Source organism: Cetorhinus maximus, chromosome 7, assembly GCF_964194155.1.
Source record: "Cetorhinus maximus chromosome 7, sCetMax3.hap1.1, whole genome shotgun sequence".
NCBI classification, from domain to species: domain Eukaryota; kingdom Metazoa; phylum Chordata; class Chondrichthyes; order Lamniformes; family Cetorhinidae; genus Cetorhinus; species Cetorhinus maximus.
In genome coordinates, this window is record NC_135885.1 from 50,679,743 (window position 1) to 50,751,831 (window position 72,089).

Genomic DNA, 72,089 nt, shown 5'->3' on the forward strand with positions numbered 1-72,089 from the left:
TATAATGGCTAGTCCATTTCAGTTTCTGGTCAATGGTAAACCCCAGAATGAATGGGAGAATTAGCAATGGTAATGGCATTGAATGTCATGGGGTTATGGTTGGATTCTCTCTTAATGGAGATGGTCATTGCCTGGCACTTGTGTGGCATGAATGTTACTTGCTACTTCAGTCCAAGCCTGGATATTTGTCCAGGTCTTGCTGCATTTGGACATGGACTGCTTTGGTATCTGAGGAGACACGAATGGTGTTGAACATTGTGCAATCAGCAGCAAACATCCCCACTTCTGACCTTATGATGGAAGGAAGGCCATTGATGAAGCAACTGAAGATGGTTGGGCCTAGGACAGTACCCTGAGGAACTCCTGCAGTGAGGTCCTGGAACTCAGATAATTGATCTCCACCAATCGCAATCATCTTCCTTTGTGCTAGGTATGTCTCCAGCCAGTGGAGCGTTTTCCCCAATTCCCATTAACTCCAGTTTTACTAGGGCTTCTTGATGCCTGTTACAACCAGGATGGGAGGAGTGCACGAATTATCAAGCCCCACTACTCTGCAGGCCGTAGCAATAATTTATTTTCCCATCAAAATGGCCAATTGCGTACCTATACCTCATATCCAGAAGAAAAGAGACTCTGACCAGGCTTCTTTCAAAAATTCAGAATAATTAATTAATTTTAAAAACAAAACTTTTAACAAGTTGCAAGTACTGGTTAACACGCAATTGTAATCGGGAAGTATAACTGTTTCTTCCTAAAGAACACCTCCTCCCTGCACCCCCCCCACCCTCCCAGTGCGCATACAGACAGGGTCCCTCTGCAGACATTGGTTTTAGAGGATGGGCGTTATAAAATAAAGGATAAAGCCTGCAGGGTCGCGACACTGTCGATCTGGAGTTCTTTCGTATGAAGACGGCTCCCTATTCCCGGTGGATGCCTGGAAGTTCTCACCACTGGTCTCAGCTTTGCAGCTCCAAATGCAGGCTAGTTACACTCAGGTGAGGGTTCTCTGGCTACAGGCTGATAGCCACACAATTTTAGACAATGAGAGGGAGCCAATGAAGGTAGCCTTCTTTCCTCAGCTTGTTCTCCAAGAAAACTGCCTTCAAAACAAGCAGGTTCACAACTTAGGTTTTTTCCATTTGCCAACGTGTTGCCTTTTTTTCCTCCCAGCTTTTCGTTAATTAAAACACTTCGCAGTTCAACACAAACAAACAAGAGCTTCAAGTATCATTTAGGTCAGGTGAATTCTTGGAAGAGGCCTTCTTGTTTACAGTTCCAAGGTGAACTCATGACCTTTTAAAAAAATCCCAGGTTAGCATCCAGATGACCAGATCATGCCAAATCCTTCCATTTTGTAGAAGAAAACTTCAGTCTTGAGAGATAGGATTCTAAAATGCCACACACTCAAAAGTTGCACTGATATCTCACCTCACTTAGAGTTCAGCTCTTTTGTCCATGTTTGAACCAAGGCTGTAATGAGGTCAGGAGCTGAGTCGCCCTGGCAGAACCCAAACTGAGTGTCAGTGAGCATGTGCCGCTTGTTAGCACTGTTGATGACCCCTTCCATCACTTTACTGAAGTTCGAGAGTGGACTGATGGGACAATAATTGCTGGGTTGGATTTGTCCTGCAATTTTGTGTGGGTGTGTGTGTATGTATATATACAGGACATACCTGGGCAATTTTTGACATAGCTGGGTAGATGCCAGTGTTGTAGCTGTACTGGAACAGCTTGGCGAGGTGCGCAAGTTCTGGAGCACCAGTCTTCAGTACTATTGCTGGAATATTGTCAAGGCCCATAGCCTTTGCCGTATCCAGTGCCTTCAGCCGTTTCTTCCTATCACATGGAGTGAATTGAATTGGCTGAAGACTGGCATCCGTGGTGCTGGGGACCTCCGAAAGAGGCCGAGATAGATCATCCGCTCGCACTTCTGGCTGTGCTTCAACTTTATCTTTTGCACTGATATGCTGGGCTCCCCCATCATTGAGGATGGGGATATTTGTAGAGCCTCCTCCTCAAGTGAGTTGTTTAATTGTCCAGCACCATTTACGACTGGATGTGGCAGAGCTGCAGAGCTTAGGTCTGATCTGTTGGTTTAGGATCACTACATCTGCATACTACTTGCTGCTTATACCATTTGGCATGTAAGTAGGCCAGTGTTGTATCTTCACCAGGTTGACACCTCATTTTTTAGTATGCCTGGTGCTGCTCTGGTATGTCCTCCTGGACTCTTCCTTGAACCAGGATTGATCCCCTGGCTTGATGGCAATGGCAGAATGGGGGATATGCCAAGCCATAAGATTGTGGTTGAGTACAGTCCTGCTGCTGATGGCCCACAGTGCCTTATAGTTGCTCAGTCTTGAGTTGCTAGGTCTATTCAAAATCTATTCCATTTAGAACGGTGGTAGTGCCACACAACACGATGGAGGGTATCCTCAATGTGAGGTCGGGACTTTGCAAGGATTGTGCAGCGGTCACTCCAACCAATACTGTCATGGACAGATGCATCTGCGGCAGGCAGGTTGGAGAGGATGAGGTCAAGTATGTTTTTTCCTCATGTTGGTTCTCTCACCACCTGCCGCAGATCCAGTCTAGCAGCTATGTCCTTTAGGACTCAGCCAGCTCGGTCTGTACTGGAGCCACTCTTGGTGATGGATATTGAAGTCCCCCATCCAGAGTACATTCTGTGCCCTTACCGCCCTCAGTGCTTCCTCCAAGTGGTATTCAACATGGACGAGTACTGATTCATCAGCTTAAGGGGGACGGTATGTGGTAACCAGCAGGAGGATTCCTTGTCCATGTTTCACCTGACGCCATGTGGCTTCATGGGGTCCGGAGTTGGTGTTGAGAACTCCCAGGGCAAGTCCATCCTGGCTGTATACCACTGTACTGCTACCACTGCTGGGTCTGTCCTGCTGGTGGGACAGGACATACCCAGGGATGGTGATGGTGGCGTTTGGGACATTATCTGTAAGGTATGATTCCATGAGGATGACTATGTCAGGCTGTTGCTTGACTAGTCTGTGAGACAGCTCTCTCAATTTTGGGACGAACCCCCAGATGTTAAGGAGGAGGATTTTGTAGGGTCGACAGGGCCGAGTTTGTCGTCGTTGTTTCCGACGCCTAGGTTGATGCTAGGTGGTTCATCCAGTTCCATTCCTTTTAGACCTTCTAGCGCTTTGATAAAACTGAATGCCTTGCTATTCTATTTCAGAGGGCATTTAAGAGTCATCCATGTTGCTGTGGGTCTGAAGTCATAAGTAGGCCAGACCATGTAAGGATGGCAGATTTTCTTCCCTAAAGGGCATTAGCGAACCAGATAGGCATTTACAACAATTGACAATGGTTTCTTGGTCATCATTAAACTTTTAAATCCAGATTTTTATTGAATTCAAATTTTACCATTCTGCCATGCTGAAATTCGAACCTGCGTCTCCTGAGCATTACCCTCATCATTCAACTCACCGCTTTGTATATTATGTAGCACCTTGCACATTTTTAACCAATGTTACGGAATCCATAGTTCAAAGCTTGCATTTTTTGAGACAGACCCTAATTGAAAAAAGGGAAACTGAGAAAGGAAATCTGCCCTCCCAGTTTCTCAAGAAATTAAGACTGAAACTGAGATTTGAAACCAAAACTTCTGGGAAGACTGAAACTGGTTGAAACCAATATAACACAGACACAGAGCCATCAGAGCTCAGGTGATGATGATCCCACTGCTGCAGTACAGGCAGGCTGAATACGATGGAGACTAGCTCCTGAAGCTGAAAATAGGTAAACATACAGTTGCTGCGGCTGTTTCTGTTACTCGAAGGTAACATTGGTGCATCTATGCCATCCAGACCATCATATGCAGAACTGAAGAGGTTGTGCAGAGGTGAAGATCATGCCCGTGGAACTCGGGTTGGTTGTGCTCTACTGATTGAATGATGACATATGCACTGAGTGGACTGCTGAGCAAATTTCTAATATCTGTCTTAGTTGTATTTGTCATTTAATGTGCAATTTATAGTTTATAATCGACCACAATTTGCCTGTTAATTCAAGTTTATCTCATGTTGATTTTGGGTTTTTAAGAACGTAAGTGGCAATCCAAGGTAGTATTTCATGTTTGACTCTTGTATAGTAAAAAATTATGTTGTTTAAAACTGTGGAATCTTGTGCATTTTTTCTGCGTTTTGGATTTCATTTTATGAAAAAAAGTTACTGGTCATGACTGAGATCATAATGCCAATCTTCAAAAATGTAATCATGAGCTGTGCATTTCCAGTATTTTTTGTTTCATCTATCAGATTTTTCAAAAAATTTCAAGAAATAAGGCATTTTGATTCAAATATATAACTTCAAACTGCATGAAACCAGATGCCATAATGGGAATTTAAACAAGTAATTATTTCCTCTGAGGGTGTGGGTGACATGGGCAAAAAGTGCTTTCCAGATAATGTTAAGTATAGAATTTTGCAACTTTGACCATGTGGTGATAGAAGACCAGTGATATATGCACAACTCAGAATAGTGTGCATCTGTGTTCCCATGATCTTGCTGTTCTTATGCTTCTTACTATGGTTACAAGACTCAGATGTGCTATTAAAATAAACTTGGCAAAGTACTACTGTACACTAGGTACATAGTAAATATTGCAGCCACAGTCCACCGGTTGTGAAATGGGTAACTATGAAGTTCTGTGTTGCTCAAGTTTTTTATTCTGGATGGCATCAACTGGAGTTTTGTTGCATTGGGGCTATGTGGGCATGTGTGTACATCATCACACTCACTGGAGCTTTCAAGATGGTGGAAAGGCAATGAGCTGTCAGGTGGTGAGATAGCCCTCTTCCCTAAGATTGCAGCCAATTTTTTGATATGCCTGTATTTGATGTCAAGGTGGATTCATGATGGTGATTGAGCTTTCTATAAATTAGAAAGTGTATACTGCTTACATAAAACCTTTAAAGATTTAAAAAGCAGCAAAACAACTTTGCCAATCCAAAAACGTAACCAACAATCAAAAATCTGATTGAGTTTCCACTGAAAGGCGGTGAAAAGAGGATTTTTAGAATTAACAACTGACAAGAGTGCAACATTTTGTTAATATTCAGTAAACTTTACCTCATGCGTCAAATCCCAACTTTCTTCAGGCACATTTCCATTATTTATATCAGGACATTTCTGTAAAGGAAAAGTTCATCTAGTGTGTTGCATTAGGAAGTACATTTAAAAAAATTTCTGCTAGCTGTCAATGTGACAGATGTTACAATGTTAACAGACATTGTAATACCACATAAGAGTGTACAACAGAATTTAGGCTCCAAGTAACATTTCCTTAATGACAGTGAACAGGCAATGCCAGCACTGAGAACGTAGCAGCACCAAGATAGATCACAATTTTACAACTTTGTCCTATTCTGGCTGCAATTACAGATCACAAAATACAACATGGTTTGAATATTTGAGGCATCTGCTAAAACTAGCCTGAGCTGTGCTTTGAGATCTTTCATCACTCTCTTCACTGATAATTCCAAGGTACAGAGTTTAATTCTGTAATCTGGTATATGTAGATTGATTCCTCATAGCAAGGAGGTTAGCTACAGAAATCATCAGTAAAAGCCCCATATACACCTCAGTGAAATATATTTTCAGCAGGAAGTGTTTTCAAATCAGTTCTATGCAAACATTAATACTGAAACCAAAGTTAAGGATGCAGACACAGGCCTTTCTATTTCATAATTATCTTCAGGATGTAATGTACTAGTTTCTATCCATTGATCTTGCTTGTTCTGCCAATTATTTCCAGCATTTTCTGCTTTTAGTCTTTCTTTGCACTGCCACCCCTTTTTCCTGCTTAAAAGCTTCTCATCTCTAACATCTTGGGGTCCTGATCATCAAGCAGAAATGTTTTTCCTCTCCCCACAATATTTCAAGCAAATTGCTTTTATTTCAGGCTTCCCGTCGAGTAGATGAATCTTTGGTTTAATGTCCTTCAAAAAAAATTTCAAACTTCAGAGAGAAAAAAAATCCTCCTTGGAGAACGGATCATTTTTAGATGCATTGTCCCTTTAAAAATCTCAATGAAAATTTATGCACATTCTCATATGACTTTTCATGAAGAACGTCTCCTAGATCCGCTTTTAAACTGGCTCAGAGTGAATTCTATTAAGATGTCTCCTTTTTCTGGGAAAGTGAAGCTTCCTATTTACCCTGGTTAAAAAAACCACCACCACTGCCATGCTTACATAACACCTTTAACATGGTAAACATCCCAAGGTGCTTCACAGGTGCAAGATGACCAAACTACACAAGGTGCTATTAAAACAGGTGACCAAAAGTTTTCTCAAAGAGGTTGGTTTAAGGACTATCTTTAACAGAGGACAGAAGGGTGGTGGGCAGAGAGGTTTAGAGAGAGAATTTGAGTTTGATATCCAGGCAGCTGAAGACATGCTGCCAATGGTGGAGTGATTAGAAAAAAATATTTGAGGACCGCAAATTCAGTTGAGATTTTCAAAAAGAGAATTGAATAATTATCTGCAGAAATGATTTGCAGGGCTACGAGGAAAAGATGGGGGAATGGGGCTAGGTGAGTTGTTTTCAGAGAGCCAGTATGGACATGACAAGCTGAATAGCCTCCTGTGCTGTAGCCATTCTGTGATATCTATAAAGTTTTTACTGTACAGATATTCCTCCAACCCACTCTTTTATGTCGTTTCCATTATTTTACCAGGCATTAATGAGACTGAGTCTAATTTGTTCCCCTTTAACATAGGCACAGTTTACTTACATTATAACTGCAAAACTTCTCCAGTATCAAAGTGAAACTCGCTGACTGCCAGTAAAGTGGCAATTAAATTTCGCTAAACCTGTAATCTTACCGTAACCACTACTGAAGCCTTTTCATTTTGAACAGCATGATTATGGAGAATCATAAAGCAAGAAACAGACATTCCATCAAAGCGAAGATCAACTAAGGGTGTCTGTGTGCAATTTTCCGATTGGACCTAGAATTAGTTAATAAAATTTTATTATTTTAAATATCCCAATTAGATCACCCCTTAACCTATTAAACTTAAGGGAATACATATAAGCAATGTTGATCCAACCTATCTTCAATTTAACTTACTCCCAGGTAGCATTCTGATGAATTAGTGCCGTACTCCCTCCACTGTTGAAGGAAAGGTGGACATAGATTCAAGTAACTTCTTCAAAACTGATGTTAAACTGATAAGTCTGTAGTTTCCAGGTTTCTTCTTCCCAATAAATCTTAAATAATGTACTGCCATTTGCAATTTCCCAATCCAAGTGCACAATTCCTGAAGAACTCACTTTGGAAAATTATGATTAATGCATCAGCAATTTCCTCACCACAGGTCCTGGATATTTATTTATCCGAGTCCCATTATTTTCTCCATTATAATTTCTTTTTTTTTTAAGAAGCTTAATTTTTTTAAAAGGAGCTTAAGTCACTATGATTTATCTTTAGGTTCCTTCTACCCTGGTATTTTGAATTTGCCCTTTATTGTGAAAACAAATACAAAGTAAAAATAAAAATACCTGGAAAAACTCAGCAGGTCTGGCAGCATCTGCGGAGAGGAACACAGTTAACGTTTTGAGTCCATATGACTCTTCAACAGAACTAAGTAAAAATAGAAAAGAGGTGAAATATAAGCTGGTTTAAGGAGGGTGGGGGTAGAGCTGGATAGAGAGCCAGTGATAGGTGGAGATAACCAAAAGATGTCACAGACAAAAGGACAAAGAGGTGTTGAAGGTGGTGATATTATCTAAGGAATGTGCTAATTAAGGGTAGAAAGCAGGACAAGCAAGGTATAGATAGCCCTCTTGGGGGTGGGGTGAAGGGAAGGGATCGAAATAGGCTAAAAGGTAGAGATAAAACAATGGATGGAAATACATTTAAAAATAATGGAAATAGGTGGGAAAAGAAAAATCTATATAAATTATTGGAAAAAAAAAGGGGGGGATCGGAAAGGGGGTGGGGATGGAGGAAAGAGTTCATGATCTAAAATTGTTGAACTCAATATTCAGGCCGGAAGGCTGTAAAGTGCCTAGTCGGAAGGTGAGGTGCTGTTCTTCCAGTTTGCGTTGAGCTTCACTGGAACAATGCAGCAGGCCAAGGACGGACATGTGGGCATGAGAGCAGGGTGGAGTGTTGAAATGGCAAGCGACAGGGAGGTTTGGGTCATGCTTGCGGACAGATACAAATACAAAGTATTCATTTGACAAATCTGCTGCCACTTTACTGTTGTAGTCTCACCTGCATCTGTCTTTGTGGGCCTGTATTTCTCCTTACCATAGTTTTGCTCTTCATGTATTTATAAAAACATTTGCCACCTTTGATATCCTTTACAAGCTTTTTTTTCCCCACCTTATTTACTTTTTGCAGCCCTTTTATGCCTTTTATAGCACTCCCTTGTCTATCAGAATTCCAGAAGAAGCCTGAAATTCAACAGCACAAGGAAGAGAAAAAAGGAAAGGGAGTTCTGGGGGTGGTGGGGGCAGGTGTGTTCTAAGCAGGCAACAGTTTACATCATAGATTTAGAAGATATATTTAAAAGGAAAAGCTAGTACCACCTGACTAATTGCTCTTAACCGTAGGAATCGTTCCAATGGTAGGACATACTAATTTTAATAGGAGTACTTTCACAATTCTAGTATACAATAATGTGACAACAATGATCACAATTCAAATTCATTAAAACAAACAGTTAAGAGCTTTATTTAATTCTTCAATAGCCTCAATAATAGTAAACAGGCCTGGAAGAGATCACCGCTGGATGTTCCATTTTAAAAACAAATTTCCATAAATTGACCTCAATATGCAACGAAGATGTTAAATTTATGCAAAAAAATATGAATCGAAATTTAATCATATCCATTGTATTCATCTGAATAGTTACAGGTACAGCAAATGATTAGGAAGGCAATTGGAATGTTGTTGTTTATTGCAAGGGGAATGAAATATACAAGTAGAGAAGTTTTACTACAGCTGCAGAGAGCATTGGCGGGATCACATCTGGAGTACTATGTACAGTTTTGGTCTCTACTTAAGAAAGGTCATAATTGCATTAGAAGCAGTGCAGCAAAGCTTCACTTGACTGATTCCTGGGATGAAGGGTTAGAGAAGGTATGAGAGAAGGTTGGACAGGTTGGGCCTGTATCCACTGGAGTTTAGAAGAAAGAGAGGTGATCTTATTGAAACATACAAGATCCTGAGGGGTCTTGACAAGGTGGATGTGAAGAGGATGTTTCCTCTTGTGGGAGAAACTAGGACTTGGGGACACAATTTAAAAATAAGGAGTCTCCCATTTAAGGCAGAGATGAGGAGAACATTTTTTTGTGAGGATCATTAGTCTATGGAATTCGCTTCCCCAGAAAGCATTGGAGGCATTGAATATTTTTAGATTCTTGACTGACACGGGAGTCAAAGGTTATAGGTGTAGACAGGAAAGTAGAGGCCACAATCAGATCAGCCACAATCTTGTCAAATGGTGGAGCAGGCTTGAGAAGCCGAATGGCCTACTCCCACTCATAATTTAAGTATTTATATGTATGTTTGTATGAATGGAAATGCTATCCAAAGGATAGCCAGACACTATTTCAAAAGGAAAATAAACAGGAATTCTCTTTCATTTCTAGCCAACTCTGATAACAGTAGGACACCAGCTGTGATATAATTTACCATGGTTTTGCTAGTCTTATATCTTTCCAGTCCTTTGTGACATAACCATATCCTTTATCAGGGTTGTTGGCTACACAATTTTATCAGATTGTTTGCTTCTATTGCCTACTAAATTATCTTAATTGCATTCAGGCTCATTTTTTAAATGTTACATATTGGTGTCCATCTTTGATGAAAACTAGAGTTTAACTGGATCATCACAGAGAATATTGCTTTGATATATGCATGTTATCTCGTTAATCTATCATATTTATTCTATAAAATGATAAAACAATATTAATGTCCTTTACTCTAACATTCATATCAGGTCAGTTATAAACTTAACCACTAAAACCTTGTCAGTATTGAAAAAATACTCGAGATACAACATCCTTTGGATTTGAAATAACATTTGTGCATCTATACAAGTGAGTTCCTTTAATCAAGTTCTGGCTACATTAGTTTGTGCTGAAAATAATTTTAGGTTATGATGTACAATAAAGCAATATTAAAACAATACATGAATCATTTATTTTACTGAGGATGTTTGCACAAAACTACCTTAAATGGGTTGAAAAATAATTACCATGATCTCCACCTCCAAATTTCTTTCGAAAAGTAATTCTCTCAAAGTGTCAATCGCATCTTCCTGCCACTTGCTCCCTACCTGTCAAATGTGGCAATTAAAGTTTGAATACTGTCAACCCACACACATGCAACGCTGATTTTAAAAAAACAATGTCAAATTAACATGCAGCAATTCTGTTCGCAACAATTTCTTTTATATTCATGGAACAACAAATGTGCTTTAATTGCACTTTTGTTTACAAATTTTACCATTGCAGACAATTCTTTTTTAGAACCTAGTTAACATTTTTCAAAAAACAAACATGTAGTATTAAAGCTTAAAAAAATTGAATATAGAATTTTCTGAGTATAAGCTGTAATCATAAAAGTTAATTAGACAGATGGCTAATGATTTAACCAGTAGATCCAGCATACTGTTTACTGGTGATATCCCCAATATTAGAGCCAATGCCATTAACTCCATTTACAATGGTACCTGAGCCAAGACAAAATGAGCTGATTCACTGCATGAAGGCCCAGCTCTTGAAAGCAAACCCAAAACAAACTAATGAGTAGGCCCCCTCACCTTCATCCAGAGATAAAACACTGACAACAGGCTCACGTGTTTCCTATCTTATTTTGTTAAGCATTTTTAGGCATTTCATTCCCCAGGCAGATTTCTTTACATATTGATAGATTCCAGAAAACTAGTATCATTTGCTATTTTAAAAACCAACCAATTTAATGGGAAGGTTTTGTGATAAAAATAACAATGAGACCAACAGTGCTCACTATTATAACAGAATATGTTGGACAGAAGCTTCTCCACATGTAAGCAGTTAAACTTTCAAAGCTGTAAGTTGTTTTTAGAGATATCTCACTCCTCTACAATGTGCGCTGTTACTGTCCTTTCCAATAGACCCAGTATTAAAGTGAATGCAACACATGAACTTGCCCAACAGTTTGGCACTACAAACAGCTGAAAAAGTTAGGGCTAGTGATTGAGGAGCAAGTGAGTTTCTAAACAATGTGATAAGTGATAATTACTGCTGAACAACCTCTCTTGACTTCAAAATCACAGAATTGTTACAACGCAGGAAGCAGCTACTTGGTCCATCCTGCCTGCACCGGATCTCATTTAGTGCCAATCTCCCACCTTCTCCCTGTAGCCCTGCAAATTCTTCCTTTTTGAATGCTTCAATTGAACCTGCCTCTACCCCACACTCAGACAGTGCATTCCAGACCTTAACCACTCACTGTGTGGAAAGAGTTATTTTCATATCGCTTTTGCCAATTACTTTAAATCTGTGCCCTCTCGTTTGCGATCCTTTTAACAAGTGGGAAGTTTCTCCCCATCTACTCTGTACAGATCCCTGCAGCCATTCTCGTGAATCTTTTCTACACACTCTCACATCCTTCATAAAGTGTGGCGACCATAACTGGATGTAATACTCCAGCTGAGGCCAAACTAGTGTTGTATATAAGTTCAACATAACCTCCTTGCTCTTGTACTCTATGCCCCTATTAATAATCCCCAGGATACTGCATGCTTTATTAACCATGCTTTCAACCTGTCCTGGCACCTTTGATGATTTATCACATATACACCCAGGTCCCTCTGCTCTTGCACCCCTTTTAGAGTTGTACCCTTTATTTTATATTGTCTCGGTGTTCTTCCTACCAAAATGAATTACTTATCTCTCCACACTGAACTTCACCTGCAACCTGTCTGCCCATTCTACCAAGTTGTCTTACATCCTTTTGAAGTTCTACACAATCCACTTCAGATCACAATGCTTCCAAGTTTTGTATCATCCGCAAACTCTAAAATTGTGCCCTGTTTTCTAAGGTCTAGGTCGTTCAGGAAAAACAAGGGTCCAAACACTGACCCCTGGGGAACTCCACTACAAACCTTCCTCCAGCCTGAAAAACATTCAGTAAGCACCACTCTGTTTCTGTCACACAGCCAATTTTGCATCCACATATCCAATGTCCCTTTATTTCCATGAGCTATAACTTTGCTATTGTCTGGTGCTGTATCAAATGCCTTTTGGAAGTCCATGTACAACAGCAGAACAAATGATCAACAGCATTGCCCTCATCAACCTTCTCTGTTACTACTTCAAAAAACTCCACTAAGTTAAACACAATTTTCCCTTAAGAAACCCATGCTGGCTTTCCTCAATTAACCTGCATTTGTCCACCTGACTATTAATTTTGTCATTTCTGTTATTATCATTTTTAGATTTCTCCACCATCAAAGTTAAACTGACTGGCTGTAGTTGCTGGGCTTATCTTTACAACCTATTTTGAATAAGGGTGTAATGTTTGGAATTCTCCAGTCCTCTGGCATCACCTGAGTCTAAGGAAGACAAAAATTATGGCCAGTGCCTCCACAATTTCTACTCTCGCGTCCCTCAGCATCCTTGGATGCATCCCATTCAGTCCTGGTGCCTTAGCAACTTGTAAGTACAGCCAACCTGTCCAATGTCACCTCCTTATCCATTTTGAACCCCGTGTCTGAATTACCTCCTCTTTTAACACGACTTATGCAGCATCTTCTTCCTTGGTAAAGACAAATGCAAAGTATTAATTTAAGACTTCATCTATGCCCTCTACCTCCATGCGTAAATCTCCTTTTTGGCCCCTAATCCTCCTTTTACCACTCTTTTACTAATTATATGTCTATAGACCACCTGGCTGCCAGTCCTTTTTCATACTCTCCCTTTGTTTCTTTTATTTTCATTCTCGTTTCTCCTCTGAACTTTCTATATCCAGCCTGGTTCTCAGCTGTGCTTTCTACCTGATGTCTGTCGTAAGCACACTTGTTCATCCTCATCTTAATTTCTGTCACCCAGGGAGCTCTGGTTTTGTTTGCCCTGTTTTTCCCTTTCGAGGGAATATACCTCGATTGTGCCTGAACACACACTTCTTTGAAGGTAACTCATTGTTCAGCTACCATCTTTCCTGCCAACCTCTGACTCCAATTTATTCAGCCTGATCCGTTCTTACCCCCCCAATGTTAGCTTCCCCTCAGTTAATTATTCCTACTCTGGATTATTTTGTTTTTTTTCCATAGCCAGCCTAAACCTTATGATACAATGATCACTGTCCCCTAAATGGTTCTCCCACTGGCACTTGATCCACTTGGCCCACCTCATTTCCAAGAACCAAGTTTAGCAATGCCTTTCATGTTGGGCCAGAAAATTTTCCTGAATACACTCTAGGAACCCTTGTCATTCTGCCCTTTACACTACTACTATCCCAGTCTATATTTGGATAACTTAAGGCCCCCATTAAAGCTACTCTAATTTTTGCACTTCTCTAACTTCCTTGGAAATTTGTTCCTCTACATCCTTCGCACTAGTTGGTAGTCGATAGACTACACCGAGCAATGTAATTACACCTTTTTTGTCCCTTAGCTTGAGCCAAATAGATTCTGACCTTGACCCCTCTTGCACATCCTCTCTCTCCAGCACTGCAATGCTCTCCCCAAATTAATATTGCCATCCCTCCCCCTTTACTTCCTTTCCTGAATACCTTGTATTCAGGAATATATAACATCCAGTCCTACCCTCCTTTGAGCCAGGTCTCTATTAGAGCCACAGCATCATATTTCCACATGGTAATCTGCATCTGTAATTCACCAATCTTATTTATCACAAACCATGCATTCACATACATGTACAGTAGCCTGGATTTAGACTTTATTACTTTCTCCCTTACTCTGACCCCACCTACTAACTTACCATTCCCTATTCTAATGCTGTCTATCTCTCCCAGTATTCTGTGCATTTTGGTATTCCACTGATATTATCTTCCAGTTTGCACAGCTCTGCCAAGTTAGTTTAAACCCTCCCCAAAAGCACTCGCAAAACGCCCCACAAGGCACTCAGTCCTGGCTCAATTTAGGTGCAACCCGTCCACCTGTCCCAGAGTCGGTCCAAACGTCCCAATAATCTAAAGCCCTCCCTTCTGCACCATCTTTCCAGCCATGCATTCATCTACTTTATCCTCTTTTTAAAATTCATTCATGAGATGTGGGCGCGGCTATTTATTACCCATCCATAATTGCCCCCGAGAACGTGGTGGTAAGCTGATTTTTTGAACCCCTGCAGTCCATGTGAGGTAGGTACACCCACAGTGCTATTAGGGAGGGAGTTCCAGGATTTTGGCCTAGCAACAGTGAAGGAATAATGATACATTTCTAAATCAGGATGGTGTGTGGCTTTGAGGGGAACTTCCAGGTGGTGGTGTTCCTATCTGTCTGCTGTTTTTGTCCTTCGAGATAGTAGCAGTCGTGGGTTTGGAAGGTGCTGACTAAGAAACCTTGGTGAGATGCTGCAGTGCATCTTGTAGATGGTACACACTGTTGTCACTATGCATCTGTGGTGGAGGGGGTGCCAATCAAGCGGGCTGCTTTGTTCTGGATGGTGTCAAGCTTCTTCAGTGTTGTTGGAGCTGCACTCATCCAGGCAAGTGGAAAGTATCCCATCACACTCCTTACCTGTGCCTTGTAGATGGTGGACTTTGGGGAGTCAGGAGACAAGTTACTTGCCGCAGGATTCCTAGCCTCTGACCTGCTCTTGTAGCCACAGTATTTGTATGGCTAGTCCAGTTCAGTTTCTGGTCAATGGCAACCCCACCCCCACCCCCCAGGATGTAGACAGTGGGGGATTCAGCCAAGGTAATGCTATTGAATGTCAAGGGGCGATGGTTAGATTCTCTCTTATTAAAGATGGTCATTGCCTGGCACTTGTGTGGTGTAAATGTTATTTGACAGGCCAAGCCTGGATACTGTACAGGTCCTGCTGTATTTGGACATGGCTGCTTCAGCAGGAGTCATCGTGAATGATGAACACTCCACTAATTACAGCTTGCCAGCCTGGAAAAGACCCATTTATCCCTTCTCTTTGCTTCACGTTAGCTAACCAATCCTTTAGCCATGTTAATATATTATCCCCTACACCATCTGCTCCTATCTTGTGTAGTAACCTCTGATGTGGCATCTTATCAAATGCCTTTTAGAAATCCAAGTATACCACATTTACAGGTTCCTCCTTATACACCTTGCTTATAACCTCCTTAATAATGGATTCTAGCACTAGGATCTTCTACAGGAGCATGGTGCTTCCCCTCAACACCAAGAAGACTAAAGTCCTCTGCCAACCCACAACAAATGTATGAAATCCAATGCCTTCAATTGAGATGCATGGTGAAGCGTTGGAAAACGTCCCTCACTTCTCATATCTTGGAAGCAATCAGTCTCAAAAAGGTTGACACAGGTTTCCCACCAAATCCAATGTGCTAGCTCAGCCCATTCTCAATTGCGTATTCAATTTTTCGAGAATCACGATAAACTTAAGGTCTATCAGGCTTAGTTCTCCTCACGCTTCTCTATAGTTTTGATGCTTGGATAACTTGGGCGCTATATCACAGCTCTTGAATATTATTAACAGTCTTAGAAGGATCTTGTGAATCAAGAACAAAAGAACACACAAGTGTCCTCCAAGGCACAGACGTGCCAAGTATAAAGGCTATGATAATGTCACATCAGCTGAAATAGAAGGAACATATTGTCAGAATGCCTGACTCATTACTTCCCAAACAGGTGCTCTGCTCAGAGCTATGCCAGGGAGTATTTTGGGTACCAGGAGTTTTTAAAACAGGGCTCCTCTCCAGGACAGATCATTCCTCTGCAGAAAACAAACATGATTCACAAAAACATGTAACTTGTTTACTCAATTACATTTTATCCAAATTCTGTACATCTGTGAAATTATATACTTACAGGTGCCACTCCAAAAAGCTGAAATGGTAGGCAAAGCTCAGGAATGTCAGGATACATTAGCACTGGATAAACATGGCATTGAGGGATTGTTTCAGTGTATCCTCGGTCAACATATTGCACCTAGCATCAAGACAATGAATAAATAATCATACTCATCACAAGATATAACATGTTTTAAAATACTATCACACAAGATATAACATGTTTTAAAATACTAAAATCAGAATACTTGCAAGTGCGAAGAGACTCTTTAAAGAGATATTCCTACATTTTCCACAATTTTATCTTAGAACTAAGTGCTCACAAAATAATACAGGCAGGAGTAGATAAAATTGTTAAATTACAAAATGATACAGCAAAATGTTCAACATTTTACTGTAAACTATTTGAAAGCCAGACAGCATTGCTTAAGGAGCTAGGTGTGTGATATTTTATAGAAAGAAAGAGTATAGTCACAGCATGTGAAGTGTGATGGATGCTGAAGTGAAATGAAGGGCAAAAAATATGGCACATCATTTTACAGCAATAAGTTTATACATTTTTTTTGTAATCAACAAACTTTTTTTAAAAATAAGATTGTTCAGTTGCAAAATGGCAAAAAAATGCAATTAGTTGAAAAGCAGGCAGAGGAGGGCTAACTGGTGAATGGTGGGCATATCAAAAGTAGTCAAACATTAGAGTAGAAACAGTGATGTGGGAAGCAAAGAGAAAGAGTTGTCATAGGATATGCCAACTATCCAATAATGTGAAAGACTACCCAGGTATATCCTTTCCAGTAGAAACAGGATAAATTTAACCTGAGCAATATCACCTCAGGCTATGCCCAATCAGCAAAACAATGGAAGAAATCATCAATAGCGCCATCAAGCAACAGTCACCATTCGTTTCAGGTTCTGCCAGAGCCACTCTGCTCCAGCAATGCCTTGATCCAGACATGGATCAAGAGCTGAATGTCAGGGGAGAGGCAACAGTAACTGCTGCTGACAGCAAGATAGTGCTCAACCAAGGAGCCCCAGAAAAACCAAAATCACTGAATTTGAAGGGAAACCCTTCAGTGACTGTAGTCCTAGCTGACATTGGGACAATGTTGATGGCTGTGGTTGTTGGATGCAAATCACCAAGCCTCAGGCATCACAGCCAAAGTTTTTCAGGAAAGTGCCCTCAGCTAACCATCTTCAGTTGCTTCCACAACATGTTCTCTCCCTTTGCAAGGTCAGGAGTGGAACCGTTTGATGATAATTCCAATGTTCAACTCAATTTATAGCTCCTATCATGAAGCAGCCCACACCAACCTAATGAAGAAAACAAATAGAACAGGTAACATTCAATGACTAGCGCAAACAAGAGAAAGCCCATTGCAATTCAATGGCATCATCAACAAGTTCGCCCACCATCAACATCTTTAGGGGTCACCAACAATCAGGAGCTAAACCAGCCATATCAATATGGTGTAGGGCAGAGGCTGAGTACTCTCAAAAATGGTCACCTCTTGAACCTTCAAACCCCTCCATCATCAATATAATTGAAGTCAGGAGTGTTCTGGAATACTTAACAATTCCCTAGATGCTGCAGCTGCAACAAGAGATTCAACACCATCCAGGACAGTCCTGTCAACTGGGTTCAGCACAGACCCTATCCATAAACAGCACATTGCGGCTACAGTATGTACAATCTACGGAATGCACTGCACGGTAACTCACTAACGTTACTTCAGCAGCACATCCCACTTCAGAGACTTCTACCCAAGGGAGACAAGAGCAACAATTTCGTGGGCACCTCTAGGTCCTGCACTCTCAACCTGGATAAATTACTGGAATGCCCTAGCTACCAAATTATTGAAGGACCATCGCCACAAGAACTGTAGTGGTACATCTTGGAACGATTTACGAAAGGCAATAAATGCAGCCTCATTCAGTGAAAAAAAAAATGTAGTGTGCAAGAGGGAACATGTGCTGGCATCTGTAAAGGATAAAGGAAAATAATTATTCTTTGGGTTTGGGAAAATCAGGCTCTAGAATCTGAAAGCATTGGTTAAGGGGGCAGGGGATCAGCAAGGTGGGCAGAGGGGTTGTTCTAAGGTGCAAGAAAACTGGTTATGGGTGTCAGATGGTCTGAAAGGATTGGGAATAGGTTTCAGAGCTGTGGAGTTTTAAAACATAGCAGCGTGTTTTAGGCAGAGAGGTTCAGAAGCAAGAAAATGGCTGCATTAAATCCCACCCAAACACAGAAAACAAGATTCTCCATGCACAAAAAAGAAACAAAACTGTTTCCAAAGTGAGGCACCCCTTCAGATCACTAAAACATGCACCCTCCCAAAACAGCTTGTAAGCTTTAGTTCTTCAAATTCATATGAAATTAGTAAAATTCATAAAATCTGCTAAGTGATGGATTTTGGTCTTCTCCATATACTCAAAAAGAATTCCCCAGACACACAAAGGGAGGTTCCCAAAACACAAACGGCAACAAAGAAATCCCCAGTTGCAAAAAAACTTGAAATCTCTCTTCACACAAAATATGTTTCTACTCATTCCATCAGCTGCCAAAGCTGAAAAAATTGCATGCTCGCCAAAATTGCTGAGCCAGTAGGGCTGATAAAATCCAGAGCGTAGACTTCTTCAATCCTCTTAACTGAGAATCTTTAAAGGCTTTAAATTTGTCAACTTTGTGCGCAAGAAAGAACTGGCAAGAGTTTTGTAAACCATTCCAAGAAGCATACTGGTCAAAACTTCACTCCAGCTTAAAACATTCCTACTCTAAGTACAAGTGCACTCTGCATTTTAAATGAGAGAGAAACAAAATGGTCAGAGCTTGACAATAAACAATGCCACTAGATATGGCAAGTTTTCATGTGTAGCATCCAAAATAAGAATCAATTGTGGGCCATTAGATATGGTCATCTCCAAGCTGCTAACCAGTGAGATATTTAATCTTAGCATGACTGAACAAAATGGTCAGTTTTTTGGACAAGACTGTGAATGGTTGCCTTCCTCATTCTATGAAATTCAACTTGCTTAGCATACATATTGATACAAGCAGTGATAAAAAAACAGGAGCACAATTTTTCCTGTAAGTAACAATTTTAGTGTCCTGTCCTGCTAATGTTAGGCCTTACTTTCAAAAGGAGGTAGGAGACTGTGCTCACATCATTCTGCATAAACAGCACCACTACTGACCAAGCGGGCTGAGTCCTAAAGGACATGGCTGCTAGACTGGGTCTGCGGCAGGCAGTGAGGAACCAACAAGAGGTAAAAACATACTTGACCTCATCTTCACCAACCTGCCTGCTGATGAGTCTGTCCATGGCAGTATGGGTACAAGTGACTACTGCACAGTCATTGTGGAGACAAAGTCCTGCCTTCACATTGAGGATACCCTCCATCGTGTTGTGTGGGTATCCATGAGGCGCTGTGGGCCATCAGAATTGTAGCAGCAGCAGAATTGTACTCTGACACAATCTGTAACCTCATGGCCCGGCATATTCCCCATTCTACCATTACCATCAAGCCAGGGGATTAACCCTGGCCCAATGAAGAGTGCAGGAGGGTATGCCAGGAGCAGCTCCAGGCTAAAAATGAGGTGTCAACCTGGTGAAGTTAAAACACAGGACTGCTTGCGTGCCAAACAGCATAAGCAGCAAGTGATAGACAGAGTTAAGTGATCCCACAACCAATGGATCAAATCCAAGCTCTGCAGTCCAGACACATCCAGTCGTGAATGGTGGTGGGCAATTAAACAACTCACTGGAGGATGAAGTTCCACAAATATCCCCATCCTCAATGATGGGAGAGCCCAGCACATCAGTGCAAAAGATAAGACTGAAGCATTTGCTACAATCTTCAGCCAGAAGTGCTGAGTGGATAAACCATCTCAGCCTCTTCCGGAGGTCCCAGCATCACAGATGCCAGTCGTTAGACAATTCGATTCACTCTACGCGAAATCAAGAAACAGCTGAAGGCACAGGATAAGGCAACAGCTAGGGGCCCTGACAATATTCCAGCAATAGTCCTGAAGATTTGTGCTCCAGAACTTGCCGCAACCCTAGCCAAGCTGTTCCAGTACAGCTACAAAATTGGCATCTACCCGGCTATGTGGAAAATTGTCCATGTATGTCCTGTAAACAAAAAGGTGGACAAATCCAACCCAGCCAATTACCTTCCCATCAATCTACTCTCAATTATCAGTAAAGGGATGGAAGGGGTCATCAACAGTTTTATCAAGCAGCATTTGCTTAGCATTAACCTGCTCATTGACGCCCAGTTTGGGTTCCCCCAGGGTCACTCAGCTGCTGACCTCATTATAGCCTTGGTTCAAACATGGACAAAAGACCTGAACCCCTGAGGTGCGGTGAGAGTAACTGCCCTTGACATCAAGGCCGCATTTGACCGAGTGTTGCATCAAGGAACCCTAGCAAAACTGGAGTCAATGAAAACCAGGAAAACTCTCCACTGGCTGGAGTCATACCTAGCACAAAGGAAGAGGTTGTGGTTGTTGGAGGTCAGTCACCTCAGCTTCAGCACATCACAGCAGGAGTTCCTCAGTGTAGTGTCCTCAGCCTAACCATCTTTAGCTGCTTCATCAATGAGCTTCCTTCCATCATAAGGTCAGAAGTGGGGATGCTCGCTGCTGATTGCACAACGTTCAGCACCAGTCGCAACTCTTCATATCCTGAAGCAGTCCAAGTCCAAATGCAGCAAGACCTGGACAATATACAGGCTTGGGCTGACAAGTGGCAAGTAATATTCACGCCACACATGTGCTGGGCAATGACCATGTCCAACAAGAGAGAATCTAACCATCGCCCCATGACGTTCAATGGCATTACCATCACTGAATCCCCCACGATCAACATCTTTGGGGTTACCATTGACCAGAAACTGAACTGAACTAGTCCTATAAATATTGTGGCTACAAGAGCAGGTCAGAGGGTAGAAATCCTGCAGAGAGTAACTCACCTCCTGACTCCAAAAAGCCTGTCCACCATCTACAAGGCACAAGTCAGGAGTGTGACGGAATACTCCCCACTTACCTGGATGAGTGCAGCTCCAACAACACTCAAGAAGCTTGACACCATCCAGGATAAAGCAGTCCGCTTGATTGGCACATCTGCAAACATTCACTCCCTCCACCACCGACACACAGTAGCAGCAGTGTGCACCATCTAGAAGATTCACTGGAGAAATTCACCAAGGTTCCTTAGACAGCACCTTCCAAACCCACGACCACTACCACCTAGAAGGACAAGGGCAGCAGATAGATGGGAACACCACCACGGAGAAGTTTCCCCTCCAAGTCACTCATCATCCTGACTTGGAAATATATCGCCATTCCTTTACTGCCACTGGGTCAAAATTCTGGAACTCCCTTCCTAACAGCACTGTGGGTGTACCTACGCAACATAAACTGCAGTGGTTCAATAAGGTAGCTCATCACCACCTTCTCAAAGGCAACTAGTGGTGAGCAATAAATGCTGACCTGCCAGTGAGGCCCACATCCCGTGAATGAACATATAAAAAATACCAAGTGTCTACAAATGGGAGTCAGTACATCTAAATGCTTAACATAAATGAGTTCTGGCTGTTTGATGTTGCTGTGTCCTGATGGTTCACTTTGACTACAAAAATAGATTTTTGCATCATTATGTGCAGCAACTGAAGTCTGTTGTCTTGACATTTGTCACGAATACAGCAGGTAACCACTCATCTCAACTTACTGAACCAGAGGGAATTGTGCATGAAGTTTCATACAACTTGCATTTATATAGTGCCTTTAACATAGTAAGCATCCCAAGGCACTTCACAGGAGTGTTACCAAACAAAATTAAACACCAAGGCCCATAAGGATATTAGGCTAGACGACCAAAAGCTTGGTCAAGGAGGTAGGTTTAAGTATCTTAAAGGAGGAGAGGGTAGGGAGGCAGAGCGTCTTAGGGAGTGAATTCCAGAGGTTAGGGCCTTGGAATCTGCAGGCAAGCTGCTGGCGGAGCGATCAAAACTAGGGATGCACAAGAGGCCAGAATTAGGGGAGCACAAATATCTGAGGGTTGCAGGGTTAGAGGAGGTTACAGAAATAGAGAAGAGCAAGGTCATGGTGGGTGGGATTCGAAAAGCAGGGTAAGAAATTTAAAATTGAGGTTTTGCTTGACTGGAAGCCAATGGAAGTCAGTGAGCATAGGGGTGATTATGTTAACGTACAAGTTAAGATGCAAGCAGCAATTTTGGGTACATGGAAGGTGAAAGATTGGAGGTAAGCCAGGAGTGTGTTGGAATAATCAAGTCTAGAATCAATAAAAGGTTACGGATGAGGGTTTCATACATGTTGCATCCTGCCACTTGCTGCCTGTGCCACACTTTTTTTTAAACTGGCTGCAAACTGGACTCCATTAAATATTCAATCCCTTTTTAGTCATTACCTCACATGGTGTCATTTAGTAATCTTGTGCTCCTAGCTGTGAGCCAGACTGGAAAAATGAACAGCTTAAAATATAATGCCTCTATCATTATAGCCTTATTCCGATCAGCACTCCCTTTGAGCAGAGCGGTGGGCAATGAATATTAACCAATACCATTATCTATCTGTTAATACAATTTATTACCATAATCTTAAAGAGAGCACACAGGGCTCTTTTACTTGACTCTATGCTTTATTTGACATAGATTTAAATGATTTTAATTATGATTAAAAAAAACTTCACATGGAGGCTCTACGATGCTGTGGGCCCTTCCACTGTTTAGTGCAGTATAGACTGACGGAGCGAAAGATTCCCATCTCTACTTGTTGTAAAAAGTTCTATTTGAACGACTGGGAATTTGCAACCCAATTTGTAATCGAGTCCAAAGGCAAACAGAAATGACACATCACCACAATGGAGGATGGCAAGGTTGGGAAGAGTATAGCATATACATGCTGCATATGTTAAGTAAGCCAAGTATACTCAATATGTACATAGATGCTTGGAACAGAAAAATGCTTAGATTCCTCAGTAACATTAATGTGTGCTAAAAACCCTAGCAGCATTTGCTTAGCAACAAAGTACAATTGCAAAGTTTCTACCCTAAGCCAATGTGCAATCCACATGTTTTGTTTAAGGCAGCAGAGAAACTATTACATTCTGGGAAAAGGCAACGCTAAACATCAAGTTTCTACCATGTACAGGTTTCCAGAACCCTAGACTTGAATAGCATACTTACAAATGCAGAAACACTTGCACATATCTCACCTTAACAGATCCCCCAATTACTTCCAAAATCTTTCCTCTGTACCAGAGTGTATCAGAACCTTTAACAATGCAGCCTTCTCTTTTGCTATAGCAATACGGTTTCAGGAATGGCAGAACTTTAAAACTGGTCTGGATAGCACGGGTCAACATGGTGAATTGCTCTTCTGCATTCAAAACAAAAGTGTAACAGTTAGGATCAATTATTGACTTGCAAAATTTTTTTAAAAGAGGGTAAACAGCTTCATGAAGCTGTACTAAAAACAAATATTGGAAGTAACATTGATATGCACCATGTTAACACTTCAAAGTAACATTATGAAAATGAATAACTGCAACACTATCAAGACAATACATCATTTGAGCCTCCGACACTTGGAATGCAGAGAATAGTTTTTAATGAAACCATGTTTTTTTTATAAAAGGGAGCTTTGTCCATGCAGTGCACATTTGTAGCAATTCAATGCACGCACGACAATTTGTGATCACAAACTTTCTGGTCAGTGATCTCTCTAACCTTTTATCTTTTGTTAACTAGATGTATGGGTCACTGTTTCTGGGACTAACAACCCCACATAGCAGCAATTTCCAAAGGGCTTGACCAAAGGTGGGACTCAGCACAGGCCCGCATGCTCTTGTGGTTTGCTCCTTTCACTTTAGCATTGGATCTCCTGCTGTCCTGGCCTAGGGACTACTGAAGTCAGAAAGTAGGTCTTCAAACAAAAGGAGAAGAGATTTTCAACAGTAAACAGATGCTGGCCAATTTGGAGGAAAAGCCTGCAAGTGATGTACAAGGCCCCACAGTCTCAATATTAAGTCCTTACGGTCAACTGATATTGGTGCTAGGAACATGGCCACTGATACATTTAGACTAGCATATTGTAGATTATATTTGGATTGCGGACTATACTCTTAAATTCCATTACCAAGCAGGTATCATCAGAGGGAACTCATAAGGGCACTTGTTTGTCTATATCTCAGGCATAAGGAACAAAAAGGGGCAATTGCAATGTGGGGAACGTACCATAAAACCCTAAACTGAAAGAGATAGAAGCAAAGATGTAGGCAAATTGCAAATAAATAATAATGTAGTAATTGTAGGGAATTTCAATTATCCTAATATTAACTGTGATAAAATCAGTATAAAAGGTATAGAGGGTACAGAATTCTTAAAATACATTCTATTGGCTAAACGTACATAGCAAGACCAGCAAGAGAGGGGTGGTGTTGCAATTAGCATAGGCAATGAAGCTAGGTAGATAGAAAGGCTCAGTGAGTGAGCATTTCACTGGTAATGATCATAATTTCTTTTACAAACAAAGCATAGGAGACAGCCACTTGGGCCATCATGCCATTGCTGGCTGGCTGTGAGGACTACTCAGTTAGTCCAATTTCCCTACCTTTTCCACATAGCTCTGCAAATTCTCTTCAGGAAATTATCCAACTAGCTTTTGTTATGATCTCTGTAGAGACTGATAACTTTTAGAGATTCAAACTTCCAATTACTAGCTGAAATGATGTTAGGACAAGGCTTCACGTTTTAAACTTTTACTGTAACAAATGACTAAAAAGCACCATTGACTAAACACTGTTTTCTTTTTGCAGACAACTTATACTTTGGCTACAGAAAGGAATGTTCTCCTTTTATACTCATCACACGTGCTCTCCACAGAAACAGTCCTTACAGCAAATAGTCCACAGCTTCCAAAGGGGTTCATATATCCCCCATTTTGCAGAGTAGTAGCATTGGGTGACCATCTCAAAGCACTTTCTCAGTTCTCAGTTTCTTAAATCCACCACCAGCAGTAAAGCCCGTTCCAACGATTCCTCTTCCCCTGGCCATGCCAGGATGAATCTCCCGGAATCCTTGGATAGCTGTAGGATATTTCCAACTGGACACAGTCTCCCTCCCACATCCTGTTATGGTAGCTTGCAAAGCCATAAACAGCCTCTTTTCTCTGCTAATCACACAAGTTGTCCCTTCATGATATTCATTGATTTATAGGGAAGCCTGTAACCTGATCTCAAAAATGACTTCCTCTGTCCTCTTCCCCATGGCAATGTGATGCACGATAATGTTGCATCCAAGTAAAAGTGCTGCTTAGCTATTCTTCACTCTCCTTCATCTTAAACAGTTAAGACAATGGACAGGTTGCAGTACAACTGTTTACAACTCGATATCCACAACGCCTTTCTGGGGCTTTTGAAGACTCAAGAGTCAACCCATTGTGATCTCAAGACTGCTGCCATTATTCGCCAAGCGTAAATACCTTGCACCTTCTTGCCAGTAAAACAATCTAAGCCTTCCTTTGATCTTTTGCAATTGAACCACTCAGGCTTACTATCAGGCAGACTTCAGAACAGGTCACATGACCTTCATTTAACACACATTTAAAGACAGAGTCCAAAACATCAATCTTATAATCATAATTGTAAGACTTTTGAAAGCCACAAATAAAACTGCCATCACTACATGCTCAGAAAGTGCATTCCAGATCCTAACCACTTGCTGCATTAAGTTTTATTCATGATACTGGATCTTTTGCCAACTACCTTAAATCGGTGTTCTCTGGTTCTCAGCCTTTCCGCAAATGAGAACAGTTCCTTCCTTCCTACTTTGTCCAGCTCCTCAGGATTTTAAAGATCTCTATCAAATTTCCGCTCAACCTTTTCTCTAATTATAACAAGCCAGCTTCACCAACCTATACACAAAACTGAAGTTTCTCATTCTCAGAATCACTTTGGGACTTCTTTTCTGCACTCTCTCTAATGTCTTCCCATTCTTCCTGAAGTGTGGTGCCTGGAATTGGACACAATACTTCAGTTGAGGCCAAACAAGTGTTTTATAAAGGTTCACTACAACATCCTTGCTTTTGTAAATAGAGGCATCTAGTAGAAAGACCAGGATCCTGTTTGCCTTTTTAACTGCTTTCTCAATCTGCCCGACCACCTTCCAGCCATTTGTGCACATTTACCTCCAGGTCCTTATACTACCGCATAACCTTTAGTACTTTATTAAATATTACCTTTCCTTGATCTTCCTACCAAAAATGTACCACTTCACACTTCTGCGCATTAAATTTCATTCACCCATTCCACCAGCTTATTTCCTCTTGAAACCAATCACTATACTCTTCATGGTTCACAATACTTCCAAATTCTGTGTCTTCCTCAAATTTTGAAATTGTGCCCTGCACAGCCAAGTCTAGATCATTAATTTGGATCAAGAGCAGCAGTGGTCCTAATACCTATCTCAGGGGAACCTCACCTTCCTTCAGTCCAAAAAACAACCATTTATCACACTGTTTCCTGTCACTCGTCAACCTCATATCCATGCTGCCACTAACTCTTTTATTCATGGGCTTCAACTTTGATGACATGCCTGTTAAATGGCATTTTATTAAACACTTCTTGGAAATCCATGTACACTACATCAACCCAATCCTGTTACCTCATCAAAAAACTCAATCAAATAACTTAAACACATTTGCACCTAAATGCATTCTAGCTTTTCCTAATTAGTTCACATTTGTCTAAACAACTGTTAATTTTATCCTTGATAAAAGCAGATGCAAGGTTCTCATTTGGTACCTCAGCCCTGACCTCTGCCTCCATGTATAAATTCCTTTTTGGCCCCCAATTATCCCTACTCCCCCTTATGCCACCTTTTTACTATTTATATGACTATAAAAGATTTTTGGATGCCCTTTTCTGTTGGCTGCCAGTGTCTTCTCATACGCTGTCCTTGCTTCGCTTTTTCTCGCACTTCCCCTCTGAACTTTCTATATTTTACCTGGTTCTCATTTGTATGATCAACCTGACTTTGGTCAGACACACCTATTTACAGCTTCATCTTAGTCTCCATCTCTTTGGTCATCCAGGGAGCTCTGGATTTGTTGATCCTGCCTTTCTTCCTCATGATAATATACCTCAACTGTACTCAAATCCTCTCTTCTTTAAAGAAGATTGTTTCGTTATTGTTTTGCCTACCAACCTTTGACTCCAATTTACCTGGGCCAGATCTGTTCTCACCCATTGAAATTTGTCATCCTCCAATTAATTATTTTTACTCCAGATTGATCCTTGCCCTTTTCTATAACTAACCTAAACTTAATGGTGTTATGATCACTGTTCCCTAAATGTTCCCCTGACACTAATTCACTAGTTACACTTCATTTCAGAGAACCAGATCAAGATAGTTGAGACATTGGATGTGCTAATGATTGATAATAGAGGTATGAAATTTGTGAGGTTGGCTGTCCTTTGATAAGTCACCAGGACCAGAACAGATGCATCCAAGGATACGGAGGCAGGGGTAGAAATTGTAACGGCGCTGACTATAATTTTCCAATCCTCCTTATATACAGGCACAGTGCCAAAGGACTGGAGGTTTGTTCAAAAGAGTGTAGTGATAAACACAGCAACTGCAGGCCAGTCAGTTTAACCTCCGTGGGTGGGGAAACTTTTAGAAACCCTAACTCAGCACAAAATTAACAGTAATTTGGACAAATATCAATTAATTTGTTAAAGACAAATCATGCTTAAAGAACATGAATGTGTTTTTGTGTCAGGTAACAAAGAGCACTGATTTGGGTATGTGGTTGATGTGGTACACATGGGCTTCCAAAAGGCATTGCTAAAAGTGGCAAATAACAGTCTTGTCGACAAAGCTGAAGCCCACCGAATAAAACATAGTTATACAAAGTTGACTGAATGACAGGAAACAAAGTAGTGGTGAATGGCTGCTTTTCGGACTCAAGAAAGTACACAGTAGGGTTCCCCAGGGGTTAGTATTAGGACCAGTGCTTTTCTTGATCTATGTTAACGACTTAGAGTTGGGTGAGGGGCATAATTTCAAAACTTGTGGATGACACAAAACTTTAAAAATTTTCAATTGTGTGGAGGATAGTGATTTGATTGCAAGAGGACACAGACAGGCTGGTGGAATGAGCAAACATGTGGTAGGTTAAATTTAATACACAGAAATATGTAGTGATACATCTTGGTAGGGAGAAAGAGGCATGGCAATACAAAAAAAAAATAAAGGATACAATTCTAAAGGGGGGTGCAGGAGCAGAGGGACCTTTGGGTAAACATGCACAAATCAGAGAAGGTGTGAGAAAGTGGTTAAAAAGGCATACAGAATGCTGGGTTATATAAATAGAGGCAGAGATTTCAAAAGCATGGAAGTTATGATAAACCTTTATAAAACACTGTTTCAGCCTCAAGGGGAGAGTTGTGTCCGATGCTGGGCACCACAATTTTGGAAGGATTTGAAGGGATTAGAGAGAGGGTGCAGAAAAGATTATGCAAATGATTCCAGAGATGAAAGACTTCAGTTATGTGGATAGATTGGCAAAGCTGGGTCAGTTGTTCTTAGAGAAGGGAAGGTTGAGGAGATTTGATAGAAGTGTTCAAAATCATGAGGGCTTTTGGACAGGATAGATAAGGAGAAACCCTTCCCATTGGCAGTAGAGTGGAGAACCAGGGGACCCCAATTTAAAGTGTTTGACAAAAGAATCAGAAGCAACATGAGGGATTGTTTACGATCTGCAATGCACTGCCTGAGGGTGTGGTGTTGACAGATTCAATCATAGCTTTCAGAAGGGAGTTGGATAATTATCTGAATAGAAAAAAATTGCAAAGCTACAGGAGAAAGGTGGGAGAGTGGGACTAGCTGTCCCTAGGCTGGGATTTTCTGGCCCCACCCGCTGCTGGGATCTTCTGGTCCCACCGAAAGTCAATGGACTTTTGGCTGGCCTGCTGCATCTTTCGGTGTGGGTCCAGAAATTCCCAGCCATAGATTCCTGTAGGTGTCAGGGCGTGTTAGTAAAGCCAAACAGGATACTTCCCTTTATTAGCCAAGGTCTGGCATACAAGAACAGAGGGGTAGGCTATGTTAGAATTGTATTAAATACTACTTGGGCTACCACGAGAACTCTGTCTACAGTTCTTGCCATATCACAGGAAGGATATGATTTCATTGGAGAGGGTACAGAGAAGATTTATGAGGATATTACCTAGAATGGAGAACTTTAGCTATGATGAAATACTGCATTGGCTGCAATTGTTTCCTTTGGATCAGAAGAAGCTGAAAAGAGATTTAATTGAGCTGCATAAAATTCTGAGAGGCCTAGAGTGTGTGACTAGGAAGGACTTTTTCCCTTAGCAAGGAGATCAATAGCTAGAGGGCATAAATTTAAAGTAATTGGCAGTACGATTCAAGAGGAGCTGGAGAAGATGGTAAATTTTTTATGGACCATTGCTGACTGATTGGCACCCAGAAGCCTGATGCAATGGAGTCAGCCCAAGTTTGTTCTAAAAGAGAGATGTGCCTGGAGATGCCAGGGAGGTAGGTGGACAGGAAAGAGGTCAAATCAAGCATTCAAGCAAAATTGAGTTGAGGTTACAATGACTGCAGTGGACACAAGGACAAAACAGCATGGGACACAGCATGAGTTTAAAATCATTAATAAAACTACATCATGAAATATGGAATAGAACAGCAAATTGTAAAAAAAAAGCCAAATTTACTGAAAAAATATACTAAATACCAAAGCTACAAATCTTTTTCCTCGAGTCGAAGTATGTAGAAAAGTCCTCCTATATAAATGATAAAGGAGAAACTGAAGACAGAATGAAACTGCAAGTAAATATGGTTGAGGCAAGATCACAATGTGATTCTTTGTACCTGTATGTGGAGATTAAAGAAATATGTTTAAAACTACCATAGATTTTACATTAGGAGTTCATATAGTTATCAAGTTTTTTTTTAAAATGAGCATTATTTAGTATCTTCATTCACAAATTTGATGCTCTATAACTTACTCAATGATACTGCCATTCCATAGATGATTCCATCATCACCAACACCAGTTATTTCAACCTCGAAGATATTCACATTTGGCAGGACAGGTGATTTGTACATTTTTTTGGATGGCTGTTGATTTTCATGATTGGGTATCAAATATTCAACAATTTCAGTTGCTTGGCCTGAGAACTGTTGCCTGTCATTTTGCTTCAGGTCAGTCTGTACTGCTGTGCCATCTGGTGCATTCGAACTTAATAAAGTGAACAAAACTAATCAGTCAGGTCTGAAGGTTTAAAATCAAGCTATGACTCAGTGTAAAGAATAGAGCCACATGACTGTAGTTTTCATACTCAAAACATTGATAACTTCTAAACTCACAAATATTAAATCCACTTTCCACCAAATCTAAAATAAGCACATCTTTACCAAATCTTAAATTTCATAAGATCATTTGCAAAGTGATAGTTTATTTTATAATACTTTTCAGTAAAAAATACATTTGTTTTCTTAGCAGCAAACTCCTCTGGTGAAGATATCATAGTTACTGGCATCCCCTACAAAATTATTTACATATAATCCATAAAATGTGGCAATGGCTCATTCAAGTTAAAAAGTCAATTCACAAAACTTACAGGTTGAAATAATTCAAAACATTGATCACTGAGCAGTGCAAACAACCTAAATATTGACAATGAACATTATTTCAGAATGTAAATGCATGTGGGATGTTGACTTTAATTCATAAGCTACCAATTCTGAAATCCTGTACACTGAATCCAAATAGTTAAAAGCTGAGGCCTCAGCAAGTCATCATTAATTTCAACTGCAATCGAATTTTGTACTAAGAACCACACCATTTTATACTAAATGGCCCACTTGACATAAGCATCATTTAACAAGGAGGATTTTTTTGGCAAATAAAGTTATACACTTTGGCTGCCTTGAGAGAGATTACCTACCCGGTGGAAGCTTCATTCTTCAAATCATATGCACCCTCCTCAAAACATAAAAGTTTAGCTTAGCAAGTTGTGGGGAAACTACTTGCATGCTGAGAATGCACATGAAAATGTCATAAGTGTCATGCGGTTTCTTCATAATATAAAAGCCCCAAAGCTTGCATCATTTTGACTTAAACCTAAACTGAAGTCAACTAACCATTTAACTAGCCACTTTTCCAAAGCACTATAGGAAGGAGAGATGGGTATGAGTGGGCAAAGGACGAAGAACTATTAAGTATGTAATTTATATTTCTTCCTTATTCCACATTCGCTCCGAGCTTATCTAATAGTACCAAATTTAGAAAGGATGATGGCCCCTATATAGGTGCCATTGCCATAAGACCATAAGACATAGGAGCAGAAATTAGGCCATTCGGCCCATCGAGTCTGCTCTGCCATTCAATCATGGCTGATAGCTTTCTCAACCCCATTCTCCTGCCTTCTCCCCGTAACCTTTGATCCCCTTACCAATCAAGAACCTATCTATCTCGGTCTTAAATACACTCAATGACCTGACCTCCACAGCCTTCTGTGGCAATGAATTCCATAGATTCACCACTCTCTGGCTAAAGAAGTTTCTCCTCATCTCTGTTCTAAAAGGTCTTCCCTTTACTCTGAGGCTGTGCCCTCGGGTCCTAGTCTCTCCTACTAATGGAAACATCTTCCCCACGTCCACTCTATCCAGGCCTTTCAGTATTCTGTAAGTTTCAATCAGATCCCCCCTCATCCTTCTAAACTCCATCGAGTATAGACACAGAGTCCTCAAACGTTCCTCATATGTTAAGCCTTTCATTCCTGGGATTGTTCTCGTGAACCTCCTCTGGACCCTCTCCAGGGCCAGAACATCCTTCCAGAGATACGGGGCCCAAAATTGCTCACAATATTCTAAATGTGGTCTGACCAGAGCCTTATAAAGCCTCAGCAGCACATCCCTGCTTTTATATTCTAGTCCTCTCAAAATAAATGCCAACATTGCATTTGCCTTCCTAACTACCGACTCAACCTGCAAATTAACCTTAAGAGAATCCTGGACTAGGACTCCCAAGTCCCTTTGCACTCCAGATTTCTGAATTCTCTCCCCATTTAGAAAATAGTCTATGCCTCTATTCTTCCTACCAAAGTGCGTGACCTCACACTTCCCCACACTGTATTCCATCTGCCACTTCTTTGCCCATTCTCCTAACCTGTCCAAATCCTTCTGCAGCCTCCCCGCTTCCTCAATTCTACCTGTCCCTCCACCTATCTTTGTATCATCTGCAAACTTAGCCAGGATGCCCGCAGTTCCTTCATCTAGATTATTAATGTATAAAGTGAAAAATTGTGGTCCCAACACTGACCCCTGCGGAACTCCACTAGTCACCGGCTGCCATCCTGAGAAGGACCCCCTTATCCCCTCTCTCTGCCTCCTGCCAGACAGCCAATCTTCTATCCATGCTAGTACCTTGCCTCTAACACCATGGGCTCTTATTTTACTGAGCAGCCTCCTGTGCGGCACCTTGTCAAAGGCCTTCTGGAAGTCCAAGTAGATAACATCCATTGGCTCTCCTTTGTCTAACCTACTCATTACCTCCTCAAAGAATTCTAACAGATTTGTCAGGCATGACCTCCCCTTGATGAAACCATGCTGACTTTGCCCGATTTTACCATGCACTTCCAAGTATTCTGAAATCTCATCCTTAATAATGGACTCTAAAATCTTACCAACGACTGAGGTCAGGCTAATCGGCCTGTAATTTCCCGTCTTTTGCCTCACTCCCTTCTTAAACAAGGGGGTTACATTAGCGATTTTCCAGTCCTCTGGGACCCTCCCTGACTCCAGTGATTCCTGAAAGATCACCACTAATGCCTCCATTATCTCTTCAGCTATCTCCTTCAGAACTCTGGGGTGTAATCCATCTGGCCCAGGTGATTTATCCACCTTCAGACCTTTCAGTTTTCCTAGCACCTTCTCCTTGGTAATGGCCATCATACTCACCACTGCCCCCCGACTCTCTTGAACTTTGGGGATGTTACTCGTGTCTTCCACCATGAAGACTGACGCAAAGTACCTATTCAGTTCCTCCGCCATTTCTTTGTTCCCCACTACTACTTCTCCAGCGTCATTTTCCAGCGGCCCAATGTCCACTTTTGCCTCTCTCTTACCCTTTATATATCTAAAAAAACTCTTGCAATCTTCTTTTATATTACTGGCTAGTTTACCCTCATATTTAATCTTCTCCCTCCTTATTTCTTTTTACCTTGTCCTCTGTTGGTCTTTGTAGGCTTCTCAATCCCCTGGTTTCCCACTGCTCTTCGCCGCATTGTATGATTTGTCTTTAGCTTTTATGCTGTCCATGACTTCCCTTGTCAGCCATGGTTGTCTCATCCTCCCTTTAGTATGCTTCTTCTTCCTAGGGATGAATTTTTGCTGCGTCTCCAAAATTACTCCCAGAAACTCCTGCTATTGCTGTTCCACTGTCTTTCCTGCTAGGCTCATCTCCCAGTCAATTCTGGCCAGCTCCTCGCTCATGCCTCTGTAGTTGCCTTTATTCAACTGTAATACCGTTACAGCTGATTCCAGCTTTTTCCTATCAAATTGCAGGATAAATTCTATCATATTATGGTCACTTCCTCCTAAGGGTTCCTTCACCTTAAGCTCCCTTATCAAATCTGCCTCATTACACATCACTAAATCTAGAACCTAGTGGGCTCCACCACAAGCTGCTCCAAAAAGCCATCTCGTAGACATTCCATAAATTGGACCAGTTGTCAAGACTTATCTTCCCAATCGTTGTGTAATGCAGTTAAGTCTTGAGATAAATTGAGGACTGCTCTATATCCTTTATTCTTTCATGGGATGTGGGTATCACCAGCAAGGGCAGCATTTGTTGGCCATCCCTAAATGCCCTAGAATAGAGTGGCTTACCACACCATTTCCGAAGGCATATAAGAGTCAACTACATCACTGTGGGTCTGGAGTCACATATAGGCCAGGCCAGGTAAGGACGGCAGATTTTCTTCCCTAAAGGACATTATTGAACAAATGGGATTTTACAACAATTGAAGATAGCCGTCATAGTGACAATTACTGAGACTAGTTACACAATTCCAGATTATTAATTGAAGTTAAATTCCACCAGCTGCCATTGTGGGATTTGAACCCTTGTCCCCAGAGCATTAGCCTGGGCCTCTAGATTACTGGATGTTATCACAATGCCACCAAAACTAAGTAATGAAAAGCCATTTCTGTTTTTACTCATTACCTCAAATCTACCTATTTTATTGCGAATAATACAAATAGGGAAACACTACATTTTGTAAAGTGCTCTTGCTTCACAGCTCCACCTTTTAAAAAAAAAATCACCAACACCACATTTAATACTTTTCCATTCCACTCTAGTCACAATGAAACAAAACTTGTTTTTATGGTTAGATAAAACAAAATATGACCATTCATTCACATAAAACAGAAGAGTTAGTTACATTTTCTGAGGCAAGGCCAGACCTTTCTTGACCAAATACTGTGCTATGTTGATAAACTGTCCAATTTCATCCTTGGCATAGAGTTTTACTGGCAGAGGCGATTTAGAAGCTGTTTCCTGCAAGTTTTCCAAAGAAAAAGTCAAGTTTAAATACAAGGGATATTTTGAACTGTTGAAGTGCTAGTTCTTTCTGTTAAACCAACTTCATGGAAGTTACAGATTGGAAAAACTAAAGAACTTCAGTACTAACTATCCAACATTATTAGGTTAGTATGCAAGTTTCCTCAACATTAGGATCAAAAAGAATTCAGTCAGCTTTTGATACCGCAACTGCCACATATCAGCTGAGGAATTCCCTGCTAAATCTAGAGATCAAAAGTGCCAAGTCTCTGCTAGAAAGAGCAAAAGTTTGAAAATATGTCCTCCTGATTTATAGTATACAAAGAACCTTGCATTATCTATAGCAAGGTGTCTAATGCACAGGCCAAAATCAGCCACGGGGGGCTTCATATTTTGATTCCACTCACCGTCAGAAGCAGCTGGTCTACTTTTGAGTTTAAGTCACTTTTTAAAATATGAATTTCAGGCAGTGTTGTCTTCAGCACTGTTGTGGGATTAGGGCACTGAAATGGCATGCAGCTCCCAGCAGTACACATCTCCTCTTCCCATCAGATCCTGCCTCAAGGATCCAAAATTAAGCATTTCAACTCAACTTGGAGTGCTGTACCATTTGGAGTACGTAATTCCATCCCAATCTAGTGCACCCCTGCTGACAACACCCAGAGTAGCTAACATACCACAAACTCACCAGATTAGCTGTTTATTTCACTCCCCCAAGCCCTCCAACACCCTCACAAAGGAAACCTCTTTTCATAAGTATCATTCATCTAGCACATCCGAGGCTCTTACTGGATGTGGCAGGAGATAGCCTACTTTGGAGCAACTAGTCATCCCATCCCAAGTACAAAGACTGAGCTGGAGATTGCTGCTCTCCTTGCACTCAGTCAGCCACCAACCGAGAGACACTTCAGCCTCACACCCAGTACACAAAAACCTCACTGATTTCCCTTTCATACTGTGCCTCAGATATACCTGTAGCCTGCTCACCCACCTGAAGCTCAATGCTGCCTCCTTTCACTACGCAGAGATATCGTCAAAGACTAAAAGGACATGCATTAAAAATAAGAAAAAAATGGAGACTGACAGAAGAAAGAGTGAAGGCAAGAAAAAAGGAGAGCAAAACACAACAGTGCCTAACATGAAAGAGCATGCAATTTAGGATGCATTTACAGTACAACTTTCAGGACCAGTTTGTTTTGCACTCATACTAAAATTATAATGTAAAGGCATTCTTAGTCAGACATGGTTGCATCAAAAGGATCTAGTCCATATCTCCAAAAGGTTGGATATCTTGGACCTAGAAGTAGAAAAAGTAACCCCATTTAACTGACTATTGATGCAATTTCAGCATTGCTTTAAACATGTGAGAAACAAACTTTGTTCAAGTTTCCTTCTGATAAAAGGTCATCGACCTGAAACATTAACTCTGTTGCCCTCTCCACAAATGATGTCTGACCTGTTGAATATATCCAACATTTTTTGCTTTTATTTATTACAGTGCTTCACCTGTAAATTACTTACAATTTGAAAAACATTAGAAACCAGTGTTTTTGTATCCTTGTGTCAGTTAACCAAGTCTTAAATTCACATGATTTGACCTTCAATACACCAGCTCCGACATTTATAGAGATTTGCTGAGGGAGCTGGGTGCCAGTCAGTGGCCAGGAAACCTAGAAATGTCACAAACTTGCAGGTCTTGCTGAAATGAATATTAGGATCTTATTAGAATTTTGACTTCACTTCTTTCTCACCAGGCAGACAAATCGAAGGTTACACCTGAGGTGCAAGATGTTTCCCTATTTTCTGTGATTTAGTAACTACAAAATAATCCTTTATAAATAATCCTCCAAAAATACTCCATAGCTAATTCTAATGCTTATGACTACAGTAAAACCAATACAACTCTGAATTCACCCATTAAAGTAACTGTGCTGTTTTCCTTTATCTCTTCTTGTCCTGACTTATGTCTGGAATGCACCCTTTAAGTCCCGATTTAGTTCCCTGGCAGAAAGTTCTTGCCACTACAAGTCAAGTATCTTTTATCCGTGCATCCAAAATCTGAACATATCCAAAGTTCGAACGTTTTTTGCAAGATAAGTCTGACCCAAGCTGATATTAACCTTGCCGACTAGGCCAGACCTTTAGCGCGGAAGTCTGGCTGCCTTACATTGTGCCCAGCTGCTGAGTTTTTTTGCTTCTGACCCAAACCCTACCATGGCAACTAAACTCAACCAAATGTTGCCCCTTGGGAAAGTAATAAATATTTGATACAAATGGAATTAGCAAGTCTTTGGAAGTATGTGTGCCAAGTCCAGTCTGCCAGAAGCTGCTTTTCCTTGCTTCACAAACTGTTTAACGTACCACTGAGGGACACAAAACCTTTTCTCCAACTCCTCATTACTAGCTAGGTTTCCACAAGTCACTACTTATTCATCCCAATCATACCCAATATGGTAGGGCATATCACACCTAAAAGCTGAAAATATCTGAATACCAAAACGCAATTGGCCCCTAGGGGTTTCAAATAAAGGATACTTGACCTGTACTGACTTCTCAAATAAAAGATACAAAGGCAAGAGCTTGAAGTGGAAACTGGGAGGGCTTCATGGACAGAGGAAAAAAGCACCTTTTCTCCTCCTGATCCCAAAAGGAAACCTTAACTCAAAATGATAAATGCATCTTTCTTGGTCCCTTCTGGCCCTAGCTCCTCATCCATCAATCTGGCCTTGCAAGGATGCATCAACTTTGTCGCACAGGTACAATTGCAGTCTGGAACCAATGACTTAATTGGAAACTGATCTGCATATATAAAGAAGCATACTGTTGCCTTTTAGCACATGTCCATCTCATCTTCTCTTTTGACTAAGTGAAAATTACACTACACAGGAAGACAGCAAGATCAAAGAGGGAAATCGCTGTGGGCATTTTTTAACTACCTACCCAGTTTGTGCTGCCAAACAGGGTTAAAATCAGTCCTTCCAAGTGTTGAGTTTGCCCCTTTTCACATTAATGATGTTGGGAGGATGTTGCTTACAGAGTGTGTCTGTTAAGGAAGTCTTGGTTTTCAGTAGGTTAACTAAGTCTTTATTAACAAGTGGAACTATTTACACATGTACAGTAAAGGGTACAGGCTAGGAGTTATCTCCATGCTTAGGTTTTTACCAGTCCCTGCTCAACACCATACTGATCCACTGGGTCTGGGCCATGTGCCTTCTTACATCACTATGTGGGTGGTACTGTACTCAGTCCCACATTAACTCTATGTGCCAGACCCTTATACTACAAACAATACCTAATCAGAGTAGCTAATTTTGTGATTTTCAATGTCCCACTGAACCAATTTTATTAGCTTTCCAAGTGTCTGATATTTCTGGGTAACTAGTACACTCACTGCAAAAAAAAAAAAAAAAAAATTTTGCAGGCAAAGGGGATGGTGCATAAAAGTAGAGAAGCCTTGCTACAACTGTACAGGGCATTGGTGAGACCACACCTAGAGTAGTGTGTAAAGTTTTGGTCACTTGGGGGATATAATTCCGTTGGAAGCAGTTCAGAGAAGGTTCACTAGGCTGATTCCTGGGATGAAGGGGTTGCCTTGAGGAAAGGTTAAGCAGGTTAGGCCTATACTTGGAATTTAGAAAAATGAGGTGATCTTATTGAAACATGTAAGATTCTGAGGGGACTTAACAGAGTAGATGCTGTGAGGATGCTTTTCCTCGTGGGGGAATCTAGAACTAGGGAGCATACTTTAAAAATACAGAGTCTTCCATTTAGGAGGAATTTCTTCTCTCAGAGGGCTGTTAGTCATTGGAATTTACTTTCCCCAGAGACCAGTGGAGGCTGGGTCATTGAATACATTCAAATTTTGATCTTCAAGGGAGTCAAAGGTTACCGGGCAGATGGGAAAGTGGAGTTAAGGGTCACAATCGGATCAGCGATTATCTTATTGAATGCTGGAGTAAGCTCAATGGGTCAAATAACCTACACCTGCTCGTATTTCTTATGATCTTAAGAACATGTCAACAATCTGTTCAAAGCAATAATACCATACTGAAAACTATGGCCCTTGCATGCACAAACTATACCTCAGCGAAATAGACACCAGAGAACAGGGTGCCTTACAATTCAGAAATATTAAAACTTGAGTTGATCTCCCAAAGGGGCTCATCCAAGAAGTTAAGGCAAATGTAGTCTTCATATGAAGTATGTTTAGAGGACAGAAATTAGTTCAAGGTGCCCAGTCACAGTTATTTTAGATAAAATGGTGATGGAATTAAGTCTCAAAATATTTGACCTTCAATGATGACTATTTTTTATGGATAAACAGACCTCAATGTTGATAAGCACTGAACTTCCAACCAGAATTTCTTCCAGAAAGTCACATGATGTTGCTGTCCAATTTAAGCTCCCTCCAGCTGGTCTAAAACAATGAAATCATTCATATCATTTTCACTTAATCATACATGGACATATCTAATAAATAAATTTCAATTTTGGTTTTTATATAAATAAGAGCATATGGCCTTTTCACTAGGAATAATAAGTGCAATTCAGTTTAGGATCAAATGTTTTTAAAAACTTAAAGTTGCCTCATGAAGATCAGATATTTTGCACACACATTTGACGTACCCATTAAACATTACTTTCTTGAACACGTTGTCACCTCTCAAATAATTATCCATCTTTCTGGGAACTCAGTGTGAATCCCTCCAATCAGGTTTCAGTCCCTGCCCCAAACTGCATTTCTCAGCTACTACCCCAACCCTTTCCTTGACAACAGTCTGACACAAACAAACAATCTGTTTGTGATTTTGCTGTCACATTTGACCAGAAGATGAGCTTCTGACCAAATGTTCTCACCTTTATTCAAACCACCTATTTCCACCTCTGTATTACCACCCAACTTCACCTCCGTCTCAGATATGTGCTGCCGAAATACTCATTCATGCCTTCATTATCTCTAGACTTGACTATTCCGATGCACTCGTGGCTCATCTTTCACATTCTACCCTCCTTGAGGTGATACAAATCTCTGCTGTCTCGGTCTTAAGCTTGCATCAAATCCCATTCACCCATCACCCTTGAGCTCACTGACCAACATTGGCTCTCAGTCAAGCAAGTTTCAAATACCTCCAGGGCCTTGCCCCTCCTATCTCCAATCTCCTCCAGCCCCGCAAGCCTCATTTGTGCGCTACTCTTATTGTTGTCTCTCGACATCCCCAATTGGAATCACTCCATCATTGATGGCCGTGCCTTCAACAGCCTAAACTCTAAGCCCTGGAATTCCCTCCCTATACCTTTCTGCCTCTCTACCTTGCTTTTCTCCTTTAAGATACTCCTTAAAAACCCACCTCCTTTACCAAGCTTCTGGTCATCTGACCTAATCTCCTTATGCGGCTCAGTGTCATATTTTATTTATAATGCTCCTGTGCAGCACCTTGGGACATTTTATTATGTAAAAGGAGCTATACAAATATGCTGTTATCCTCAAAGAAAAAAAATGTATCTTTAATGTTTGCCCAAAATGACAAAACGACAATAATTTCAGGGTTTAAAAGTCACCTGATGCAAGATAAAGAACACTCAAGTGCCAGAGGTCCAAATCGGAATTCTTCTTTTAGTTGTCTTATCATACAGATGCTCACTGTTTCTATATTTCCAAAGTCATAGCAGAACACCTGCAAAAATAACTAATCTCAGCTGAATGTATATATTTCATTCTAACAAAGCACATGAAGTATTTAAAAACAGTAAAACAATATCCCATGTATAAAAACTGACCTTGGCGCCTCTATATTAAAATAGCAATTTAATTTCCATCTTTACAGTAGCCCAAAAACAAAAGACAAAAAAACCAATCCCTTTTTGGAATGTAAAAATTACCTGGGAAAAAGGTGCATTCCACACACCATGCATAGGTCACCTACTGAACTAGAGGAGCGCACACATCAAAACCTTTCAGGTTTTTAAACACAATTCTTCTCTTCCCAGGTGGCAAATTTCTAGAAGTCTTGGTATGAGGTCAAGTTACTTAAATGGAACACGATGCTTTAATAAATAGTTTCTCATTATTACAAAAATATCTCAAATTCAAACCACACAAGAAGGAATTAAAGCTGCACAAACAGGCCATCCAGGAGATCCCAAAAAAGGTACATGGTGGGCTGTAACTTTCGGTGGAGTGGCAATTGAGTCAATTGACACTCTGCTCAAAATTACTTTCCTGGAAATCCAGGTGATCTTACCTCATCCGATCTTCTGACTCAGGCCGAGCAAGATCTGTGCAATGCAGCTTGCTCCTGGGGCATAGCGTTGAGGACAGTTCAGTGGCAGGCAAGTAAGCCACGCCCCCTTTTAATTTTTTTAAAAAAATGACACTAAGCTTAGCTGGTTCACAGCAGCTAAGGGTCCAGCCAAGTTTAAAGGTCTTTGACAAGCCAGGAGAAGGTAAGTGTATAAGGTAAGTGGGTAGGATTTGGGAGCGGGGTACAGGAAAAGAAGTCAGTAGTCAGCCCCGGTGTGGTGTCGGGAGTCGGGCCTGGAAATGGGGGAGAGGCGGGTAAGAGAGAGGCTGGTAGTCAGCCAGGGGTGGGGGGGCGGTTCTGGTGGGTACAACAATTACTCAGAAGCCTCAAGTGCTTTTAATTCTTGTAACTTTTACTGGGTAACTATTGATTTAACAGTCAGGACCATCTGAAATTTGCGATTTAAAATTAGATTTTCAGGTGGTTTCCAGGGCAAGGCAATTGCCCAAAGGAAGTCTGAACTTCCCAGGCAATTGCCATGCAATCCTTGCCTGGGAACTTGGGGATGGGTGGGGGATAGAGTGGGGGAAGAGAGTCTCCAGCGCATCTTTGGGGTACCCCCCACCAAATACACTGCCCTGGAGCTTGGAAGTTACAGCCCCGTGTGTCTAAAAGGGAAGGCAGCTAACTTTCTTCATTATAGCTCATGTACCCATCAGGAAAACAAAACAAAATTTTACAGGCTGATGCAGACACAGCTTTGACAACCTAATCATTCCTTGTAAAGATCAAAGCAGAAACATGCAGGGAAACAGACATTAGTCTCCATAGCTGGTTTGCACAGCTGTCAAGTATTAATCAATAAATTAGTTTTAGACTAGCCAACATGAGACTTCATCGAGTGATACATTTATTGCATCAATAACTGCCTTGCAGGAAGATTTTAAACTTAAAGATACCAAGCCCACCTTTTGGAATCCCTTCTCAGATTTAACAGCCTTTGGTGGTTCAAGAAACCTTAACTTCTAGAATTGCTTTGCCAATATTTTTCAGAATTTTGAGAAAGACTCATTTGTCGTACAAAACTGCGCTTTAGTGGCACATTGGCATTTTATAAAGACAGAACAGGAAACATTCTTGCAATTTATATACACAGCTTGAAAAGGTAGAAACGGGCTTTAAATGCAACCCACAGATGATTTTATAAAATAATTCTCCACAAACATATCGGTGTTTTTGACAGAACAGAAAACAGATGCACTATATGATTAAAGCAAAAAACTGTAGATGCTGGAAATCCAAAACAAAAATAAAAATACCTGGAAAAACTCAGCAGGTCTGACAGCATCTGTGGAGAGGAACACAGTTAACATTTCGACTCCGTATGACTCTTCAAAAGAACTAAGGAAAAATAGAAAAGAGGTGAAATATAAGCTGGTTTAAGGAGGGGGTGGGACAGGTAGAGCTGGATAGAGGGCCAGTGATAGGTGGAGATAGCCAAAAGATGTCAGACAAAAGAACAAAGGTGTTGAAGGTGTGATATTATCTAAGGAATGTGCTAATAGGTGACATTAAGGGTAGAAAGCAGGATGAGCAAGGTACAGATAGCCCTAGTGGGGGTGGGGTGGGGGAAAGGGATCGAAATTGGCTAAAAGGTAGAGATAAAACAATGGATGGAAATACATTTAAAAATAATGGAAATAGGTGGGAAAATAAAAATCTATTATATTGATTATATTAAATATTGAGTTCAACAATTTTAGATCATGAACTGTCTCCTCCATCCCCACCGCTTTCCGATCCCCCCTTTTTTATCCAATAATTTATATAGATTTTTCTTTTCCCACCTATTTCCATTATTTTTAAATGTATTTCCATCCATTGTTTTATCTCTACCTTTTAGCCTATTTCAATCCCTTCCCCCCATCCCACCCCAACAAGGGCTATCTGTACCTTGCTCGTCCTGCTTTCTACCCTTAATGTCACCTATTAGCACATTCCTTAGATATCACCACCTTCAACACCTCTTTGTCCTTTTGTCTATGACATCTTTTGGCTATCTCCACCTATCACTGGCCCTCTATCCAGCTCTACCTGTCCCACCCCCCACCCCCTTAAACCAGCTTATATTTTACCTCTTTTCTATTTTTCCTTAGTTCTGTTGAAGAGTCATATGGACTCGAAACGTTAACTGTGTTCCTCTCCGCAGATGCTGTCAGACCTGCTGAGTTTTTCCAGGTATTTTTATTTTGCACTATATGATTGTCGTACAAACACAGTAAAAGCCTTAGAAGTCTAATAACGCACTCCAATTTTCCTTGCTGCAAATATATCTTAACCTATCCATGAACCCTCCCAAAAGAACTGCTCAGTAATTACCTTGTCGGTACTCTGACTAATTTATCACTCCTCTTCTTTCCACTCCAGTGACTTATATGGTAAACTGTGTGACCTTGACCGTTAGACAGATTAGATAACTCTAGCCTGCACAGAAACCTGTATCTAACATGTTCATTTATCCAAGTTGTCCAAGGTACAAAGCTCTACAAGCAATGCCCCTTGTTTGCTTGAAACCCATAAAACATTACCATGTACACAGAATTACCTCCACAAACTTATCGGAGATCACTTTGGTGACTTTCCCTCTTCGCCACTCTCTGTGCTCAAAAACCAGTAAGGCACAGTCCATACTTTCCTTCCATTCAACAACTTCTTGTTCCAATGATGAATACACGACTTTCATTTCCTCCTGCAAACTGGAGGAAATATTACAGTTCTATCAACTCTACATATTCTGCTTCATATGCTTCTGTAAAATTTTACGCCTCTTTTCATTCCTATTATTTGTCTTTTCAGTCTGCATAGGTCAAATATTTAAGGTTTACTTCCCACAATTAAAATTCTAAACAGGTTGTTCAGTTTTAAGACAGGCTATTGTTTAACCTAGTAATTTTACATTTTCTGCAGGGTATTTCCAGGGGGTCAATACTGAGTCAACAATAAAATAATTAAGAAAAATATGTATTACAAAAATAAACAGATGGTGAAAAGATAAATGGATTTGGTAAAATGCTTTCAGTAAGTAACTTACCATATTATCAAAGTGAACAGGGGTTGCTTTTGCTCTTCCAAGGTGACCTATCATAAGGTCACTCCAGTAATGTAGGTTGAGATACAGCCTTATTGAATATACAGAAACAAGCATTGGGGGTGCAAGAGATTGGAACAGTTGCTAAACGAGACTGCTGTGCAGTAATTTCTCAGCCTGATTGGATACACGGACACACACAAGGTGCAGAAGATTAAAAAGGAGTCCAGAGAACCGTAAGGACTTTCCTAGTTGATATTCAAGGCCTTGCAACAATCATGACAGTAGTGCTGAAAAAGAGAGACATGTCTAAGCTTTTCGTCTTGCACTCAACAGGATACACGCAAGTGGTGCATTCTCCATGGCAATGCCACTTGCCAACCAATCAGCACACTCTTCACACACAGTATAGATTGTTGTTTTCTCCTTATATTGGTATTCTTGCGAGTACCTTGATGAGTGCAAGACACAAAACTTAGAATTGTTTCTTTTTTCAGCAATACTCAAGTTCTGTATTACTAAATGACTAATCAGAACAGTAGTTAAATACAGGACTACAAAAGATTAAGAAAATCTGTTCTTCATTAACAGCAGAGTTTACATCTGAGGGTTAGGGCAGAGCTATTTGTGTCCCTTCAAAGGGAGTGGGTGAAAATAGAGGAACATTGAAAAGAAGTAGCACTGTGCATAAAAGCAATTAGATTCCAATTGCCTGGTATTTCTTTAGTGATTGATGTGATACTTACTCTTTCAGCCGATGCTGTGACATTAACAGCTGTACAAATATACTGCTTGGTGACACCACAAATGTCACTTTCACATCCACTTGCTGACCAAAATCAAAAGCATTTCTACTTGATCCTGTCCCAGGAAAATCCACTCCTTCAAGCTGCTGGCAACATGCTATGTTGTCACGAACATTTATTACCTCAGCTTTATTTATTTGCTTGGTGGAGATGTTCAGAACTTTGTTACTGTGCTCTACATGTTTATCTGTGGAAATGCTTTGAAAGCAACAGTGAAAAGTTGAGGAACTATTTTAAAAAAAAATACATATATTGCACATCGCTGGCATCATACTAATATTAGAGAACTATCTGCAAAGTTAAAGATAACGCCAATTAGAGATTAAGCAAGCTAATGACATTGCTGGAAACTTCCAAGACCCTTGGAGGATCTCAATGCCATCTACTGAATTTATGACTTGCACAGAACACAGCTTTCTTGGAACATATATAACACACAGTCTACTTACAAATGATTCCCTACCTGATCCAAAAGACTTCGAAGTCTTAAAATAGCACAAAGTTATTAAAAGGGATAGTGTTTCTAAGTTACTTCCTGTTCCTAGATAACAATAATTGCTACTCTAGGTTTAAAATAAACCTATAGTTTTCATTTAGTGGAAAGGCCAACAGTTATTCTACAATGCACAAGAGGTTATATAATGCAACAGGCAAAGCATAAAAAAGGCTAGAGTTTCAAAAGCAAATCAATGCAAGCACAAAATCACATCTACCACTGCTATTTAAAATACTAATATACAAAAGTATGCATTTTTTAAAACCAAAGATACTTACTCCTTTGTAAAGCATGCCAAGTTTTCTTCAGCTAACATGCTGTTTATACAAGCTTTGGTCCCATCAACTTCAGCTGTTGATTCATATAACTGAACTGATAATGTGTTTCCCAGAGATTCACCTAAGGAGGACAAGAAATGTAAACAATACATATAAAACTTTATAGATTTTTACGACAACCATGGGCAAAGACAAGCTTATAAAAAATTGTACTAAAGAAATGTTTACTCATCTTTAAAACCAGGAGGTTGTGTAAGTGTTGCCCTTTTCAGCGAAAGTGCAACACTTAGAGACATTATGTCAAAGTTTTAGGTCTTGCATTCATCAGGGCAGATGCAAGATTGCAAAACTTCATAGGGAACAACAATTTATACAACATGAGAAAACTATTGGTTGGCAAGTTTGCTCTGATTGGTCCAGACATTGCCATGGTGAATGCATTAGGCAACTATTGTCCCCCATGCTTTTGTTTATTCAAAAAGATTCAATGTCTGGACCTGTATATTCAAAGGTGTAGCTTTTAGCAAGCAGAAATGAGCTACATTGGAAGCCTGACGGATTTTAAATTGGTTAGTGTAACTCTCAACACACTTGGAATTGTTCAGCAAGTGCTGCTCAATCATAGAATCACATCTAATGTTAGACATTATGTTCTAGGTTTTGCAACCATAGGTTGGTCAAGTATGGTCAGTGTCAGTGCGATGCCGGGTATTTAGGCCATACATTCCAACCACTGGTGGATTATGTCAAACTACACATTGCTTCGGCTGTTCACAATAAAATTACTTCACTAAAAGGGTTGTGAATCTTTGAAATTCTCTACCCCAGGGGTTTGTGGATGCTCCATCGTTGAATACATTTTTAAAGCTGGGTTTGACAGGTTTTTGGTCTCTCAGGGAATGGAGGGATATGGGCAGCAGACATGAAACTTGGAATTGAAGCCCAAGGTCAGTCTTGATTGTATTAATTGCAAAGTAGGCCTACCAGGGAACATGGTTTACTCTTGCTCCTATTTCTTATGTTCTCATGGTTCTCCAACACAGCAGCCCAGCTTCCAACATCATTTAAAGGCCCCCTAAACCTCCCCCCTCCCCTCCCACCCATACCCCCATGACCTCTTGGATCCCCCAAGCCACCTCCTTGCCCCTCAAATCCAATCAAGATACTTCCTCGCCACCTCATGCATCCTCCATAGCCACTTATCTATTATCCACTATGTCAGTCCTCATGAGTCATGCAATAGCAATGGGAATTATTTTAAAACCGCTGGAAAAAAAAAATCTTCAACAATCTACTAAAACCCTGAATTCAAACTGTTATGTACTGTATGGATTGTTATCTAGCCTTCCTTTGCAAGCCTGTGCATTATGGGATCGCAGAATCCATTTTTTGTTTGTTTGGTTACTGTCGTAGGGTAAAACTGAAATTGCAATGTTCAATCACCTACACGCCTTCGTGTGTGTATTGATTAATCTTTGAAAAGTTATCGGCAGTACCAGTACTAAAACGTAACTAACTGGCAACAAGAATGGAGGACCTTTGCGGTAATGTCACTCCAAAAGCGAAATTAAAGTGGAAGAGCTGGAAGAAGGAAATTACTGGTAAAAAACCGAAAACAATAGTTAACAAACTACCACAGAAATACAGAAGGCAACCAGTGCCAGTAGAAGAAATGGAGTACATTCAGCGTGGAGGGCCAGGGTAAAATCAACTGCTGCCTTGTCATCCATCAATGGCTGTTTCTACTATTTGCTGTCAGATTTCCAAGCTGTGGATACAACTGCAATCCTTTGAATACACATGTCTTCTGGATGAATGGATGTACATCCCATAGTATTCAATAAACATTGAAAAGCTGTCGCCATTTAAAAAGCAGAAGCATCCTCGTGTATTTCCCAAATTAATGTTCATTGATTTTCATATGAAAAATTTGGTGAAGTTAAATGGCATTTTGTATTTTATTTCTAGGTGTTCTGTTCCTGGGAAAATTCATTAATATGTCTTGTCCAATTTTTTAATGGCAATTTCTTATATAAAAATCTTCTAAATTATAATTTCAATATGTTGAATATAACAGATACTTAGATGATGAGGAGAAAATAAAATGGAGGAAAAGGACTACAATTACCAGACCTATGGGACATTTCAGTGAGCCTGTTAAACAGTGGATCTCCTACTCTGAACACTTTGGAGCTTTTTGTCCTTACAAATGGAATTGAAAATGATAGAAAGTTACCATCTTTCTTAAGTGTGATGGGAGCCAAAACCTTTGGCTTAAGAAGCTTGGTGCAGCCTGACAAACCTGGCACAAAATTGCATGAGGACATTGCTAAAGTCCTGAAGACACATTTTTCCCCTAAGCCAATTGTCACAGCAGAAAGGTTTAGGTTTCACAAAAGAAACCAAGAGGGGAAAACAATTGCACAGTACATTGCGGTACTTAAAAAGCTCACTGAACATTGTGAATTCAATTAAATACTAAATGATACCCTCTGTGACCTTCACAGTGAAGCAATCCAGAAACAACTCCTGACAGAGGCTAACCTCACTTTGCAGCAAATCAGAGATTGCAGTCTCCATGGAGTTAGCTGCTGTGATGGTTTTGCAGCCGAGTACGTCAATTCGAGTGCATAGCGTGACAGCTGAGCAAGCAGCCAAGAATGTTACAGCTGTGAAAAGCCTGGTCACCATCCATCCAAATATTGGTGCAGAGACTTGAATGCTGTTAGTGTGACAAAAAGTGACACATTAAACCTGCCTGTAAAAACTAAAAAGTAGCAGTGAATCAGAAAACCACAGAAAAATAAATCTGCAGTCTGGCGTAACATGAAGAAAAATCTACGTCACGCAGCAGGAACGAGAGGACCTGAGTGACACAGAGTCCGCAGAAGTGCCCCTCCACATCTCGCCAGTGGCAAGTTCTTCACAGGGCTACTAGGTAACACCGCTGCTGGAGAGCCAACTAATACGTATGGAACTGGATACTGGGGCAGCAGTTTCTCTGGTCCCAAACGCTGTGCATAAGGAGAAGCCTTAACATCTTCCCTTGACGCCTGCAAAAATCGTTTTGAAAACATATTACAGGGGAATCTGTACCTATGATGGGCAGAACGGAAGTTAAAGTGGATCTAAATGGGCAGACTGCTAAGCTACCACTGTTTGTGGTGAAAGGCAAAAGCCAGCTTTAGTCGGACGGTCAGTGCTCGAAAAGGTCTGGTTAAACTGGGCAGAAATACACAGCATTGCAAAAGAAGAAACTGGTCTGGCAGCTGTTATTAAAAAATGCTGTTTTCTTTTTCGAAGGAGATTTAGGAAGCATGAAGGGAGTTACCTTGAGTAAAATTGAATATCAAAGCCGACTCTCAGCCAAAATTTCTGAAAGCTAGAGCAGTGTCTTATGCCATACGACCAAAAATCGAAGCTGACCTAGAGCATTTGGCCAAGATAAGAGCCTTGGTACTCTCTCCCGTAGCACTTGGGCAACACCTATCGTTCCAGTGCTCAAGAAAGAAAGACGGCTCCATACACATCTGTGGAGATTTCAAGGTTACTGTTAACCCTGTGTTGTGTGCTGAACAATATCCACTTCCCCATATTGAGGACCTTTTTACTAGCCTGGCTGGACAGAAATTCAGCAAAATAGATCTAAACCAGGCCTACTCACAAATGCACATCGATGAGAAGTCACAAGAATCTCTTACCATCACAACACACAAAGGACTGTACAGATATTGCTGTTTGCCTTTTGGAAGAACATCAGCTGCAGCCTTATTTCAGAGTGGCTTGCCTGGAGTTCAGTGCTACCTTGATGACATCTTGGTAACAGGCAAGATTGATGAGAATCATCTCAAGCACTTGGATGCCACCAAACAAAGGCTAGAGGAATATGGCCTATAGGTTCGCAAAGACAAATGAGTTTTTCAGCCCTCTGTGGAACATTTGGGGCATGTTATTGATGCTGCTGGGCTTCACAAAGTACCCTCTGAGGTCAAGGTTATTGTGGATGCTCCAGCTCCTCAGAATATCAGCCAGCTTCGCGTGTTCTTAGGGCTTCTGAATTATTGCAAGAGATTTATTCCACAGCTGGCAACCCTGTTAAAACCCCTGCATGAGCTTCTGTGTCAGAACAAAGCCTGGGGATGGACAGAAGCCTATGATGCTGCGTTCAAGAAGGCTAAAGCAGCGTCAACAGATTCCGAGGTACTGACACACTGACTCCTCCATACCTCTACAATTTGCATGTGATGCATCGCCTTATGGAGTTGGGGCCGTTGTTTCACACATTATGCCCTCAGGTGTGGAGAGGCCCATAGTGTTCGCTTCATGGGCTTTAAGCAGAGCAGAACCAATATGCTCAAATTGAACGCGAAGCACTGGGAATCATTTTCAAAATCCGGAAATTTCACCAGTATTTGGATGGAAATTCACACTGCTGACTGATCATCAACCATTCACCTCAATGTTCGGCCCACACACAGACATCCCTTCTTTAGCTGCAAGCAGGATGCAGTGTGGACATTGATGTTGAGAGCTCACACGTATGACATCAAATATCGAAAATCTACTTTGCATGGAAATGAGGATGGACACTGCTCAGACATCTACCTTGCACACATGGAGAACACACCCATCACTTCAGTCCATATCAAGGAGGCCACTCAAGTGGGCCCAACATTGTCCAAAGTCGTGGACCTTGTGATGCACGGCAACTCTTCCCTGAACTTCCAAATCTCACCTGACCTTCATCCTTACGTTTCCAGGAAGATGGAGTTATCTGCCACTTCCAGGATGTTTGCTTTGGGGAATGCGAGTAATTATTCCTCCAACATTGAGGAAACCAGTGTTGGACCAACTACATTTTGGACATTGTGGATAGTTCACATGAAAGCGATTTCAAGAAGCTACCTTTGATGGCCCGGCCTGGACCAAGACATTGAAGACGAGGCAAGATCTTGTTCTTCATGTCAGAGTGAAAGAGAGGCCATGCATCAATTGGTACCCCTCCATCCGTGGGATTGGCCATAAAACCCTTGGCAGCGCATCCACGTCAATTTCGCTGGCCCATTTGAAGGAACGGTACTCATGGTGGTTGTGGATGCTCATTCCAAATGGGCAGAAGTTTCAGTGATGTCCTCTACCACTGCTGAGAGCACAATTCAAAGTCTTAAGAGGAATATTCATTTGTCACAGGTTACCAGAACAACTTGTGACCAACAGCAGACCTCAGTTTGTCTCGCAGGAGTTTGAGAATTTTTGAGAAGTAACGGAATTCATCACATCACCTCAGCACAATACCACCCACCCAACAATGGATTAGTACTGAGATTTGTTCAAACCATGAAACATAAAGATTGGCAAAAGGACATTCCTCCATTCAACAGCATCTGGACACATTTCTGCTGACATACCAAAACACGCCACATGCTACGACCAAAGTATTTCTAGCATTCCTACTAATGGGGCGGCAACTGCACACTTGCTTTGATCTGCTAAAACCAACAAAAACACGACAAGTTGTGCAAGATCAACAGCATGACCAAGAAAAGAGTAGAGCACAAAGATCAAAACCAAGAATTTTCTGTTCTGGTCGGGAAGTTCTAGCTCGTAATTACGCTACCAGAGCTAAATGGGTTCCTGCTACTATGATTGCTCAGATAGAACCTGTTTTGTACACAGTCCAAATGGCAAATGGTCTCTCTTGGCAGAGATATGTTGACCAACTGTTGCCAAATCAAGCACCATCTAAGGATACACCTCTTATGGAAGAGCCTGATTTTATCACTTCAAGTGAGCCATCTATAAATCAAGGAACGCCGACTCCAATCTCACCTCCTCAGTCTAGCGCGACTAAAGTTGAAGTCATCTCACCTTTGCCTGCATTAGACACAACTTCAGATTCTGCTATAAGTCCTAAATTGTCATCAGTCTCCAATGAACAATACTCTTTAAAAGCACCAGAAGTCACTGTAACCCACTCTGGGAGAGATCTCCTGAGCATCTGAGTTATAGTTAAGGCGAACCTGTGTGTTTTTTTGGGGGGCAGGATAATCCTCTGGGTTCAGCTGGGAATAGAGGCAGTCTACCCTCTTTCCCTATAGAAAATGTTCTGTTAAACTGACATTTCCAATAAGGTGGGGAGCGGAAGGGAAGGGGGTGGGGGGGTGGGGAGAGGAATATGTTATGTATTGTATGTCTTGTTTAGCTTGTTGTACTTTGCAAGCCAGTGCATTATGGATCATAGAATCCACTTTGTTTGTTAGTTCGGTTGCTGAACTGAAAAACAGAAGCTGCAATGTTCAATCACCTCTGCAGCTATGTGTATTGATTAATCTTTGAAAAGTTGTCGGTAGTATCAGCATTAAAACATAAACACAAATACGCTATCATTGCTACTGGAAGGAAAAGAAAACCTACTTCAGTGTAAAATAAAATGATCCTTTAAGTGTCTATTAGGTTTGTAAACAAACAAGGAACCACATCAAAAGGCATATTCTGCTATTACAGCATCTTAAAAGTGTAATTCTTGGATCAATATGCCACCTGCTGAGGTGAAGCCAATTTTAACTTTTGAAACCCAGCCAAGCATTCATAATGGTTACAGCTGTCATAACAAAGGTTCCAGCTACATTACTTGAAACTGACAGAACAGACTGCGGTCCGATTTCTATTTCAAAGCAGGCTGTCAATTAATGGAGAGGTGCAGGCGCAGAGATTTAAAAAAAAACAGCCAGAGCTGTCAGTCAATTTAACTCAGCACAAAACAGGACAGCAGAGGCTGACATGACTTTTTTAAAAAACATTTTTGATGTATCATGGCACTCCTGACAATTGGAAGAGTATTGTAATGCTGACAATAATCACACAGTAGTCAACGCAAGGGTCAATTTAACTTTGTAGGATAGATCCCTATGATGCATCACTTCGTTAAAACATATCTACATTATAGTAGATCTAATAGTGACATCTGGAGGTGTCAAAACATTTTACACTTACCTTTCAGAATGTTCCTGGTTCTGCACCAGGCTTTCCCCAGTGGTCATGACTCTCCAAGGAGAGATTTCTTTTTAGGTCTTCCAAAACCCCACAACAAAACTGACACGGGGTTGGAAGCCAGGGGATGAGTCTTTTTCCAGAGAAAAACCAAGTGCAGCATTTTGCACTGATTCCCACCTCCATTTGGAGACAAAAATCCAGCCCATGACATTCATTTGAAGTTGAACATTTATGACTAAAAATTACCCTCTCATTATGGATGAGTAACTTGCACGTTACTATACGTCAACTGTATAACTACCCAACAGCATTGTGGGAATAGCATCATCACAAGTCTTCCAAGGAAAAAGCCAACCAGGCACCTTATCAGGGAACTACAGATGGACAGCCTTGGAAATACTGGAAGGTCAGCAGTTAAGTGAGGAGAATCATGAAATGAAAAACATCACTTACAAGTTATGTAACACCACATGCATTTGTTCAATGTGAGCTGTTGAAACCTTTCCTTTGCAGAGTCATTCCATCCTTCTGTGCTATTGATGGGTTCCACATCAGATAATCTGCACCTTAAAGCCTGAAGTATGGAACAAGTGCACAATTATTTCAGTTACAAGAAAAATATATCAATCTATAACAATTCAAAACCCCACCCTTTTTGTTATTCTTTGATGAAGTAACAAAGAGGATTGATGAGGTTAATGTGTTTGATGTGGTCTATTTGGACTTCTAAAAGGTGTTTGAGAAAGTGTCGCATAGAACGCTTGCCAGCAAAGTTGAAGCCCATGGAGCAAAAGGAACCGTAGGAGCACGGTTATGAAGTTGGCTCAGTGACAGGAAACAGTGGTAAACAGCTGTTTTTCAGACTGAAGGAAGATGTACAGTGGGGTTCCCCAGGAGTTGGTACTAGGGCTGCTGCTTTTCTGATATACATTAATAGCTTAGGCCTGGATAGATGGGGCACAATTTCAAAATCGGCAGATGACACAAAATTTGGAAGTATTGTGAACTGTGAAGAGAAAGGCAATTGGCTGCAAGACAGGCTGGTAGAATGGGTGGACATGTGACTGATGAAATTTAACACAGAGAAGTGAGGCGTGATATATTTTGGTTGGAAGAACTAGTAGAGACAGCATAAACCAAAGGGTAAGTTTCTAACAGGGTGCATCAAGAGAGGTGGGGCTATATTTACATAATTGTCGAAGGAGGAAGGGCAGGTTAAGAAAATGGTTAAAAAAAATAGAGGATCTTGGGCTTTAGAGGCATGGAGTGCAAAAGCAAGAAAATTATAATGAACTTTATAAAACACTGATTCAAGCCTCAATTGGAGAATGATATCCAATTCTGTCCACCACACTCCAAGAACAACATGAAAACTCTAGAAAGAGTTCAGAAATGATTTACAAAATGGTTCCAGGGATGAAGGTCTTCAGTTATGTGAATCGACTGGAGAAGCTGGGATTGTGTTCCTTGGAGAAATTTGAGGGGAGATTTGATACAGGTGTCTTGACAGAGCAGGTATTGAAATTGTTTCCATTGGCGCAAGGGTTGAGAACCAGAGGACACAGATTTAAGGTGACTGGCAAAAGAAGAAAGTAACAAGTGGAAAAGCTTTTTCTTATATACAGTAAGTGGTTAGCAATCTGAAATGACCTACAGTTTGGACGCAGCAGATTCAGTCATGACTTTCAAAAGGGAATTAGAAAAGCACCTAAGGAAAATAAATGGAATGCTAAGAGGAAAGGGCTGGGGACTGGGGCTAGCTAAATTGCTCTTGCAAAAGGCTGACATAAACTTGGAGAGACTGAATGAGAAGCTCCGTTTCTGTGCTGTGATCATTCCATGATTATATCATGGTTTTGTTTCACAATCCTTTCATAATTCAATGATAATGCTCTCCTTATGTTATTAATGATTTCCTTTTCTCCCACTTCATTTTTGTCTCAAGACTATTTAGGCGAACAAGGTAGGAAACATGGGTACTGAGAGGCATAGGCATATTCATCTCTACTCAGAAATGAAAGTCCCAAAGTGAAAGGTGGCAGAGATATAAGGAGGCAAAATAAGTCAACAGTGAGAGTAGTGGGTGCAGACTGCAGCAGTAGGAGCAGAAAAATGTGATGTGTGCAGCAATTCAGGGGAGTGAAAGTGTGTGTGTGTGTGTGCCAGTGCAACAGAGTGCAAGACTAAGAATATGCAAATACAGATATGCATTACAGGTTAGCCTAAAGGTTATTGAATTTTTTCTTGCATTGCAACCATGCCCTGCAAGCAATACTACTGTTTCTGGCCCTCTGCACCTCTGACCAGGCAAGCAGCCATATAGCAGATGTATGTCTCTCTTGCTACCAATGTCACTAGCAGTGTCAGGAAAACAGGTGGGCCCTTGTAGCTTATCCTGTGTCTGTCACAAACTTCAGTTAGCAGTGTCTATATCACCTCATGCTGCAGGTTGACTTTACAATGGTAGGGAAGCACAATATTGACACCGCCAATAAACAAGATACTAATGAACAGCACAAGTAGCACTGGTTGCTTTTCTCTTATTTGGAGCCTGTGCTGTGTCAGCATAATCAGGTGTGTGCTCAGACTGAAGTGCCCATTTCGTGCTAGATGTGGGTCTCAAATTAATTTCTACTTCTGATTTTGAAACAAGGGTTCAGCTTAGCTTGGGTAAACCAAGGGTATGTCAACCCAAAACCTAAGGGGAAGAAAAAAGTTGTGGTACTCTTAGACTAGAGTTGACTTAGGAAAGTCAGTTACCAAAAATTTGGAAAAAAACAGAAAATGATGTACTCAGTAGTTCTGGCAGCATCTGTGGACAGAGAAAGAGTCAACACTTTAGCTCAGTGATCCTTTATTGGAACTGCAAACAACAAATACAGTTCACAGATGCTGCCATAGACATTTCTAGTATTTTCTGTTTTTATTTCAGATTTCCAGCAACAATAGTACTTTGGTCTTGCACCAAAAATTTGGAGATGGGTATAGAAGGATACAGCACCATAGGAGACCATTTGGCCCATTCAACCTATGCAGGCTTCTTGAAAGAGCTATCTAATTAGTCCCTTTCCACCTGCTCTTTTCCCACAGCCTCAAAATTTTCCCCCTTCACATATTTATCTAATTCCTTTTCAAAAGTTACTGATTTTGCTTCCACCACCCTCAGCAAGACCATTCTTGATCATAACTCGATGCATAAAAAGTTTTTTCCCCTCATTGTCAGCATGAGGCATTTGTAATTATACGAAGGAAAATAATTCATAGTCTTAAAGTTTTATTGAGGCGGAGGTTCTAGTGACTTTCCGCTGAACATCTTGCTTTATCTAATAGTGCATCCATGTTAACCCTTACCTGTATAGGTAAAGTTAGAAAGTCTTCTTTTAATTTCCGTATATTTGTTACTGGTATTCTTGCAGTGTTGCCATAATCTATGTATTTGACATCAACTTCTCTATGTCCAGGTAAGCCTGAAACAAATAATTTACCCTTCTAGCCTTAAACTTTTGTGATGCTTTAACTAAATATAAAAAAAGTAAAACTTCAGAGTAGCTGAAATGCAAGTGTACAAAAAAAACCAGGCACTTCCAAAAAATACTTTGGATAAATATTACATAAATTGTGGTATTTTACAGCTATTACAAGCTTTTAAACATTTATAGTTCAGTAACACTCAAATACAGTCATTTAGAATATTTTACATGGCAGAGAAAAACAGTGCCACTGAACAGAGGTAAGAAAAATACAGAGTAAACAAATTTTGAGGCAGCTTTGGAAAGATCAAGCAAGACACAAGTTTATGGAAAGGAATTCCAGAGGGAATAGATGCACTGGCTCCATATCAAGCTATGAAAAAATGTTTGGGGGTGCCATTTGCTAGACCATCACATACAATCGGAAAACATGAGCGAAGCAAGTCCAGTTACTTCTCAAAGTAACTGAACCTTTAAACTTACCTGCTTTACAGCAGCTACTAGCTGTTTTAAAAAAAAGGCAGCTTCCTTACCTCTGGCTCTCCTGCCTTCAACACAAGGCCTTGGGAACCTACTGTTCTCACCTAGCCTGAGTCGGAAGGTCAGGCGAGAAAGGAGTGCCTTCATTTTAAGGTAAGCAACTCAGAATGGAGTGGCAATCAGACTCTGATTGCCACTCCACGAAATGATAAAATTATCATTTTATAGAGTAGGCCTACTGAAAGTGTAAGTACATTGCTACCAGATCAAAGATGACAAAGCTCATGTTCAAAATGGACAACTTTGACAGATTAGTTTAAAAACAAGTATCACCTCGGACAAAGAGGCAAATACTGTTTAACTAGCGCCAGAATGGTCTCCTGAATGAGTTTCCATCATCTAAGGGGTAAGAATATAACTTAAGGTTCACCATAATTGTCCTAGGTTTTTCATATTTCCCAGTTTATCTGGCTTTCAGATGGTGGACAGTGTACACGCCTTCACACACTAGGCACTGCAGTTGTGGGGAACAGGCTGGGTGAACCAGAGGGTCTTTTGGTCAGTCATTGTTCCTGTTCGTAAAAAGTGGTGTCACAAAATTACAGCAAGGAAGCGTTGGTTCCAACGAGTTCTATTTCCTTTTGCTAAAACTGCAGAGCCTAGAAGTCAAATTAAACCAACCAAGAATTGGAAGTCAGGGAACAAAAAGAATATCTGACCAGTGTTCCTGGGAAAGATTCCCGAATGAAGTATATTAGTGTGTTAATTGCTATTATAAATGTTAGCCAATAGCCACAGTAAACAAGCACAATATTTTTGGAACTTTATTTTTTGACTCAAATTGCATGTCAAGTACTCCAGTTACAAAAAGTGCTGACTTCTAGGTTTGGACATGACAGGGAAAGTGACTCAGTAATCAATTGTACAAACATTTTCTGCATGTATTTATTTACCATTAATTTGACATCTGTACCATCCTCCATCATCAAATAGTGCTGCACAAGCTTGTCCTACAACCGGGCACAAGATCTCCAAATTGACATCTTTTCCGGTATAAAATTCAAACATGTTTCTTGTAAGAATGAGAAGATCCACTGTATCCATCTGCAGTGGGAAGTAGAAAATATCAATTACTTGGAAAAACCAGCAAATCACTTCCTTGAATGATTAAATTCAGTGTGTAATGCAATAACAGGCCATAGGCTAGGAGGATTTCATATTCACCCTGGTCCATGTCTAGTCAATTAATTTCAACTGAGGTAGCAAACATGCAGTTGCCAGATTAGGATGCTATCAAGCCCTGTCTATAATCTCCCTTTGAATAGTCTGTTAACACTAGTTAAGGCCATCATAGAGAATTGATGAGGCACAGGACCTCTGCCATTGCCCCACTGAATCATGAGACAACCATCAAACCACTTCATATGTATTCCCACATGCCTGGTATCTCCAATCTTATTTTTTCCATTATTACTTGATTAATGGTTTTCAAGCATTTAAAGTGAAACTTTTCTGCTAGACAAAATTAATAAAAGGCAAATCAACGTCTTGAAGTGTGCAATTTCCTGATACGCGCTCCAAAGATATGATAGGAACCCTAACCTAAAATTTATACTTACTAGGTACTGTTTGATTAATTTTGAACAAAATTGTGCCCTACTACTGATTTTAGGATGGCTCAATTTCTATGTTCTTGGTACAGAATGTTGTACATATTTTAGTCTTAGGTTTGACTGTCAGAGGTACTTGATCCTTCTTCAGCCTCTCAGCTGTGTTCAACGCAGTCAAGAATGCCATCCTCCTCTGACACTTTGAGGTTTCTAACACTTAACCATGTCTAAATTTCATCTGTCATCTGTCTGTCTTCCAGAAAGCTTTTAGTCCTGTTCCTACTTTATCAGCAAAATTTGAGATGGTGCCCCCTATACAGAAAACAAATGCTGCCTCCTTGGGATACACCATTTATAACTGTTCTACAATCTGAGTAACATCCATTCTGCCACTGCCCCCGACCCCAACCCCCCAACTCCCACTTTCATGTCTGCTAATTAACTTTCTTTACACACTGTTATATTTTATCTTACACTGCGCATCTACATTTTTCTAACTTGCCTCAAAAGACACATAATGAATCAATTCCCTCCTCAGTACCTTTGGTTCCCAAGAACCCTCTCCTGGCAATTTCAGGGTCTGCGCCTCTCCATATTGGAGAGCTCCCTCCCAGTGTTCCAAAACCACAAGAGTTCCCCTCAAAATACTGCTGGATTAGAGGCCCCAGCCCAACAGTGCCAGATCTCAAGGCCACCGTCAATGTTTATAAGTCATTGTCACAAGTGATAGTATTTTACATTGATCATCTTAAATAGGTAAAACCTCCAATTTGGCATGAACACTACCATGAAAATGTACCATTTAAAAAAAATCTTACAAGAAATATCAAATACAATCATGCAGGTTCTAACAACAAAACTGGTGCTGTCAAAAAAGTTTAACATTTTAGTATTTCTATACCAACTGCAGATATAGCTTGTTCTGCAAAACATGTTACAAAATGCTTAAAAATATAAAAATTACCAACTGAATGTAGAAATCCAATGGGTTGTTGATATGAGTAACCATCATTTGAATCTCCCTTAAGAAAGGTGGCTTAACAGGTGGATAATACTGCACGGGTAACATGTTGCTTTCCAGATTTGGTATAGGAACAGAATATTCACTAACAAACCTAAAAAGGTAAATGTTTATTTGATGTGAGAAAGGAACATTCGCCTAAAAATCTATTAAGACAAACATTCATTTGAATAATTCTGCAGTTCCAGGCATTAAGTGTGGAAAAATGTGACATTGACAATAATCTACTGGTTAGAGACAATTCACATTTATCTTTTGCAGTTTTGATGTATTTTTCTTCCCACTGCATAAAGAATGCTGGTGTGAATTTTTGAAAATATATGGAACAGTACAATTGTGCACCATAACTACAGGCACCTGTAAAAATTGCAAAGGACATTGTTGATAACTCAGTGATACAATGAATTAATAAACAGTCCTTCCATCTGGCTGAGGTTGAAGGCAATCTAGATAGAGTGTCTTTCCTGTTGACGGCAAGGGTATTACACAAAATGAATTTGGATAGCCTGAACCCTGTTCCTGGTGAAAATGGGTCCAAAAGTACAGAACAGCTCTCTGGCACGAGCAACGGGAAAACACTTGGACTTCACATTTCACACCTGAAATTTGGACTCTCAACACTTGGAGGCAAAGCAGGCATCAAAATTAGGCTCTCACTCAGTTTATTTACTAAGAATAAAACAATAGCTATAATCCCAGATGACCAGAACACATGAGCATTTAGATTTTCCTCAAGAGTTCAGCCGTATTCTCAAAGGCATACCTGGCTAATTCCAAGAACACAAGTGCATCCCGTAGTGACACAGGAACATCACTCTCCATCTTATCCATAGGAGGTTTTTTCAAATCCACAAGAAGTTTATCTCCATCTTCTCCCAAAACTATCATTTGTACAGCTTTGTTATCCACAATTCGCGTAAACTCAGTCCTGGCTTCCACACTCCAAGTGTTACCCTATCAAAGTGATAAAAGAAAAGTTGATCAAATCAGATTAATAAAATTTTATTTAAGTTATCATTTGACTCTAGATATACACCTTTCTACGTATTCCAAAAGCATGCATTTTCTATATTAAAATGGGAGATCCTTCTTCAGAAAAGAAAAAAGATAATCAAGCTCCTCTATTGTGGAAGACAGAAAAAAAATAACACTCTGATCATGGAAGCAGTTAATGAAAAGATATACAAACTACTCATCAGAAAAATAGGAACTTATATGGCATAAAAAAGACGTGGGTGGACCAACTGAGACAATACAAAAAAAAACGCATAAATAAATTGAATGGTGAAAAGTTTCCTGCAGAAGAAAAAAAGATGGGGAGAAAAAAATAGTAAGGGATCCAGAAACAAAAAACTAACAGCCTGAACACACAGCCTCCATCATAGCTGTGTTCTGACAAAGGATCCACATCCAAAGCACCAACCTGCCTCCCCTTGTCTGCAAGTTGATATATTGACAACATTACCAGCAGCCTTACTGCAAAGGCAATGCAAAATATAGAATATGGCCTGAAATTACTTGATCATGGCTCATCTTCAGAAGTTTCATCAAGGGCTTTGATGTTACCAGCTATATTCCAAATTATTCCACTTATCATTCATTTCAACACCACCTTGCATTTATATAACAAAACGTCCCAAGGCACTTCACAGCAACATAAAACAAAAATTGACAGAACCAAAAGGTGAAGTTCCAGCTGGTCAAAGAGGTAGGTTTTAAGACAAGTCTTAAAGAGACAGAGAAACTTAGAGGGGGAATTCTAGAGCTGAGCACCTAGATAGCTGAAGGCACGATTGCTAATGGTAGACCAAAGGAAGTGGGGGATGCACATGGACAGAGGAACACAAGAGTCCAGAATGTTGGCATGCTGGAGGAGGTTACAGAGACAGGAAGAACTGAGGTAAGGGTGCGATTTGAACATTCAGATGAGAATTTTAAAAACTGAGGTGTTGCTGGATCTGAACCCAACATAGGTTAGCAAGCACAGGGGTGATGGCTGAACATGCAGCAGAGTTTTGAAAGATCTTAAGTTTATGTTAGATGGAAGATGACAGGCCAGCCAAGAGAGCACTGGAATAAATCAAGTCCGTAGTTAACAAAAGTATTGTTTCAGCAGCAAGGGCTAAGATTTCTCCATTGCAAAACGATTTGAACATTTTCTATATTAGAGGTGCCTTGAAATCAAAATTGCTTACATGAAGGATCCAAGCTGCAGCACAAAAACTGTTGTGATGCAGCGGGGTGGGGGAATATAAAAATCAAGCCTATATCCCTGCACTTTGTAGCACTAAGTGGCACTCAAATGTTGCTGCTTTTTTTAAATTAAAAAAAGTTAATTTCAAACTGCAATTTCAGTGCAAGCAAAATAATTACATCCCACAAAAATTATACAGCGAAGGTGTTGCAATTTCAATCATATAGCAAGAATGAAGACAAGCATTTCTCCATAGTGGAGGAGGAAAGCACTTGGACCCCATTTCATAACATACTTCATACACTACATTCACCTCTATTAAAACTAAGAACTGCTTCAACCATAGAGCCATTAGATTTGAAAAGATGCATTTCACACAGGAGGCGACAAGGTAGGTTATATGTCTGTGCTACCTAAAAACCAATTTTCTCACGAAATCCAGCCACAATAGAAAATTAACTATCTTCGGACACAAAAACGGCACAGAAATCCTTCATGGTCATCCAAGGCATTAATGGGTTCAAAGAAAAGAATCAGTGTGATGCACACGATGCCCACAGCCAAGCACTCCCGAGCTCCTGGTGACTCTTCCTTTGGGACCCTTTGATCTTGTAAGATGATAGTTTGCGCCATGTGGTCAGTGCTGTGTTAAGCATCACCTGGTGTGTCTCAGGAAGATGACAGGTCAGCCAGGTGAGCACTGGAATAAATCAAGTCTGTAGTTAACAAAAGTGTGGTTTCAGCAGCAAAGGCTAAGATTTCTCCATTGCAAAACGATTTGGACATTTTCTATATTAGAGGTGCCTTGAAATCAAAATTGCTTACATGAAGGATCCGAACTGCAGCACAAAAACTCTGCCACATTTGTTGCAGAGGAAAACAATGGGCGAAAGTGCATGATTTGCTGCCCTCTGTTTGTGTTCTCTGGGCCCTCTTCTCGACCAGCTGAGCTTTCCGTTTCTCCTTGCCTCTTCCAACGCCCTTCCAAACAGGCAGCCTCCAGAGGTCACGACTGTCCACAACCATCTCCTGGTTGTCAATATTAATGTCTGCCATCACATTTCACATGAAGGTGTCCTATAGCAGAGATATGGATACCCAGGAGGCAGTGACCCAGTGGATAGTTCAGCATAAAGAAGGATATATGGAGATTGAAAGAAGGTAAACAGCCGTCAGCCATCTGATGAATGTGGCCAAGTCAGTGCAGATATTAGCTGATGGTGCATACTCTAGAACATAACTCAGTGACCTTGCCCAATCAAGACATGCCGAGGATTTGCCCGAAAAGCGAAGATGGGAACTGTTCAGCCTTTTCTCCTATATGGTGACTTCCATATGGTGTCCAATAAGGTAGAGTAGCACAGCACACTCCTTTTTAGGTGAAGTCCTCAGAATAGATGTTGCAGCATTGGCAAAGCCTTACCAAAGTGTCCTATAAAGTATCGCAATGAGTTTCAAAAGTCCTCTTCAAACCTCCAGCAACAGGTGAATTAAGGTGATGCACCTTTAGTGTTCAAAATCCTCAGCAACTTGTTTCATCAACTGTGATGAAATTTATACTGTTTAGGGGCGAGGCGAGGGGGGGGCAGGTGAAGCTGGATAGAAGGCCAGTGATAGGTAGGGGCAAAGGAGAGATTGACAAAGATGCCATAAACAAAAGGACAAGGGGTGTTAACGGTAGTGGTACTGGCTAAAGGTGGTGCTGATAGTGGCATTAAGGTAAGAAAGCAGAATGTAATAATAGCAGGACAAGGGTAAGTACTCTAAAAAGAACATAATGAACAAGTGACAGATGGCCCTTGTGGGGGTTGGTTGCGGGGGGGGGGGGATCGAAAATAGGATAAAAGGTGGGGATAAAATAATGAATAAATATGAAAATAAATAAAAATAAGTGGATAAAAAATAATAAATAAAAATAAAAAATGAATATTGAAAAAAGGGATCAAAAAGGTGAGGATAGGGGAGAGTGTTCAACCCTGACTTTGTTATCAAACCTGCTGACAAGGGTGGTGCTGTTGTCGTCTGGCATACTGACCTCTGCCTCGCAGAAGCTGAACTTCAACTCTCAGACACTTCCTCCTACCTACCCCTAGACCATGACCCCACCACCGAACATTGTTCCCAAGACTGTCACTGACCTCATCTCCTCTGGAGATCGTCCCTCCACAGCTTTCAACCTCAGTAGCCCACCCCAGACTGCCCACTTCTACCTCCTCCCCAAAATCCACAAACAGGACGGTCCCGGTAGACTAATCATGTCAGCCTGTTGCTACCCCACGGAACTCATTTCTTCCTATCTTGACTTCGCTCTCTCTCCCCTTGTCCAGTCTCTTCCCACCTACATCTGCCATTCCTCTGATGCCCTACGTCATATCAACAATTTCCAGTTCCCTGGCCCCAACCGCCTCCTCTTCACTATGGACGTCCAATCCCTCTACACCTCCATTCCCCACCAGGATGGTCCGAGGGCTCTCCACTTCTTCCTTGAACAGAGGCCTGAACAATCCTCATTCATCACCACCCTCCTTCGTCTGGCTGAACTCATTCTCTCACTGAACAATTTCTCCTTAAACTCCTCTCACTTCCTCCAAATAAAAGATGTGGCTATGGGTACCCGCACGGGCCCCAGTTATGTCCGTCTCTTCATGGGTATGTGGAACATTTCTTGTTCCAGTCCTCCTCCAGCCCTCTCCTACAACTCTTTTCTTCGATACATCGATGACTGTTGCGGTGCTGCTTCATGCTCTCGTCTGGACCTGGAAAAATTGATCAGTTTTGCTTCCAATTTCCACCCCTCCATCAGCTTCACATGGTCCATCTGACACTTGCCTTCCCTTCCTCGACCTCTGTCTCAATTTCTGGTGATAGACTGTCCACCAATATTCATTGCAATCCCGCCAACTCCCACAGCCACCTCGACTACAGCTCCTCACACCCTGCGTCCTGTAAGGATTCCATCCCATTCTCTCAGTTCCTCCACCTCCGTCACATCTGTTCCGATGATGGTACCTTCCAAAAAGGCCCTTGACATGTCTTCCTTAACCATGGTTTCCCACCCACTGTGGTTGACAGGGCCCTCAACCGTGTCCGACCCATCTCCCGCGCCTCTGCCCTTACACCTTCTTCTCCCTCCCCGAACCATGATAGGGTCCCCCTTGTCCTCACTTTTCATCCTGCCAGCCTCTGCATTCAAAAGATCATCCTCCACCATTTCCGCCAACTCCAGCATGACGCCACCGCCAAACGCATCTTCCGCTCACTCTCCTGTCGGCATTCGGTAGGGACTGTTCCCCTCTGGGACACACTGGTCCACTCCATCAACCCCAACACCTCATCCCCCTCCCATGGCACCTTTCCTTGCAATTGCAGAAGGTGCAACACCTGCCCCTTAACCTTCTTCCTTCTCACCGTCCAAGGGCCCAAACACTCCTTTCAGATGAAGTAGTGCTTCACTTGCACCTCCTTCAATTTGGTCTTCTGTATTTGCTGCTCTCAATGCGATCTCCTCTACATTGGAGGAGACCAAACGCAGACTGGGTGACCACTTTGCGGAACACCTCCGGCCGGTCCGCAAGCATGACCCAGGCCTTCATGTCGCTTGCCATTTCAATACACCATCCTGCTCTCATGCCCACATGTCCATCTTTGGCCTGCTGCAACGTTTCAGTGAAGCTCAACGCAAACTGGATGGGCAGCGCCTCATCTCCCAATAAGGCCACTTCCAGACTTAACACTGAGTTCAACAACTTCAGACCATGAACTCTCTCCTCTATCCTCACTCCATTTTTAATCCCTTTTTTAAAATCCCTTTTCTCAACATTCGTTTTTTTTTATCCACTTATTTTAAATTTTATTTTCATTTTTATTCATTTATTAATTGTTTTATCCCTGCCTTATATCCTATTTTCGATCTTTTTCCCCCACCACTGTCCCCTCCCCCAACTCCACCCCCACAAGGGCCATCTGTCATTGCTCATGTTGTTCTTTTCAGAGTACTTACCCTTGTCCTGCTATTATTACATTCTGCTTTCTTACCTTAATGCCATTATCAGCACCTCCTTTAGCCCTTACCACTACCATTAACACCCCCTTTGTCCTTTAGTTCATGACATCTTTGTCAATTTCTCCTCTGCCCCCACCTATCACTGGCCTTCTATCCAGCTTCACCTGCTCCACGTCGCCCCCTTAAACAGTTTAAATTTCATCACATTTTTGCTTCTTTCGCTCTGAAGAAGAGTCTTGCGAACTCGAAACATTAACTCTTGTTTTTCTCTCCACAGATGCTGTATGACCTGAGTTTTTCCAACATTTTTTGTTTTTGTCTCTTTTCTTATTCTTTCACGGGATGGGGGAATCACTGGCTAGGCCAGCATTTATTGCCCATCCTAATTGCTCAAGGTGGCGATGAGCCACCTTCTTGAACTGTTGCAGTCCATGTGGTGTAGATGTCCCCACAGTGCTGTTGGGGAGTTCCAGAATTTTGACCTAGTGATAGTGAAGGAGCAGCAATGTATTTCCAAGTCAGGGTGGTGTGTGACTTGGAAGGGAACTTGCAGGTGGTGGTGTTCTCATGCATCTGCTGCCCTTGACCTTCCCCTTCCAGGTAGTAGAGGTCACAGGTTTGGAAGGTGCTGTCGAAAGAGCCTTGGTGATTTGCTGTAGTGCATCTTGTAGATGCTACACACTGCTGCCAATGTGCATCGGTAGTGCACTGAGTGAATGTTTAAGATGGTAGAAGGGGTACCAATCAAGTGGGCTGCTTGGTCCTGGATTCTTGCTTCTTGAGTGTCATTGCAGCTGCATTCATCTAGGCAAGTGGGGAGTATTCCATCACACTACTGACTTGTGCCTTGTAGATGGTGGACAGGCTCTGGGGAGTCAGGAAGCGAGTTGCTCGCCGCAGAATTCCCAGCCTTTGACCTGCTCTTGTAGCCCCAGTATTTATATGGTTGGTGCAGTTCAGTTTCTGGTTGGTGGGACAGGACACAAGCAGGGATGGTGATGGTGGTGTTTGGGACATAGTCATACTCACTGAATCATACCTTACAGATAACGTCAGGCTGTTGCTTAACTTGTCTGTTGGACAGCTCTCCCAAGTTTGACACAAGCCCCCAGATGTCAGTAAGGAAGACTTTGCAGGGTTGACAGGGCTGGGTGTGCCTAAGTCGATGCCAGGTGGTCCATCCAGTTTCATTCCTTTTAGACTTCGTTGAAGTTTGATACAACTGAATGGCTCGCTAGGCCATTTCAGAGGACAGTTAAAAGTCAACAATGTTGCTGCGGGCCTGGAGTTACATGTAGATCAGACCAGGCAAGGACAACAGGTTTCCTTCCCTAAAGGAAATGAATGAACCAGACGGATTTTTACAACAAATCGACATCGGTCACTCTTACCAAGAGTGGATTTTAATTCCAGATTCATTAATTTAATTTCCACCAGCTGCCATGGTGGGATTTGCATCCATGTTCCAGAGCATTAGCCTGGGCCTCTGGATTGCTAGTCCAGTGACATTACCAGTATGTCACCACCTTCCCTATAGGTCTACTTAATGGAATACACAATGACATGACACTGAGAAAGGTCAATTATATAAAATTATCCCACAGGAAGAAAATGCAGATTAAATACAGCAATCAGCAACATCTAAACTCAGCTAAAAAAACAACGATCACAACTAAAAACCAAATAACTTGAACGTATAGCTCAATGTCCAGGGCTGCAGCTATATAATGCAAAAAGCGAAGTAGTTTGACATTTTAACTTTCCTTGTAGAGGCCTTTTTGTTTTAAAAAAGGGAGTTCCAATTTGATATATCAAAGAGCAAACAGAATGTGTTTACACCAAGCAATGCTGAGGTCTAGACAAAACCTGCCTGTGTTTTATTGCTGGTTTAGAACAAAAGCCACTTACCAGATTTGCTGGAACAATATCCTTCAATGAGCATTTGATCGCTAATGGAGGAATATGATTTAATGCTTTCATTTGAGGGGTCAATTTTCGTACACACTGGTTCAAGTCACTGACACATGTGTATGTATCTACGCCATCCTCCAACTTCTTCAAAGGACTGTCAATTCTATGAATAACAACATTAGTCTAAACAAATGTCACATTTAGCTGTACATTACTTTCAAAAATTTTGAAAATATTTCTGCAAACAACATTAGTATATAAAATCTAGGGGCGGTCAGGAAGAAAGTAGTACAGTTAGACCCAATCCTTTCTTCAATCATGTCTGCACTGCCAGAAGGAGTCAGTCAATAGTGATCAGGAAACTTAGCCAATTTTTCTCTCCGTGCTCAAAAGAAGCAGCCCAAAGTTTGAACTGCTTCCCCAGGTGAAATCAGCCTACCCAGCAGAGACCAGGAATTGGGCCATAGAAGTTCTTTGGTGTGGATGCACGGTTCAGCTATACATCACCTTACTAACAACCAATGGGGATGCCTGGGGAGTTGAGGGTGTGATAAAAATTCCTTACAAAAGCAAAATACTGCAGATTCTGGAAATCTGAAATAAAAACAGAACATCCCATAAATATTCAACACATGTGGCAGAGAAACCAAATTAACATTTCAGGTTGATAACTTTTCATCAGAGCTGAAGTTCTGTCACAGATTCAAAACAAGTATAGAGGCTGGGAGAGTGAGGTGGGTTGGCTGGGGGGGGGGGGGCAGAGGACAGAATATAAAGGGAAGGTTTGTGATAGGATGGAAGACAGGAGAGGTTAAATGGCAAAGCAAAGATAGTGCAAGGCAAATGAGATGAGATGGCAACAGGACAAGAAATAAAAGACCTGGCCAGAGGAAGTGTAAATGGGAAAGCAGCAACATCAACAGCTGTCATCCAAAAACAAGCAGCACTCTAAATTGGGACAGAGGATATGGTCTGAAATTGCTGAACTCAATGTTGAGTCCAGAAAGCTGTAAGGTGCCTAATTCAAAGATGTGCTGTTCCTCTAACTTATGCTAAGCTTTTTCATTGGAACAGTGCAGAGGACAGGAACAGAGAGCTCCAAGCGGCAGTGGAGCAGCAAATTAAAATGACAGGTGACAAGCAGCTCAGGGTCACACTTACAAATTGAATGGAGGTGTTCTGCAAAGCAATTACCCAATCTGCATTCAGTCTCCCCAACGTAGAAAGGGCCACCTTGTGAACAGTGAATACAGTTCACAGATGCTGCCAGACAGAGTATTTCCAGTATTTTATTTTATAAAAATTTTTTGAATACTTCATATACATATATTTGGCACCATTTGATCAAATGATTAATTTGCATTGGCTCAAGTCAGAATTCACATTGTCCAGTAGGGTAATTTCTTAATATAAAACAAAGTAACCAAGTTAAAAGGAAAAGGAACCTATAAAAACAATCCTTGGAGATCCAAAGATATAAATTGTACACTCGGATATAATCTGATTCTCTAATTCGGCAATCTGCAATAAAGCCAACTAATACACACATAAATGCAAACACTATTTTCAAGAAATTTCTGTCCGAATAGTATATTTACTCTCGGGTAAAAACATAGCCAAGAGGGCAATGATCTTGCATCATAAATGTGAAATACAAGTACAATCTACTTTGCTTAATTGAAATTGGGTATGCAAAAAACTCTATATTGAAACTTTAAGATATTTGAATTCAACTTCAATTTGAATTAAAACAGAAAATACTGGAAATATTCAGCAGTGCTCATCTGCATATTTTGCTTTTTATCCTAATTTGAATTATTGGTTATTTTGAATTGGTTCTCACCATCTAAATCTATTTATGTTCAGAAGACCAGAGCAGCTAACCAACCTCATAAGTCACCGGAAAAGGAAGCCAAATTCACAGACCCCACCTTCTCAATGTTCAATTGCTCTAAAACCATCATGCAATCAATCTTAAGTCCATTCACGGGTAGACACTGCTACAGAAAACATCAAAACTGGACGAGCAATACAATTTGTCTTTTAAACCCAAAGATTATCTTTAATGTTGTTGAAAGTGACTTTTCTTTGGATGCAAGTTTGTCTTGAACAAAACATAAGCAATTTTTTGTTAATGAAAGCTCAAGTAGAAAAATACAAAGCAACAAATCATAATCATGGCTTAAGTTAGAGAATAAAAGAACGATGGTGGTGATTGGGATTTCAATGTTTCCATGTTGTTATTCTTCTGCTTACAACCTATAGGAGCAAAAAAAACAAGGACTGGTGTTCTTTGAAAAAAAGACATGCGTTTTTATTGCACCTTTCACAACCATGCATTTGACGTAGTCTACTTGGACTTCAGCAAGGCTTTTGATAAGGTCCCACATGGGAGACTGATAACGAAGGTAAGAGCCCATGGGATCCAAGGCAATTAGGATCCAGAATTTGCTGAGTGGCAGGAAGCAGAGGGTGATAGTCGACGGGTGTTTTTGTAACTGGATGCCTGTGTCCAGTGGGGTTCCATAGGGATCGGTGTTGGGTCCCTTGCTGTTTGTGGTATATATTTAGATTTGAATGTAGGAGGGTTGATAGTAAGTTCACGGATGACACGAAAATTGATGAGGTGGTAAATAGTGAGGAGGATAAGTCTTAGATTACAGGAAGATATGGTCAGATGGGCTGATCAGTGGCAAATGGAATTTAATCCGGATAAGTGGGAGGTGATGCACTGGGGCAGGACAAACAAGGCATGGGAATATACGATGAATGGTAGGACCCTGGGAAGTACCGAGGATCAGAGGGAGCTTGGTGTGCATGTCTACCGGTCCCTTAAGGTAGCAGGACAGGTAGATAAGGTGGTTAAGAAGGCATATGGAATACTTGCTTCTATTAGCCGAGGCACAGAATATAAGAGCAGGGAGGTTATGCTGGAACTGTATAAAACACTGATTAGGCCGCAGCTAGAGTATTGCGTGCAGTTCTGGAATCCGCATTATAGGATGGATGTGATTGCACTAGAGAGTGCTGAGGAGATTTACCAGGATGTTGCTTGGACTGGAGAGTTTCAGTTATGAGGAGAGATTGGATAGACTGGGGTTATCTTCCCAGGAGCAGAGGAGATTGAGGGGGGACATGATTGAGGTGTATAAAATTATGAGGGGCATAGATAGGGTAGGCAGGAAGGAACTTTTCCCCTTGGTGGAGGGATCAATAACAAGGGGGCATAGATTTAAGGTAAGGGGCAGGAGGTTCAGAACGGATGTGAGGAAGAATTTTTCACCCAGATGGTGGTGGGAATCTGGAACTCACTGCCTGAAAGGATGGTAGAGGCAGAAACCCTCATAACATTTAAGAAGTATTTGGATGTGCACTTGCGATGCCATGGCATACAAAGCTATGGGCCTAGTGCTGGAAAATGGGATCAGAATAGTTAGGTACTTGTTTGACTGGTGCAGACTCGATGAGCTGAAGGGCCTTTTTCTGTGCTGTAGACCTCTATGGCTCTATGACACCAGACATCTCAAAGTGCTTTATCACTAATTAAGTACTTTTTTGAAGCGTAGTCACTGTTGCAATGTAGGAAATGCCGCAGCTAATTTGCGCTCAGCAAATTCCCACAAACAGCAATGTGACAAAGACCAGATAATCCGTTTGTGATGTTGATCGAGGGTAAGTATTCACCAGGATAACTCCCCTGCTCATCTTTGAAATAGTGCCATGGGATCTTTTACATCCACTTGAGCAGACTGATGTGGCCTCAGTTTAAAGTCTTATCCGAAAGAAGGTACATCCTATAATGCTGCTCCCTCAGTACTGCACTGAAGTGCAAGCCTGGATTTTTATGCTCAAGCCCTGGAATTGGACTTGAATCCAGAACCCTGTATTTCAAAGGCAAGTGTGCTACTAACTGAGTCATGGCTGACACATTTGAGGAGGGGCTACTTCAGTTTGACATGGGTTTGCGAAGTGGAAAAGTCACTTCGGTGCTTAATAATTGCAGGGTTCACATGAAGTACCAGTGTCTCAAACAGATTCTATTCCGTTGATTTGAAACTGCATCTGATAGTTGAAAACCCACACACACAAAAGTTGATGTGAAGCAGGAGCTCTTTGGTCATAAATTCTCTTATATTTGTAAATTCAAATTTTGCATTCATTATTAACAAGGACGTTCTGACGCCCAGATTGCTAGCTGATGAGATTATTAATGCCATGAAAACTCGCTGCAGTCATGAAAGTGAGGAAGATGTCTTCATCAATACAGCTAACATAGAAAGGAGGAAGATAATCAATAAACCAGTTAAACTTGAGATATAAAACCCCTGTTCCAGATGTAATTATATCTATGCATTCTTAAAGAAGCTAGGAAAAAGGCACTATTATGAATTTATAGAAATTCATTAGAAAAAAGGTGTAATGACAGAGGACAGCTAATGTTAGTCCTATATTTAAAAAGGGAGCTAGAAGACAACCAGGGAACAGTAGGTTACATTTCCTCATACCATGCACCCTGTAAGGATTCCATTCTCCCAGTTTCTCAGTCACATCTGTTCTGATGCAACCTTCCATATCACCGCTTTAGATGTATGTCATTCCTTTCCCTCAGAGGATTCCCTCCCTACTGTGGTTCACAGGGCCCTGGACCGTGCCCACATTTCCCACACCTCTGCTCTCACCTTTTCCCCTCCATCCCAGAACCACGAAAGGGTTCCACTTGTCATCACCTTCCACCCTACCAGCTTCCGTTTTCAATGAATCATCCTCCACCATTTCTGCCACCTCTAATATGATGCCACCACTGAATCAATTTTCCCTTCCCCTTTCAGCATTCCAAAGGGGCCGTTCCTGCAATGATACCTTGGTCCA